The sequence below is a fragment of the Mesocricetus auratus genome, unplaced genomic scaffold (assembly GCF_017639785.1).
Source record: "Mesocricetus auratus isolate SY011 unplaced genomic scaffold, BCM_Maur_2.0 Super-Scaffold_100676, whole genome shotgun sequence".
NCBI classification, from domain to species: Eukaryota; Metazoa; Chordata; class Mammalia; order Rodentia; family Cricetidae; genus Mesocricetus; species Mesocricetus auratus.
The window spans coordinates 103,875,855-103,943,034 of record NW_024429266.1 but is presented as its reverse complement, the minus strand read 5'-3'; the positions used below and the strand labels follow the sequence as shown (position 1 = coordinate 103,943,034).

Here is a 67,180-nt window from a genome sequence, read left to right as displayed (position 1 = left end):
ACACAGGGCCGGGCTGGGGGAGGCGCTGGGCCCGGATGGTGACGCCAGTCCCGAACGGTCTGGGGGGCAGAGGCAGTGGGTACAGAACCTACATTCTGGGGCGCGGGGCAGTAGACTTGGGGCCGGGGCAGATCTGAGGCGGATGGAAGTGCAAGGCCTTGGACTTGGGGGCGGGCTGGGCCTGAGGGGTGCAGAGCCCGGAGGTGGGGGTGCAAGGTCTCAGGCTGGAGGACATGCGCGGCCTGGGTTCAGGGTGCTGCAGCCCTGGGCCTGAGCCCCAGGCCTGGGAGACCGGCCGGATGCGGCTGGAGTGGGGTGCGGGGCTCGGGGCTGAGGGACCCGCTGGTCCGGAACCCGGGAGGAAGCCTTGGAGTCGGGATGGGCAGGGAGCACGGGGTGGGCTCGAGGCCGGGATCAAAGTTCAGGGATCCGGGCTGAAGCAGGCAGAGCTGGGCCGGTGGGGTGCGCACGGCCTGGTGCTGGGGTGCAAAGACCCGGGGGACACAGCCTGTGGGAGCTGGGGGAGCGTAGGGAGCCCCTGGGACGGGCCCTGGGCGGGGAGGCGGGCGGGATCCGAGCTAGGGGGGTTCGGTGAAACGAGCCTGGGATGCAGGGCGGGCTCCGGGGTGCAGGGCGCGGGGTCCCCCTTACCGAGTGCCGGCTTTGCGGAAACATCATGTCAGTCGCGGGGGGCGCGGGCTGCGCCCCGGCTCGGGCGGCTCGGGGGGCGCCGGGCGGCCGCGCTTTGTCCCCGATCGGCAGCTCCGGGGCCCCGCGTCCCGCCTCCTGCGCCGCCCGCCGCCCGCCCGCCCGCGCCGCCCGCGCTATTGTGTAATGGCGACGCGGTGCCGCCCGGGCTCCCGCTCCACCTGCCGCGCCCGGCACTGCGCAGGCCCGGACGCCCCACCCGTGACCTTGGCCCCGCGCGCCCCGCCCCCGCCGCGGCCCCGAAGCCTGCCTGAATCCCCCACTGCACCCCCAGGCCACAGACCCTCGGCCTGAGTGCCCCGACTCCAAGGTGCATTGATGAATCGCCCGCAGTGTGCCTCTCCGGGGTGGGGAGGCTTGGCAAGGCTGGGGCCACCGTGACACCCGTCCCACGGAGGTAGGATGGGGGCCAGGCCTGTCATCCACTCAGGTGTAGAGCCTGGAGGATCAAGAGTTCCAGGCCAACCTGGGTCACGAGAGACCCCGTCTACAAACAGCAACAAAAAGACTTGAGTGCTGGTGCAAGGCGTTAATCCCAGTGCACGGTAGGTTGAGGCTGGTGGAAGCCAGCCTGATCTACACAGTGATTTCCGGTATAGCCTGGGCTACATGAACCCCCATCTCAAAATAACAAAAGTTGGAGGGCCTCTAGGAAGCGGTGGTCCCAGCACTCCGGAGGCCCAGGCCAGCCTGGCCAGGATTACATGAGCCCTTTCTCAAAAATCATAAAAATAAAAGCATAAGTAAATATATAAAAGGAAAATAGTTCCCTGGGCTAATTAATGCCCATTATCCCAACATTTCAGAGCAAGCTGAGGCAGGAGGATTCCTACAATTCGGGCCAGCCTGACCTGTGCGGCAATATCTGTCCCACACTTGAGACAGATCCGGACAAAAGTCAACTGTTCTGCTCAGGCTGCGCACGAAGCTGGAGACCAGAAACACGGAGCCCAACAGGCCTGGTCCTGCGATGTCCAGCCCCAGTGCGGGGCTGGGGGCAGGGCAGGCGAGGGGGGAGGGAGTGTGGAGACTCCCTGCCCCATAGGGCAAGGACCAGGCATCCCCCACCCCACATCCCCCGCCCCACACACACCCGGCCAGGACTCCAGCTTCGACCCAGACCCTGCTCATGCCAGGGCTTCTGGTCACAGTCCCACCGTCGAGAATGACATTGTCTTACTTTATTCTATGAAAATAGGGTCTCACGTAGCCCAGGCTGTCCTGGAACTCTGTAGCAGAGGATTACCCCGAATTCATGTCCCTCCTGCACCAGGCACGCCTTCCCTAAGGCCATCCCGTTGCCTCGCTTTGGGACACGCAGATCCCACTTCTTGGTGGCACCTTCTGATTACAAACAAGCCAGTGTCTTCAAGACTTAGAAAGTCAAGTGTCACAGCAGCAGCGGGCCCTGTGTGGCTGCCTCGGGCCCTGCTGCCAGGATGGCCCAGCCATTCTTGAACTAACTGCCTAGGATGTCTGGCGGAGCGCTGGCCCCACTGTGTGTGTGTGTGTGTGTGGCGCTGGCCCCACTGTGTGTGTGTGTGGGGGCACTGGGCCCACTGTGTGTGTGTGTGTGTGGCGCTGGCCCCACTGTGTGTGTGTGTGGGGGCACTGGGCCCACTGTGTGTGTGGGGGGGCGCTGGCCCCACTGTGTGTGTGTGTGGGGCGCTGGGCCCACTGTGTGTGTGGGGGCACTGGGCCCACTGTGTGTAGGGGGGCGCTGGGCCCACTGTGTGTGTGTGGGGCGCTGGCCCCACTGTGTGTGGGGGGGGCACTGGGCCCACTGTGTGTGTGTGGGGGGGCACTGGGCCCACTGTGTGTGTGGGGGGCACTGGGCCCACTGTGTGTGGGGGGGCACTGGCCCCACTGTGTGTGGGGGGTGGAGCAGACACAGGCCTGACATGGGTCACACCAGGCCAGGTGGATGTAGGCATCCCAACCCTGGCTCTCAGCACAGAATTCATTTTTATTCTTTCTTTTCTTTAAATTTCATTAGCCGGGCTGGGCGTTGGTGGCGCATGCCTTTAATCCCAGCACTCGGGAGGCAGAGTCCGGCGGATCTCTGTGAGTTCCAGGACAGCCAGGGCTACACAGAGAAACCCTGTCTGAAAGAAACAATAAATAAAGTAATTAACTAATAACTAGATAAACAAATTTCTGAAGCATGCTGGGAAGGACAGCGTTATGGTCAAGCTGTGTTTAATGCATGGGGTGGCATAGCCACTGACATTGATTGATTGACTGGGGATGTCCGAGGCTGCCCCCAGGCTGGACCAGTTCTGTGGCCACTGAGGGTCTCGGTCTGGACTCTGCCCTGGAAGTAGGCACCAGTCCATTTTTATTTTTATTTTCTGTTTTGAGGCTGGGTCTGTGACCCAGGCTGTCTGTCTTTGAACTTGGGCTTCTTCTTCAGCCTCCCAAAAGCTGGGATGGCAGCACTGGGTCAGGATACTTGTGTTTCTGGTTTTTATTCATTTTGTGTGTGTGTGTGTGTGTGTGTGTGTGTGTGTGTGTGCGCATCTGTTCACAGTGTGCAGTACTCGCAGAGGCCAGAAGGAGGTGTATGTATCCAGGACTGGAGTCACAGGTGGTTGTGAGCCCAGTGTGGGTGCTGGGAACCCAAGCAGGTCCTCTGCAGGGACTGCTGTGCGCTAACCACTGAGGCGACCGTTCAGGTCCTCTGCACCAGGCTTCAGCTTAAACACTTGAATGGGAAGGAACTGCCAGTGTCCCTTAGGGAGTGGAGAGAGCTGGAGCGCAGACATCACGCAGCAGGTGGCAGGGGTGGATACAGACTCAGGTCCCATGGTGTGTGGCCCTTTGGAGGGCTGGCATGGAGGCAGGTGACTCTGGACCAGTGCTACCCAGCAGGCACTGGGGCGCCATGTGAATTCTCCGGGTGTCCTGGGCCCTGTGGGTGCTGACCACGCTGAGTGACACCTGTCCCCAGACATCAAGTGCGAGGTGTCATTGCCACCCCAGCTAAGGCCTGGGTTCACAGTGAGTGTGCACCATGGGAAGCCGGCAGCGGAGGTAGGGGATAAGCAGTTTGTTTGAGACCAGCCTGGGCTACATGAGGCCCTCCCAAAAGAGCCTTGTGTGAAAATCCCAGAACAGGAGCTTGGGCCAGACTGGGGGTCTCGACTCCTGCTGCCCATGCCCCACCCCACACTTAGTCTGCAGCTCTGGGTCCTGGGACACTCAGGCCCTCTCCGCTGGACACAGAGGGGCCCAGGGCTGCCTGGTGGAGCATAGTCCAGTTAGTGAGGCCAGAGCAGGCAGGGCCTCCCTGACCCTGACCTGGGGGGGAAGGGGGAGGGGGAGGGGCACCTCTGTCCATTCGTTTCCTCTTGGGCATTCACTGAGCCCTGATTTAAACCTGGGAAAGTGCCCATAGGCCTGAGGCCTGAGTCTCCCCCCTCCTACCCAGTGTCCCTCCAACAACCCTGCCTCAGGGTCTGTGTCCAAGCTGTGGACAATCTCTGTGTCATCTAGGCAGAGTCAAGACTGGATGTGTGGACAGGCTGCAATTGTAGGACTTTGTATTCTAATTTCTTCCATTTTGAGTCAGAGAAAGTGATGACACACACCTGTCATCCCAGACTTGGAAGGCGAAGGTAGGAGGATCAGAGATTCATAAAGACCCGCGGCTACTTGGTGTGTGTCCTGGTCAGGAGAGGGGGCATGACTGGACAGGAGTCCCCTGTCCCCCAGTCTCCTCAGGGGCACTGTGCTGTGCTGGCAATTTCTCTCCGCTCAGGGCCACCTGACACACCTGTGGGACAGGCAGCTCAGATCAGGAGTCACCTGGGAGTGTGTTCCAGGCCTTGCCCAGACTCCCCCAGGGGAACATAGGTTTAGTCCTGAGACTGTGTGTGTCTGCAGGAACACTTGGGTTGTTGGGGAGCAGGGAGGCCTGGGCTACTCCCCTTGGCCTTCCCTGGTCCCTGAGGTGTCCCTCTCTGGGCTTCTGTTTGCAGGGTGACGCACCAGAGGGTGAGGCAAGGGTCTCCTCGGGTTCCAGTCCATCCTTAGCTACATAGTTGAGTTTGAAGTCAGCCTGGACTTAACGAGACCCTGTTTCTTGTTTTGTTTTTGTGGGTATTTGTTTGTTTGTTTGTTTTTTCAACACAGGGTTTCTCTGTGGCTTTGGAGGCTGTCCCGGAACTCCCTCTGTAGACCAGGATGGCTTCGAACACACAGAGATCTGCCTGCCTCTGCCTCCTGAGTGCTGGGATTAAAGGCGTGTGCCACCAATGCCCGGCTGACCCTGTTTCAAAAACCAGAAAATATCGCAGCTGGGAAGTGTCACGAGGGAGAGGGCTTACCACTCACCACGAGGACACGGTCAAGGAGGCACGTGGCTGGGAATGGTAGCTTGGGTACTGTTCCAGGGCGCAAGAGGGGGACACAGGAGGATCCCTGGCCAGCCCAGACTCCTTGCTGCACTCTGAGTGCAGAATAAACTAAAGTGGACAGCCTGAAGAGATGCCCAAGGGTTAGCGCACAGGCTGCCCCTGCAGAGGACCAGGGTTTGGGTCCCAGAACCCACACGGGGATCACAACCGCTGGGACTCCAGTTCTGGGGACCTGACACCCCCTTCCGGCCTCTGCGGGTACTGCACACTCGTGGCACAGTCCCGAGAGCCTGATGCATGCCCCCTTCAGGCCACCGTGGGTACTGCACACACTTGCACAGACATCTGCAAACAACACATACGTAAAATAAAAATAAATAAATCTTTTACCCAGGCAGTGTTGTTAGTGAACGCATTTAATCTCAGCACTTGGGAGACAGAGACAGGAGAATCTCCAAGTTCAAAGACAGCCTGGGCTACACATAGAGAAGCCCTGTCTCTAAAAACAAAAATGAGGAAAAAAATCTAAAATAAACTAACAACAACAACAACAAAACATCTTGGTAATGAGAAAGGCCAGAGCCCATCTTTGGTTCCCTGACTCTGCCAGGTGAGGACAGTGGGAGGGCAGCCCTGCCTGTCCCTTGGACTCCCAGTGTCCCCAGTAACCAGGGTCTGAGCATGTGAGTTCTGTAAGCTGGAGGTGAGGGGTCTCCCAGTAGGAAGCTGGGATGGTGCTCTGAAGGGCTCAGAGAGGTCAATACACCGCTCTAAGCACACACAGCGTCCTGGGAAGAGCGAGATTTGAACTGGAGCTGGCCTGGGAGAATTATGCCCAGTGCTGGCACTGAGCTGCCAAGAATGTGATGGCCACACTGTGTGCATGCTGGCGACGATGGCCACACTGTGCTTGCTGGCAAGGACCAGAAGTCCATGGCCTGTGCAGGGCCAGTCACCTCTTGCCGTGGTCCCAAGAGTGATCCTGGGGTGATCTTGAACACACGCTGTTCTGTCCTCCCTGGTCTGGCTCTGTCTGTGACGTGGGCGTTAGGTCCACCCACTTCTCAACCAGGAACCAGCGAGTTCCACAGGTGCTTTAACTCCTAACACTGGACTCACGGGCGGTCCTCCCAAGAGACCCCCTCTGCTCAGCACCAGGAGCCCCCGCAGACTGGGCGGGTATGTGGGGACTCCGCCCCGCGGACAGAGGTCATGCTGCAACACCCAGGGACCCCAGCCCGTGGTCAGGACCACACCCAATTATTTTTTCCGAGACAGGGTTTCTCTGTGGCTTTGGAGGCTGTCCTACTCACTCTGTAGACCAGGCTGGTCTCGAACTCACAGAGATCCGCCTGCCTCTTCCTCCCGAGGGCTGCACACCCAATTTTTAACATCAAAATTGGTGAAATGCTGGATAGTCGCCGAAGGATGCAGTTCTAGAATCGTCCACACGGGGGTGGTGGCTCCCTAGAATTGGCTGCTACCCACCCCGAGGCTGGGAGGGTGGTGACGTCATTTCCGGGTTTGGAGAGCTCAGGCTCCATGGGGTGTTTCAGACTGACCTAGCGTGGATCAGTGAGCCAGGTCAGGGGGTGCTGACCTGAGTCCCTGCCTCTACCCAGTTCATTCCTGGAGCACCCCGGTGTGACCTGGGGAGCCCCTTCCCTGACCACGCCCCTAGCCCCTCACTGGGGAATTCTAGTCGGGGCTCCGCTCTAACCATGCCCTGCGCTCCTCCCCCGGGGATTCTAGGCAAGGCCTCACTCCTGACCATGCCCACAACCCCTCGCCGCGGGGGTTTATGACAAAGACTTGTAACCTGTCACACAGGATTTTTTGTTGTCACCACTGCTCATTGTCAGGGCTCTCCTGCATCTCTGGCTGGCCCCCGACTCACCGACTCACCGTGTAACTGAAGATGGCCTTGAACTACTTGACCCGGGGACAAGTGTGAGCGGCGCCGGATTTATTTTGCTGGGGATGCAACCTGGGAACTCGAGTGTGCTGAGCAGGCCGGCCCTTCTCCTGCGATGGCCTAGTGACTGGGATTGTAGTCACCCCTCCTGCTGGGGCTGGGGCGGGGCCCACAGTGGCGGGCTCAGGTCCCTCACCACAACACGCAGCAGGCAGAGGCAGGAGAATCGTGTGTTCCAGGTCAGCCTGGACTACATAGATCCCTACGTTATTTTTTAAGTGGGCTCTGCAGTTAAGAGCACTGACTGTGCTTCCGGTTCAGTCCTCAGCAGCCAACAGTGGCTCACACATCTCTGTAACTCCAGTTCCAGGGGACTGGACGCCCTCACATAGACACACATGCAGGCAAAGCACCAAAGCACATAAACAAAAATTATTTAAAAAACAATTCAGTGCATTAAAAAATAAATGTCTCAAAAAATGAAGATAAAGGGGAAATGAAGATGTTTTATTTCAGGCAGGGAGGGACAGCCCTGTGTGTGGCACTGCGGGAGACCGTACTCAGGGCTGGGCATGCGGAGCGATACCCGGGTTGTGCAAAGGCCCTGGGTCCCCACCCAGGGCCTGTGAGCCCCATCAGGCTTGGGGGCAGGGAGCGACCTTGTCCCCAGCCCACGTGGGTCCCATAAACCCTCCATCCCGGGTCCAAGGGCAGGGCTGGGAGGAGGCAGCAGCCGCCCAGGTGTGGCAACCTGGACCTCGACTCTGGGGCCTCAGGTCGGGGTGTTGCCAGACCTTTGCCTCTGCTCGGGCCTCAGTTTCCCTCAGTGCTTTTGGTTTCAAGACCCAGGGTCACGAAGGTCACGGGGTGGCTCCCGGTCTCTCCTGCCAGCCCCGCCAGCCGCCTGCTGTAGCCTCCCGGCTGCTGGGATGACAGGCCTTCACCACCTCCCGGCCTTTTGGATTCTTTACTTTCATTTATTTATTTGGTTGGGCTTTTGAGACAGGTTTCTCTGTATGGCCCAGGCTGGCCTCTACTCACAGGGATCCTCCTGCCTCAGCCTTCTGAGTGTTGGGATTAAGGTCCGGAGCCACCACGAATAGTGCTCCTTGGATTCTTCACCAGCCTTGGGCGGGCACGCGCACACACACACACACACACACACACACACACACTTGGGGGGGCACAGGGACTCAGGGTGTCACCATCATAGGGCTAGCCTGGTTCGTGCTCCTAAAAGGTCCCAAGGCACTGAGGACAGGGATGGAGGCACATTTGCCTGCCCAGCCTGCTGGAGGCTGAGGCAGGAGTATTGCTGTGAGTTCTGGGTCAGTCTGGGTCACATATCCTCAGTCAGTCCCTGTGTGTCCATCCCTCCCCGCAATGGCCAGGCACATGGCTGCGGGAGTGCTCGCCCGTGTGCAGCTGCTGGCCCTGGTGCCCACCGAGTGGCCCTGGTGACCCGGTCAGCACCCTGTGCAGGTGTGGATTGGAACTCAGTTCCTCATGCTTGCATAGCGAGTGCCCTCACTGGCTGAGCCCCCTCAGCCCCTAGGGCCACGTCTTGATGACAAGTTACCAAGTGAGGATCCCTGACCCACGATCGCCAAACAGGGCAGAGCAGAGGAGAGGTGGGGAGAGCTCAGTGTCAGCACCCGAGGGAGCCAGAAATTGGCGTCAGATCCCCAGGAGCTGCAGTCACAGGGCTGTAACCGTGTGGGTGCTGGAATCGAACCCTGGTCCTCTGAGGAGCAGCTGGGGCTCTAACTGCTGAGCGTCTCCCCCACCCCCAGGACTATTCTTTCTATTTGCCCGGTTGCCCAGGCTGACTTCAAAGTACCAATCCTTCCGTGCCCGTATCTGGAGTGGCGTCCACCATATGCCCCCCGTGGGGCTCAGCGGTTAGCACTCCAGCTGCTCCTACAAAGGGCTGGGCTCTGTTCCCAGTGCTCACAAGGGGCTCTCAGCCACCTCTGACTCCAGCTCTGGGGTCCGACGCCCTCACACAGACATGAATCCAGGCAAAACACCACTGCACATAAAGTAAAAATAAAATAAGAAAAGAAGCCAGGCGGTGGTGGCACAGCCTTTGATCCCAGCACCCAGGAAGCAGAGGCACGTGGATCTCTGTGGGTTGGAGGCCAGCCTGGGCTACAGAGTGCAACCCTGCCTGGAAGTGGAGGGGAGAAAGGGAACTGCACACACACATGAAGACAAAAGAGATGTGCCGTGATGGTGGCGGTGCACGCCTGTCACGGGGCACTCGGGACGGGCTGCAAGTCGAACTTAGACCTCCAGGAGCCCCTCGTCAGGCTGCGCACACGCGGGCGGGGACAAGGCCAGACAGTTTCAGGGAGTGATCTCCCCACACCTCCAATCAGCTAGTAAACGGGGACTTTGACCCCTCCCTGCCCCTTATCTCAAGGCTGGGATCAGCATCCCTGGCCAGGGACAGACACCGGGGAGCAGGGCCCCCACTCCTGCAGGTGGCCTCGAACCCCAGAGAGCACCTGACTTCAAGTTCTTGGTCTCTTTTACTAACATTCCAAATGCACTGAGCACTGATAGTGTCCTCAATGTCTCTTCTGGAAGGAGGAGAACACTTCCCAGGTTTGTGAGTTAGTCCACCTCAGAGTAGGGACACCGTAAGTCTGTGCTTGGCATACAGTAGGCAGCCTGTTACTGCTTATTCCTCTCCTGGCACTTAGCAGGTATGATGTTAATGCCTGGTTAACAGCAGGTGCTCTGTAATGTCTGATGTATAGCAGACAATGCAAATACATCAGTGCCTAGTATACAGCAGGCACAGCACCCATGCTTGGTATGCGTTAAATATTGGAAAACACTGAGGTCATGAATCGCCTTGAAAGTGGCAGTTATATAGTATGCGTTCCCTTAATGCCTGGCACAGTAGGTGTGACATCAATGCCTGAACTACGGCAGGCGCATTTCTGAGCGGCACACAGTAGGCCTGCTGAAGAATGGACGAGCGAGACAGGCCAGGGCATTTCCTCACATCCGCAGGCGGAGATGGCCGCTGAAGGAGCTCAGGCCAGACACGAACTTGGGCTTCTGTTCCCGGCCTCGAGCTCCGGAGAGGAGCCGAACACAGCCGAATGCAGCCGAGCGGCGGCTCCCTGAGCCGAGAGGAGCCGAGTGAAGCCGAGCGGCATTTCCCTGAGCCGAGTGCAGCCGAGCGGAGCCGAGCGGAGCCGAGCGGAGCCTTTCTAGAGGAACCTCGTAAAGCGTCGCCTCCCGAGAGGAACCGAGCCCGGGCTGGAGAGTCTTCCCCATTCCCACAATCCTCGGCGTCCGCGCCCAGCTGCGGATCGCTCAGCCCCTTCCCACGTCGACGCAACCACTCCCGCGCCTGCGCCGCGCCCTCCAGACCCCGCCCCCGAGCGGCAAGGCCCCGCCCCCAGCCCGTCCTCAAGACCCGTCCCTGCGGCGCGCGCGCAGCCGTGCGGCCCCTCCCATTGGCCGCGCCGCCTGCCCGTCGCGGGGCCCGTGGCAGCGCTTCAGGTCGTCGGGCGCCGGCGCTCGGTGGCGGCGGCCTCGGGTGGCGGCGGCGGCGGCTGCGCTGCGCGGCGCGGCGCGGGCGGCGGACGCCCTCTGGGGCCGGGCCAGGCCTTGGGGCACCGGGACGAGGCAGGGCCGGGCCGGTGGCGGCCGGGGGACCGCGACGATGACTCTGGAGTCCATGATGGCGTGTTGCCTGAGCGACGAGGTGAAGGAGTCGAAGCGCATCAACGCGGAGATCGAGAAGCAACTGCGGCGGGACAAGCGAGACGCCCGGCGCGAGCTCAAGCTGCTGCTGCTCGGTGAGCCGGGTTCCGTGCCGGGAGACCTCCGTCTCGGGGGCCGGGTGGGCGACCGGGGCATCCGGGCCCTGCCAGGGGTCCCCGCGCGCGCAGGGCGCCCGCACCCGCCGGGCTCTCCGGTCTCGGTTGATCTCGCAGGGCCAGCAGCGCTAGGTGACAGCCCCGCGCGACCCCCCAGCCCGCTGCCCACGGCCGGCAGGGCCACCCCGGGTGTCCCCGGAGCAACTGGCCAGCGCTGCCCCGCAGTGGTCATCCCTTCCGGGATCGCTGCGCCCTGCACCGTGCAGGTGGCCGTGGCCTGGGCCTGCGCTGGCCAGCCTCCGCCGCGCCGTCCCCGGCGCTCAGCCTGTGCGACCCTTTCGTGGCCAGCCTGCCTGTTGCCCAGGCCTCAGATTCCTTCGGGGTCAGCCTCCTGCCTCTGATATCTGCATCTCCTGGCCACGTCGGCCCCCGGGACACTTGGGGACTTGCTTTCTGTCTCTCCTGAGAATTCTTGCACGGAGCTGACCCCTGGCCCTGCCGCTCCAGTCTGCTCTCCCCTCTACCCACATAGCCTCAGGGTGAGCCCTGAAGGCTGCTGAGGACAGTTGCCTCCTCTTTTCTGCCTCTGCGGATTATACCCCAAAAAGGTCCTGCTTTGCTCCAGGCTGGTTCCTTTCATGGCTACTCCCCTGCCTCCCTCCCTGTTCGGTGGATCTTTGAATTCCTCCCCATTGGAGCTAGGTTCGGGAGAGTGGGTGGCTTTTCTTCTTTGGGTTCTTCTGCAACCGAGCCGTGGGTTGTCACAAGTCAGCCTGCAGCCTCCCTGCCCCTGCCCTGTTGCTCTGGGTCCGGCCGGGTCCGCTCCTCTAACCCAGAGAAGCGCAGTGTGTCTCCCACTCACTGGGCTTCTGACTCCTCAAGGCCCACCTGTTGCTGGGAGCCAGGGAGCCCAAGTCCAGCTGTCCTGTTGTTGTCACCCCAAATAAGGGCCAAAATGAGGGCAGGGTGGCCTAGGCCCTGCAGAGGTTTACAAAACAGACCGAGGAACCCTACCTGCCCCTCCCAGCTCCTGGGTGAGCTGCAGTCCAGGAACGGAGGCCCAGGGCCAAAGGTGGCCTCGGAGGACCTGAGGATGGGACTGTCTGCAGCCTTTGAGAGGAGGAGGAGTGGGAGACAGTGGTGCTGGCGCTGCCCCATGAGAGGGGCAGATGGGGGCGACACTGTCTCCTGTTGCTGTGGTTCTCGGGGGAGACGAGCCTTGGTTACTTCCCTCCGACATGCTGGAATTCCCTCAAAGCTGCCTTCCAGGAAGGAAGGGGTGAGGACGGACCAGCACAGGGGGAGCAGCAGTGGCCCCTGGGTGGCCCCTGGGGAGGCCCAGCGTGGCCCTCGCTGACCTCTGCAGAGGGTCCACAGCTTTCTCCCGGGGACGATGGTGAGCTGCCTGATAAGAATGGCCTCAGCTGACTGAGCCCAGTGGTGTGTCATCCCAGCACTGGCCTTGAAGTCCCCTCAGATTCAGGGGTGCTCTCAGCCCTCTGCTGTGACCGGACTGAACCGGCTGGCAGCTGAGGGGCGTCACGTGGGTCACAGTAGCACTCTTCCATCCTGTGAGGTTTTGTTCTGGGTGCCCCTGTGCCCTCCAGGACACCTGGGTCTGCAGTCACCCCTTCCACAGAAGGGTCTGTGTCTCTGCCGGTGTTGGGGGTTTGTGCTCAGGAACAAAAGTGTAAGGCTGTGAGCACCGGAGGGCTTCCCAGAGGAGGTGACTGTGACCTTGACTCTGGGGCACTGGGGCGGTCCATGGCGCTCAGCAAAGTGACCATCCTAGTAGCCTTTGATCCCGACATTGGAGGGGTTTCTGTGCCCCGGGGGGGGGGCCGGGGGCCTGGCCGTGGGACCTGCTGGACTTCCCCGCACGGAGTCCTGCCGATACGTGGTCCCTCGTTTCAGAGCAGCCTTCTGGAGGGTGGAGACCATGTCCTGGGGTGGAAGCAGCCAGGGATTGCTGTCCTAGAACCCTGACCTCGGAGAAGGCGGGCGGGGTCTCTTTGGGAGGGGCCACTTCTGTGCAGAGCTCTGGCCTCTTCCACGACCATCCTGTGTCTGCACCTGTGGGGAGTGGTCTGGGGATGGGTGTGTCCACTGGTGTGTCCCGTTCCTTCCTGCTAGTCCCCATGTGGCCTGGGGAGACGGGTGACTGCCCGATGTGCCACCTTGTCCTCGGGGTGGGCGTCCTGGGCACTGCAGGGTAGTGAGATACATCACCCAGTGTCCCCAGGCTTGGATCCCCCTGCCCCGCCCCCTGGTCATGCATGGTGGTGTCTGGTGTAAAACAACAACTTGTAAAGCTCGTGGTGACCAGAGCAGGTTCTCAGAACTGAAGCAGCACTGGACTGACTCTGCGCACATTCCCGTTGCTGGGTGGCACACGCCTGGTTTGTCCAGTGCTGACCAGTGACGGGCATGGGAGTAGCTGGAGAGGCTCTTCTGGTGAGCAAGCATTCACTTCCCCTGTGCCCTGAGGTCCCTGTGGTGCTCAGACTCAGCACAGCCTTGTGGGGTCTCTGCCTCCCTGTGTGGCTGCAGGCTGGGGCCGAGCAGTGCTGCCACTGGGGAGCCAGCCACCCAGAGCTCTCGCTTGGAAGTCCCTGTCCCTGAGGCCAGGCAGGGTTGGGCCCAGCTTTCTAAATAAAGCCGGCGGTTGGCTCCCAGCTTCCTGTCCCAAGTCGAGCCGGGCTGGGCGGCCAAAGGCCGGGGATCCATCCGGCGGGGGTGGCGTAAGGGCTGGGCTGGCCTCCCGCCCTGGGAAGGAGGCCTCAGCTGGCTCCCACTTGCTGCTCCTGTCCCAAGACCCTGGTGGCTTCAGGCCACTCCCCAGGAGGCCAGGGATGTGCCGCCTCTCCCCCTGGGGTCCTTGAACTGACTCCCAGCAAGACATACTCCATCCCCTGCACCACACAAACCAGGTGTTGGGGTGCAGGCCATGAAGACGAAGATGGGATCAGGAGTTCAAGGTCATCTCAGGCTACAGAGGGAGATCAGGGCTAGCCTGGGCTACATGAGACCTTGTCTCCAAATGAGGGGGCAGATTGTATCTCTAAGGATTTGGGGTACCTGCTGATATCCCCACTTTGTGAGGACTCCTATCCTGGGTCAGAGGTGCCTGGGTCAGCCTGTGCCAGCACTTCCCCAAGACCGTCTGCAGTGGGCACCTGCTCTAGCTAGGACCTCAGCACTGATGGCCCTGCTGGGGACAGCTGGGAAGCCCTGGGAGGATGGCGAGCTCACAGAGAGGGCAGCTCAGCCCTTGAGGCGTTTGTGGACCCTGCCACCCACCTACTGGGAGCCTTCAGGGGACTCCTGTGTCCCCAGGAGCCAGCCAGCCAGCCAGGGCATCACTGGAAGGACAGGCTGGGGTGTGGGCTGCGGTGCGGGAGCTGGTGGGTTCAGGTGTAGCTGCCCCCAAACGATCGATCGGCAAGGCTCAGAGCACAGCTGAGGTGCCGGCTGCAGCCTCCCTGCCCAGGCAGTAGCCCGGCACGGAGAAGGCTGGTGTGTGCACTGGGCCTTCACTGTTTCACGTCCCTGCTTCCCTAGGTAGCTGTGTGCAGATCTGTGCCTCAGTTTCCCCAGGGCTAGGTGGGTCGAGAGCTGGGTGGGGAGTGCGCCTGCACCCAGCCACTGCTGACCACGGCCGTTCCGCATCATTTGGATTTTTTTTTTGCCACTTCCTTGGTACCTGCGTCACCACACATCGGCCTCCCCTGGAGATGCTCTTCCCCACACCCCGGTCCCTTCCAGGGACTGCACAGAATCCCAGCCTCCCCCTGCTGTGTCAGGAGCTCCCCAGGACGACACCACACGTGTCCCCAACACGCTTCTGCCCAGGCCACCACAGTCTCCATGCTCCGTGTCCCCTGCTTAGCGCCCACACCCACACCCACACCCATGGGCTGTGTTGCTCCTGTGGAGCGGACCCTTTGGCCAATGGAATCAGCCGCAAGGACACCCTGGACAGCCCCCACCCCCACAGGCCCTTCAGACTGCCCTGTGACAGCCAGAGGAAAGTGGGAGTGTGCTTTGGTTGAGACCACGAGTAGTTCTTTGGGTATCTAGACCTCAGTTTCTTCATCTGTCAAGTGGGAGCAATGTCCCTGTGTGGTAGGAAGGACCATGGGATTCAGTTTCCCCTGCACACTTATATGTCCTTGGTGACTGCCTGGGGACCAAGGTGCACCCCAAAATCTGAGGTGCTCCAGGTGCCGAGCTGCCAGGTGCAAGGGTTTTGTCTGCATTATGTAACCCAGTCTGGTGTGGGGCTGGTGTCCCAAGACCCCACCTCTGCAGGGCACTGAGCACACAGCTTGGGGTCATCACAAGGTCTGAAGTGGGTTTGTAAAAGGGTGTGGTCACTCTGCGGAGTACGGTGCTGTCGGTCGTGGCCATCCGCAGGGGACCCACATGGTAGGCAGTGGGCCCCAAGCCCAGTCTTGACAGAGTGCTCGTGGCTGGTGGGGACAACCCTTGTCAAGGGCGTCACTTAGCCCTGTAATGAGGAACAGCGCTACCTAGGAGCAGTGACGAGGGCCAGGGTCTGGGCTTCCCAATGTGCCCCTCCTCCCAAGTAACCTTGTCCCTTATGTGACAGCTGATGAACTTCATCCCTGCCCCAGAGTACTGCGGTTTGAGTTCACAGTGTGTCCTGAAGGGCCATGTGGCACTGTTTGAAGACCTGAACTGCTGGGTATCGTTAGGAGTCACAGGGAAGCCCTTGAGGGGCTGGGGACCCTGTCCTGTGAGGCCTCCTCCATGTCTGGCCCAAATGAATGGGGCTTGTTCTCTGTCTCGTAGCCCAGGCTGGCCTTACACTCACTACATAGCTGATGATGACACTGAATTTCTCATCCTCCTGCCTCCACGTAGGAGGAGCAAATGCTGGTGAGCCTAGTTTATGGGTGCTGGAGCCTCGGGGTCTCCTGTGTGCCCACCTCTCAGCTGCAGCCCCAGCTCTGATTTGTTTGCTTGTTTGTTTGGTTAGTTGGTTTTTGAGACAGGGTTTCCCCGTGTATCTTTGGAACCTATCCTGGAACTCGCTCTGTAGCCCAGGCTGACCTGGAACTCACAGAGATAGAGATCAGCCTGTCTCTGCTTCCCCAGTACTGGGATTAAAGGCATGCGCCACCCCTGCCCGGCCAGACTTTTCTTGAGACCTGGGCCTATCATGTAGACCAGGATGGTTTCAAACTTCCAACCCACAGTGCAGGTTTGCTGTTCCATGCTTAGGGCTGGGAGGCCAAACCTTCAGACTCCCTGGGTGTAGCACACACCTTTAGTCCCAGCATTGGATTGGCAGAGGCAGGCAGATCTGCGAACTCTGGGCCAGTCTGGGCTACATAGTGAGATCCTGTCTAAAAAAAGATAGCCAAGCAAAGAAACCCTTCCACCATGAGGTCAAGACAACGCCTGCCAGCAGGTGTCACCACAGATGAGAGTTGCCGGGCCTGGGGTCAGGACAGGGTCACACCAGGCTTCCTTTGCTCTACAGAGTTTCATAAACGCTTGTGGAGGCCCAGCCAGGGGTGGGCCAAAGAGTGACTTCCCCGCTGGTTGGGGGTGCTCAGTGAGGTACAGAAGATTCATCTGGGCTGCCATGCAGTAGATGACACGAACCTTCACTATCAGCCACAAGTGTGGCCTATGACCCTGAGGCCTTCAGTGCCCACACCTTGGGGCCCCTGGGAAACTTTGCTACTAGCCCAGAGATAAGATGGCATTGTGGAGTCCAGAGGCTGGTGCTCGTGGCCCTCGACTGTTGATGGCTGGCATTACCCTGATAGCTGTGATTTTCACTACCCAGGGCACTGTCATGAGCCTTAAAGCCACAACCCACAGGTGTGTTCAAGCCTGTCACGTGGTGACTTTATGACATCAAGCCACTTCACCGTTCATGATTCCGCTCCCTCGGGTAGGTCTCAGTGATAGATAGATAGATAGATACAGGCTTGAAACTGTGAGGCTGTGGGCGGGGCTTGAGGCTGTGGCTGCTGCTGTGGCTTGAAGTCCACAGCAGTTGCGGGTTCTTCTTCACCTGACTCCAGGTTGGGTTACTGAGGGTCCCTGTGAGGAGGTGACAAACTTGCTAGTGTACAACCATGTGGCTCCATGTGTTCCAGTGTCACCCAGGATGTTAGGGCCACTGCCACTCCATCCCATCTCACAGTCTCTGGCAACAAGACCTCTGTGATGTACCTTTGCCTCCTATGTCCCTGATGAGTGGGTATCACAGCCAGTGTCTGTGTGCCTTTGACCCCATGCTTCAACCCACCCACCCACCCACCCATCCATCCATCCACCCATCCATCCACCCATCCACCCATCCATCCATCCATCCATCCACCCATCCATCCATCTATCCATCCATCCACCCATCCACCCATCCACCCATCCATCCATACACCCATCCATCTACCCATCCATCCATCCATCCACCCATCCACCCTCCCACCCATCCACCCATCTATCCACCCATCCATGCGGGGGGACAGGGTTAGTGCGGAGTGTCCCCAGCCACCACAGCTACACGTCACTGAGCCAGCTTGAGCCCAAGCTAGTCAACCCAGGATCCCCCCCCCGTACCCTAAGCAGTGAGGTCAAAGGCAGACGCAACACCCACACGCTCGTGGTTCCGGCTTCTGACAGCTTCGCTGTACCGCCGCAGCCCCACCTCCTGGTACCTTTCCCTGTTCCGGCTCAGAGGACACAGTGGAGAAGCCGCGTGCGTGTCTGCCTTGATCTTTGCATGCATGTGTGCGTGTGTGTGTGCTCGCACAGCTGTGCACACTGCTGTGAATGTGTGTAAGTGTGCATGTACACCATACACACCAAGGAGTTGATTCGATACAGCCCTGACTGACCTGAGGAGAATAGTATCGAGGGCTGATATAACACCCGAAGTTTGGGGATGTGAGACCTTTTCAGATTTGGATGAAGCATCTGAGGGGGGTAACGTCTGCAGGCACACTGCACCCCGAGAGCTGTCACAGCTGAAGCATATGTGGCCTGTAGAGAAGCTACTTCAGAGCAGTGGGACAGGGGAGCCACATGCATAGCAGGTGGCTTCTAGCATGTCCCCAGGCCCTCTGCCTTAGGCCCAGCAGCTTTTCTGGGGCCAGCCCTGGGGATTTCCTCCAGGGCTAAGTGCCAAGCACACCTTCAGGCATAGGTGTGGGTAGCGCCCACGCTGAGACCAGGGTTGGGGCAACTAAGTGAGCACCCCTGTGCTGACCATATGTGGGAGATTAATAACCTTCTGTCACGGAAGTTGGTGGCAAGGCCCCAGGTGCTGCTGGGTGGTCAGGAAGGGCCTCAGAGACTCAGAGGGCCCAGGGACAAGCTCGTGGCATCTGTGTCTGGGGCCACTGGAGAGTGGGCACCCCATGTTCTTCATGGAGTGCCCTGACTCCTCAGATGGGAGTCAAGTAGGATCCCAAGGGACCCAGCATTTCAGAAAGGACACTGTGCAGTGCCCACAGTAAGTGGGCAGGGCTGTGGGACTTGTGACAGCCGCTGACAGGTTCTGTCCCCAGGCACTGGCGAGAGCGGGAAGAGCACCTTCATCAAGCAAATGCGCATCATCCACGGCGCGGGCTACTCGGAGGAGGACAAGCGTGGCTTCACCAAGCTGGTGTACCAGAACATCTTCACCGCCATGCAGGCCATGGTGCGCGCCATGGAGACACTCAAGATCCTCTACAAGTACGAGCAGAACAAGGTAGGAGCCAGGGCCAGCCTGGGGCTATAGCCCCACGTCACGTGACCACCCGGAGTGGGGGACCCCGCCCCCTGTACCTTTTTTTAAAATGTCTTTCAAGACAGTTTCACTGTGTGGCCCTGGCTGTCCTGGAATTCAGAGATCCACCTGCCTCTGCCTCCCGAGTGCTAGGTTTAAAGGTGTGCGCCACCGTGCCCAGCTTATTTTTTCTTGAAATCCGGTGGAGCTGAGTCTTGGGCCTGAAATCGCACTGAGCCAAGCCCCTAACCCTTGTGCTTTAGAAATGGTCTCACTCATAGCCCAAACTGGCCTGCAGCTTGCCATCCCTCCGCAGAGCCCCTGGTGTCATCAGGGCCTTGTGGTCCTGGATATGGCTGAAGGGGGCACCTTGGCTCTTAGCTGTCCTGGGCCTGGTGTCTGTGCAGACTCTCGACTGTAGTTGTCTGGAAGCTTAGGGTCCCCTTTGAGTCTCGGTCTCATTGGTGCAGGGAGGCAGCTAGGGAGCTGCAGCCCAGTACTGTGGATGAGCTCTGCCTTCTGGCCCTCCCACAAACAGGCCAATGAAGGCAGGTTCTGGAAGCTTCCTGCCTTACACAAGGGTCATGGTTGGGGTCCTTCCTAGCAGGACAGGCAGATGGGCAGATGCTTCCTTTCCAGGGTTCAGTGAGACCCATGCAGCCCAATCCGTGTCGGCTGCTGTGTGAGCAGTGTAAAGACCTTGTACATCTGGGGGCCATGTCTGCTCCTAGTGGCTCAAGACAGGTCACCGTGGGAAGAGAGCCTCCATGGTCAGGCCTCAGGGGCTGCTGATGTGTAATCATTGCCTCTTCTGGCCTGGGATGTTGAAGGCCACCACCTGGTAGCTCTGAGACATGGAGGCAGCACCAGCCTGGAGTCCCCTTTCTGGGGGCTTCAGAAGGAGCAAGTTCAGGATTGGCTGGATTCTTGTGAGGAGAGGCTTGCCTGGAGGGCATGAAGCCCTGGGTTACACACAGACACTCACACAGACAGACACACACTCACACAGACATACACACACTCACACAGACACACACACTCACACAGACATACACACACTCACACAGACACACACACTCACACAGACATACACACACTCACACAGACACACACACTCACACAGACATACACACACTCACACAGACACACACACTCACACAGACACACACACACTCACACAGACACACTCACACAGACAGACACACACACACACTCACACAGACACAGACACACTCACAGACACAGACACACGCACACCACACACACAAACTCAGGTGACATGTCTGCTATTGCAGGGCCTGCAGGATGAGTTCAAGGTCATCCTTGACTACACCCTGAAGTCAGCCTGGGCTACAGAGACCTTGTTTCAGAAAACAAAGGAGTACCAAGAGGGAACTACAGATTTTCCTCATCTCTCAGCCCTTGCGTCCACCCACACAGTGGATCACAACTTAGTTTGTGTAGTCAGGAAGGACGGGGTGTAGGGCACTGTCCCCTAGTTGCCCCTGGAGGTGAAGGGGCATGCAGCCTTGTTGCCCCCCAAAGGTCTGGGCTCCTTTAACTGTTCTGCCAGCTCTGCGGGCTCCCTGCTTGGCCATGGTTCCCCCAAGAGTTCACGGCCCGCCCGCTCACCTGCCCTCCCTCAGGCCAATGCACTCCTGATCCGGGAGGTGGACGTTGAAAAGGTCACGACCTTCGAGCGCCAGTATGTGAACGCCATCAAGACACTGTGGAGCGACCCTGGCGTCCAGGAGTGTTACGATCGCAGGCGGGAGTTCCAGCTGTCTGACTCGGCTAAGTAGTGAGTGGGGCTGGTGTGTGTGGCTAACGAGAGCCCACGAGGCTGGGTGGCTTGTGTGACCCGCCCACAGCCTCGTCACCCTCAGGAAGTTGTCACACAGGCACCCATGTCAGTAGCGTCACCTGCCACTGTCTGGAGCTCTTGGTCTGGCCTGCCTGTTGTAAGCCCACAGCCACCCTGACCCTGAGTTGAGCTTTATGAAGTGTCCCCTGTGCCATGGGCCTCCTTCTCCAGCTGTCCTGGGCAGGGGCGCTGAGTACCTTCCTGGGATCATCTGTGTGAGACACGTGTCCCTAGGTCTATGGAGGCAATGTGCTCTTACCAGGGCCAGTAGTGTCTGGGTGGTGTACCAGGCCACTGGCCTCCATGTGATGCAAATCCTTGTCTCTGTGGGTGTGGGTCTGCGCATGTCCCAGGTGCCACTGGCTCCTGAGCAGATATCCCTATGCCACAGCTACTTGACGGACGTGGACCGGATCGCCACAGTAGGCTACCTACCCACCCAACAGGACGTGCTGCGGGTGCGAGTGCCCACAACTGGCATCATCGAGTACCCGTTTGACTTGGAAAACATCATCTTCAGGTGATGGTTAGGGCACCATGGCCCAGCGGCTTGTCTGGGGGAAGCCCCGGGAGCTGTCGGCTGGGTGGGGAAGATCCTGAGGCCTGGAGTCATCTGGGCTTTGCAGTCTGTGGTTGGAGAACCTGTCAGGGTCCCTCCCAGGGGCCCCAGTGAAATGAAGGGCACAAGGTGTGTCACGGGGACCCTCAGAAGGACCAGGGTCAGAATGGGGATTCCAATGATGAGGTCAGGGTGGCTTGGGTGACAGTTGTCTCAGGCCCCTCCCAGCATGTGGTGGTGGGTTCCTGACCTGCAGAGACAGTGTACCATCTCCGCCCCTCCCTGCCCCATGTGTACAGCTGAGTAACTGAGGGGTTTTTGGTTTTGTTTTGTTTTGTTTTTTGGTTTTTTGAGACAGGGTTTCTCTGTAGCTTTGGAGTCTGTCCTGGAACTCACTCTGTAGACCAGGCTGGCCTTAAACTCACGGAGATCCATCTGCCTCTGCTCCCGAGTGCTGGGATTAAAGGCTGCGCCACCACCACCCGGTTGTGTGCAGCTGAGTTTTAACCGGCCTTTCTTTCTTCCTTCCTTTCTCTCTTCCTTCATTTCTCTCTCTCTCTCTCTCTCTCTCTCTCTCTCTCTCTCTCTCTCTCTCTCTCTCTCTCTCTCTCTCTCTTTCTTTCTTTCTACTTTTAAATTTAAATTAGAAACAAGGTTGCTTCACATGTCAATTCCAGGTCCCTCTCCATTTCCTTCCCCTCCTCCTGCACCCTCCCACCAATCCCCCCAATATCCCCTCATTTCCCCAGGGAGGGTGAGGCCCTCCAAGGGGGTGTCCATAGTCTGTCATTTCATCCAGGGCAGAGCTAGACCCTCCCCCAAGAGTTCAGGGTGAGAGTGCATCTCTCATTGTTGGATGGGAGTCCAAAACCAATTTGTATACCCGGGATAAATACTGACCCAAGGCTCAATAGATTACCTAGGCCTCCTCACTGACACCCACATTCAGGGGGTCTGGATCAGTCCCATGCTGGATTCCCAGGCATCAGCCTGGGATTCAAGAGCTAACCCTTGTAGGTCAGCTGTTTCTGGGGGTTAAACCAGCGCAGTCTTAATTCCTTTTTAACCAGCCTTTTTATCAGGCCCCTGGTGGCTGGCACCATGACACATCAGGGCAGAGACCCGTCTCCATTTAAAGCCCTTCCCAGGGTTTGAACACAGTCTGTCTATCACTGCCTTGTCCTTACCTCCCTGTGGTGGCCTTCATAGGCACGTGCTTCTCAGCACTGATGTAGCCATATCTCCAAGGCAGTGTGCCTATCCCAGGCTGCTACGGCCACCCTAGTGAGGGCAGAGGTCCATGGTGCACCCTCGTGCACCCAGGTGTGGCCAGGGGGCAGCCCTGTGGTTTCCACGCCACCAGCAAAGTCCACGGGCCAGACGCGACCAGCACAGATGGAGGGGAAATGATGTGGGCCCCCAACCTGTGCAGGAGCTATGAGCCGTGTAGACATCATTCAAGTGGGAAAGGCCACACCGGCTCTGGTAACCCTGCCCCTCTGTACATCTGCGGGAGCACCTGCCCGGCCTCCTGGCTGCGGCAGCCCCCGGATGCTGAGCTGTCATGCCACCTCCCTCTAGGATGGTGGACGTGGGCGGGCAGAGGTCAGAACGGAGGAAGTGGATCCACTGCTTCGAGAACGTGACGTCCATCATGTTCTTGGTAGCCCTAAGCGAGTATGACCAGGTCCTGGTGGAGTCAGACAACGAGGTGACGCAGGGGCTGCCCGTGGGTACCGGGAGGGGCCAGGCGTGGGTAGCCTAGCCTGCTCACCATGAGTGGCCCACAGAATCGCATGGAGGAGAGCAAGGCGCTGTTCCGCACCATCATCACCTACCCCTGGTTCCAGAACTCCTCTGTCATCCTGTTCCTCAACAAGAAGGACCTTTTAGAAGACAAGATCCTGCACTCACATCTGGTTGACTACTTCCCCGAGTTCGACGGTGAGCACTGCCCTGTGCCAGGGCATTACCCTGAGGCCTGACTGCCCTGTGCCAGGCACCTAGGAGGTCACTGACTGCCTCTCGCCACTTCCCTGCAGGGCCGCAGCGGGACGCCCAGGCTGCTCGTGAGTTCATCCTGAAGATGTTTGTGGACCTGAATCCCGACAGCGACAAGATCATCTACTCACACTTTACCTGTGCCACCGACACTGAGAACATCCGCTTTGTGTTTGCGGCTGTGAAGGACACCATCCTGCAGCTGAACCTGAAGGAGTACAACCTGGTGTGACCTGGGCGTGGCCGTCCCCAGGGCCAGCTCCCTCCGCATCAGGTCACCCAAACCACAGAGGGCCCCGGCACCTGAGGGCCTGGGCGCATGGGACTGGGGCGTGTCTCTTTTCCCTCTCACTTCCTGTCCCTGTCACCATTCCGCAAGGGCAAGGGTAGCCTCTTTCCGGCCTTGACTCCTTGTGGCTTGAGTTTGTTTTTTGTTTTTTGTTTTTTTTTCCCTAGGAAGCAAACAAAAAGAAAGGAGGGGGGAGACACATGAGGAGCAGCAGTGGGCCCTCCCAAAGGAGTCGTCCCCCCATGGCCACAGGGTGATCAAGGTCAGGGCCCTGCAGCCCAAGCCCATGGTCCCAAGTTGGAGTCCTCCCCCAGGAGGGCTGGAGGCTGGGGGTCATGGACTGTCCCTTTTCTAAGTTATTGATCTCCATGTGCCCTCATGACTCTCACCATCTGCTCCCCAGACTCCAAGAAGTGAGGGTGGGCGGCCTTCGTGCCCACCCTGGGAAGTGCCTAACTGTTTTTGTTTTGTTTTTGTTTTTGAAGAAAAGAGAAATACTCTCTTCCAGTCTGTCTCGGCAGGGCAGGTGACATGCTGCAGGTTCCCAGCTCTGAGTGACTGTCACCCTTGTCCCCCTGCCTTAGACAGGGCTAGGCCTGTGGCGGAACCTTTGGGAGCATTGAGCCCCTGAGATCCGCTTCCCAGTGGCCTGGCCAGGAAAGACCCTGGGGACCCAAGGAGCTGTGTGGAGCTGGGCAGCTGGAGGGACCATCCTCGTGGCTCAGGCCTTTTTCTTCCTTTTTTTGGGGGTGACTGAGGTGGGTGACAGGGGCCTCTCCGAGTTTTCTCAGGTCTCCAGACACGGGCAGTGGCCTCACCCATGTGCTCGACCCCGGCCCAGTTGCTGCTCCGCTGCCCAGTGCTTCCCGAGCCCGAGGGCCAGCATCCAGGAGGTGGTGACCATGGCCAGAGAGGACACAGTCCATCCCCTTCCCCCCAACCCCCCACCCCCGCTGCTCATATACACTACAATGTCTGTCTGTCTGTCAGTCAGACTTCTTTACTTTTGCACGTGCATTCTGGGCTTGGATATCCGGCCTTGCCTTTGTCCTGCCTGCCACGCTGGACTCCAGGCCCCAGAGTGTCCACTCAGACACACGCCAATCTGGGCAGTTGGCCACATTGCTGTCCCAGGCAGAAGGGAACAAGAGAGCAGTGGACATAGCAGAGCCCCAGGGTGTGAACGGTGGCTGTGACTAGCACCCACATTCCTGGCCCCCCCAGCCCATGGATTCCTGACTTTCCCACACCAGGCCCCTCTGGTGTCTCCAGATGAGGGTCTAATCTCGTGCCATCCTAACCACGATGGGGCTGCATGGATGACAGGGTCATCCTGGCCACCCAGAGCCAAACGGCCATTGTAGCCACCCACCCTTGGGAGGTCCAGGTCCTCAAAGAGTGGGCATCAGCCACTCAACAAAAAGAGCACCTGGACCTGTACAGGTGTCCAAGGGCTGGGCTACCCCAAGCCGGCAAGTGTTAGCCCCTTTCAGGCAGCGTCTAAGTATGCCAGGCCACAGTGGCCACAGCCAAAGCCCGGGGCAGCGCCCAGCTCGCCCAAGTGATGAGTGGCAGGTTCTGCCCAGGGGATCCATGCTAGGGCCCCTGGGACTGTGCCACACAGGTCACAATGGGGACCTGCCCTCCCTACGTCTGACCTGGCCCTCACCAAGGGATAGCCCGACTGCAGGGAACACGCAGGCTTCTTTGTGTCTGCCCCGGTGCGCAGGAGAGCCTGGCGGGGAGCCCGAGCCTGGCCCACAGTGGCATCCAGTGGCTGCTGTGCCCCTTGTATATTATTACACAGTCCTCTGATTTCAGCCAACTTAAGCCTATTTAAGAGAACACTCAAAACACTGTTTTTAACCCTCGTCCTTTTCGAAGCATGTTCCTTGTGTCGGTGGGGGGAGGCTTGGGTACCTGGCTCGTGCCAGGCTCCTGCAGGCCCTTGGCCGTGAGGGATGGGTGCCAGGGTGCAGGCAGCAAGTTGGGCTTGGCCCCTCACCCGAGGGCCTCCCGAAGCCGCCTTTTCATACCTTTCTCTTGAATTCTGTTTTAAATCTGAATAAACTTTGTTCCTAAACTCTGGCTCCTTGGGGACTGTTGTTGAGAGGGGTACCCTGTATGCAAGCCTGTCTGCTGTGTGAACCTGTGGGCGTCACCAAGCCTCACCTGGTCACCTGATGTCGCACCTTTACCACAGGTGTGTTTCCACACACACGACCTGCTTTCCTGGAGAGGACCGAGTGGTGACAGAGAAAGGGCCTGGCAGGCTCCCCGAGAAGGGCAGCGGTCCCCAGCCTCCGCTCCGGGGCTGGGCCACAGATTTTCTGTCCTTTGCTGACACCACTATTCATTCATTTATTTTTCAAGAGGGTTTTGCTGTGTAGTTCTAGGTCTTCTGGAACTCTCTGTAGACCAGGCTGCCCTCAAACTCACAGAGATCTGCCTGCCTCCACCTCCCGAGTGTGGGAATAAAGGCTGCGCCACCAACGCCCGGTCACTTGCTTATCTGGGGAGATAGCGGAGTGGGAGCTTGCCATGCAAACAGGATCTCAGTTCAGCCCTGTCCTGCCACCCTGGGCCCCGTGGGGTGCGTGTGTGGTCCCAGTGAGGCAGATGTGGGGAGAGGCAGATCCCTGGGACTGGCTGGCAGCCAGGCTGTGAGTGGATGCTGTTCAGGGTCTAAAACCAAGGTAGGACAATCAAGGAAGACAGTGGTGGCCTCCACAGCACTGGGAACACAAAATTCAAATAGCTGTATGTTTAGTGGCATGAAACTCATCTGTGCTGCCCACTTCCGGAACATTCCATCTCCTTTCTCTAAGTTCTGTCCCCATTCAGCACTCGTGTCCAGCCCCTGGCATCCACCCTCCCCACCTCCTGTCTCTGAGGGCTTCCTGGGTGTGGGCACCTGGGCCTGTGCTGTCACTGAGACCCATGTTCTCCAGGACCACCCACAATGGAGCAGGGTTCGGCAGAGCTTTTTCACGGCTGAGCAATATTCCTTCCATCCGCTGGGTGGAGTGTGTTGTGTGTCTCTGCATCTGTATAGTGTGTCCTGATGACTTCCAGTTTTGGCTTCTGTGAATCTGGCTAGCAGGCACCTGGATGTGGGAAGGTGTCCTTAGCCTTTGGCTGTTTCCCACGGTGGCACCTAGCAGGGTTCCAGGCTCTTGTCCCACACTCAGGCAACCCCAGGGTTCTCCAATGAGAGCGCAGCTTTCACGGAGGGAGGGAGGGAGGAGATGGATCCAGGGAAGGTGTGAGGTGGTAGCAATCTCCTTTGTCAGCTGAGCCCTCTTGCTGGCCCCAGGAAGGACTTTTCTGTGGAAGGTGACTGTGACGGTTTGCGTGAGAAATGCCCCGGTGGCCTCAGGTCAGTGCGGGTCAGGGAGAGGATGGCTTTAGAAGGTGTGGCCTGGGTGTGTGAGGAGGGAGGGGAGGCCCTGTTTTCCTAGTGTGTGATGAATGTGAGCGGCCAGCTTGCTCTAGTCACCTGCTACCCTGTCATCTCCACCACGACAGACTCTAACTCTCGAGAACTGTAAGTCAAACAAAATAAACTCTTGCCCATAAATTGCTTTTGGTCTCAGTATTTATCACAGCAACAGAAAAGTCAAGACGTTGGGTGGATCCTGGGAGGCAAAGAGCTGTGCTGTTACTAGAGAGTGGTCCCAGGGAGGGCAGGGCCCCCGCAAAGGCTCCAGGGTGGGGACGGTGCAAAGGCCTGGGGACCGTGTGGAGTCGGTCTGGCATGCTGGGGCACGGAGGAGGCAGGCCAGTGTGGCTGCAGCAGAGGGAGCGGGAGGCGGGAAGAGCGCCAGGCCTGTTGTCTGCAGGGAGGACTCACGAGTGGACCTGACGGCCAGAGCCAGGTGGAGACCCGATGAAGGTGGGTGAGACCGGAAGAGGTGAAAGGTGAAAGCCTGACGGCCGTCCAGGTCCTCAGCGCAGGTGCCTGTCGTTCCGCTGGTGTCCAGCAGGTGTCGCCAGACGACGTCCGCAGCTGCGACCAGGCCGCAGCGGCTGGGGGGGGCGGGAGGGTCCTGAGTTCGAGTGCAGCCACGTGGCCAGATGCTGTCCAGGGACAACATGAGGAGGGCAGGACGCCTGTTCAGCACCCCATACCCTGCTCAGGTCAGGCGGAGGGAGCGATCGTGAGCAATGGCTGTGCTCCCAGGGGACAGGGATTCAATCCTAACACTCACACCTGTGACTCCGGTTCCCGGGAACCCAACGCCCTTTTCTGGTCTCTCAGGTCACCGACGCACATGCCAGAGAAGTGTCCATGCACACTAAGGAGATAGATCAATTTTTGTTTGTTTTGTTTTTCGAGACAAGGTATCTCAGTGTGGCCCTGGCTGTCCTGGAACTCGCTCTGTAGACCAGGCTGGCCTCCAACTCAGAGATCCCCCTGCCCCTGCCTCCCGAGTGCTGGGACTAAAGGCACTGGAGAGATGGCTCAGGGCTTTCAAGCACTGGCATGCACCACACTACCTAACTCCACTCTCCCAGCGCCCCCAAAATGTCAGAAGGGCAAGGGTTCAGCCAAGCCCGATCACCTGAGTCTGGTCCTTGGAACCCAGGTGCTGGAAGTGACTCTCACGAGGTGTCCTGAGACCTCCACACCTGTGTCCTGGCAAATGCAACCATACACAGTAAATAAACAAATGTAATTTTTTTAAATTTTAAGACAAAAGCCTATTACACCAGAAATGAACAAAGATAAGGTTCCTGTTTGTGGTTGACAACACGTTTCCACAGAGGTACAGGGACCTAGCTAGAGTTGTCAGGGCGCTGACAACACAAGACCACAAAGTTTGAGAGGTCTCACTGTAGCACAGGCTGGCCCCGAAGTCACAGGCTCCACCTGCCGGAACCCCAGCAGAGGGTGACGGAAGGTGTCAGAGTGAGGCTTCAGGCTGGTTCTGATGTCCCCTGTGTCCCCCACATCTACTCCAGCACAAGACTCAGGGTTGTGCCCCCATCAGTGGGCGGGACAGCTCCCACTGGCCTCTGTGACCCTGCCTGGCCCCTACCACGCTTCCCATCTGCTGCAGTTTAAATCAACTGAAGTCAGCCAGCGTGGGGCAGGCGTGGGCCTGTCAACGGCCTGTGGCAGACCTGGGGGGCTGTGTGTTCTCGGGGTGCCGCACACCCTCTCTGAACTGCACCAGTGCTTCATCAGTGGCTAGGGAAGGAGCTCCTGGCTGCTCTGATCTGGGGGAGGGGACAGACATATCAGAAGGGCCTGAGAGGGCCAGCCCAGACAGTCAGCTCCCACAGTCCGTTAGTGTCACCTTCACTGGGACTGTCTCCTGACCCCCTATTTAAAGCCACCTTCAATGTCTCTGCTTTACTTTTGTCTTAAAATTTGTCCCCATCTGTGGCACCCTGAGAGTTTTATTATTTTGTTTGCTTTTGGTTTTCAGTGCAACCTGCTTCTCCCCTCCCATGGCGTGAGCCCCGGGGTGCCACAGCTCAGGCTGGGAGCACAAGTCCCCCCACCCCCTGAAGGTGACACCTCACTGTCACCTCCAACTTTACAAAAATGTTCTGTTTTGTCCCACGTGGGGCAAAATTAAAGCCTTCTTGGTGTACAGCAGGCGCTACGTAGATGCCAGCATAAGTCCCTCTCCTACTCATAAGGGGCCAGGCATGAACTACCCCATCTCCCGCTCTGTCCTGGGGCAAGCCCTGCCTTTACTCCGTGCCTCAGTTTCCTCGCCATCATCAAATCGGGGTGTGTGCGCGCGGAGGGAAGGGCCCTGCAGCCCAAGCAGAGCGGAAGCAGACTTCCCGCGGCCTCTGCGGTTCCGAAATCAGCCCTGAGCAATAGCTGTGCCCACTGGTCGCTTCCTACTTGGCCCAGGGGAGGGGGCCAGCTGGGGCCGGCAGCGTCAGTGGCCGGAGGGGGCGAGGCCACCCTCCCTGGGAAGGAGGAAGGAGGCCTGGGCTCTGCGGGCGGCGGCCACCCCTCCCTCCCCGGGGGAGCCTCAGCCACCGACCTGTCGGGCGGGCAGGGCCAGGTCTGGGCAAGTTGGAGGGGGCGGGAGTCAGCACCCCGTCCCCGCCCTGCTCCTGGCACCCGGGCCTGGCCTGGGCTCCCTCAGGCCCTCGGCAGGAACCTCAGGGGCTCTGGAGTGACCCCCGCGTCCATTCTGCCCGCTGCGGCTGTGCGGGGCCCCGAGGGGCGATGTCACCTTGTGGCCTGTGAGGCGCCGGTCATGGCCCGGTCCCTGACCCGGGGCTGCTGTCCCTGGTGTCTGACGGACGAGGAGAAGACCGCGGCCAGAATCGACCAGGAGATCAACAAGATTTTGTTGGAACAGAAAAAACAGGAGCGCGGGGAACTGAAACTTCTGCTGCTGGGTGAGTGGGAGCGGCACAGGGGACCCGGAGGGGACAGTGACTCGGCCACGGCAGGCAGGCCTTTCCCTGGTGGAAAGAGCAAGGCTGAGCTTACATCGGGCTGCGGGGAGGTGGCCGCGGTGGGTGCTGCCACCCGCGTGTGTCACAGGAAGGGAATGAAGGAGAGCAGCTGCCAGCCTGGCCCAGGGAAGGGCTGAGCCCTTTCCTCCAGCTGCCTAGGACTCGAAGCCGCCTGTCACCAGGTCACAGCCACCGAGCTTGGTCCTGGGTCCTACGCATCAGTGGAGTGCTGGGTCTCCCTCAGCTCTGAACTCTTGACCGCAAACTGCTTCGTGCCTGAGGCAGGAGGACTGCGGCTCAGGGGCCAGCCTGGGCCAAGTGAGCCATCGCAGAAATGAACAAAAGCCTGAGGGGCAGAGCAGGGCTCAGCGGGCAGAACAATCCCAGATCAAGCACTGGAGACCCCGCCTGCCATCCCAGGGCCACGCGGGCCAGATGTGGGACATCTGCCACGGGAGGTGGACAGAAAGACCAGGAGTTCCGGGTCATCCTGAGCTACAGAGGGAGTTTTAGGCTAGCCTGGCCTACATGACACCCTGTTTTGAAAAATAAAAAGCCAGGCACAACTATGACCCTAGCCCTTGTTTGACTGAAACATCCAGATAATGAGTTCAAAGCTACCCTTAGCTACATAACGAAAGCCAGTCTAAATAATAATAATGTCATCGTGAAAGGACGTCCTCATTGAGGGACAAGACCCAAAAGCCAGTGAGACACTTACTGCTCACTAAGTGCCCCTTAACTCCTGTTTCTGAGAGGGAATTTTCCTTCCCACTTAAATAATTCTGGGACAGCGTGAGGCCACACCCCATCCTGCTTCACCCCTCAGACAGGAGCTCCTGCGCTCTCCTTCAGAACCCTGGCTCCACATCCAGGACTGCCTTTTGTTCTTGGCTCAGACCACTCGGTTATCCGTTCACCCTACCTCATCGTTAAATGTTTGGTCACTTTCATAAGAGTCCATCTGAGCCCAGAAGGCTTTGAGTGACGGATTCAGTTTCTCCTGGGAGGTGAGATGGCTCACGGGGGAGAGGCGCTTGCTGCAGAGAATTGAAACCGAGTTCAAAGCCTGGACTGACAAAGATAGAAGACAAGAGGCTCCCCAGACAGACCCCCGACTTCCACATTCTATGACACAACCCCCCATTGTGCAATCGAAACATCATAGACTGTACTCTGTATCCCGAGAGTACTGTTCGTGGGGAGCCCCACCTAGAGTTCCGCAGTGAGGGGCTGGGGTGGGTCTCTTTCTCTTACATAGTGCCTGTAAGGGCACGGATTCTGGCCTCCAGTACTGGGCAGAGCATTTAAGAATACCACATTGCCTGATGCCCTCTTCTGAGTTAGGGCTTGCGCGGTTGTGGACTAAATTGGCGTCACACTGGTCATTTGTCTTTCCCGTTCTCCCTGGGCCATCAAGCCTGTGGCCTGTCCCTTCAGGAGCATCACTGGTTCCACCACAGGGCCTTTACACGAGCGTCACCTCAGCTCCCAGCCTCTGCACCCCTCCAGGAGAGTCTGAGCCCAAGGCTCGGCTCCTGAGGCTTCTTAGACAGCCCTGCCATTCTCTGTCCTCCTTATCATTCAGATCTGTATTCAAAGTCCTTGCTTAACCGATTGTATCTCTAATTACACAGTAGAGACAGCAAAAGGGTGGGGACTGAATCTGCCTTCTTCACTCCTGTATTCCCAGGGCACAGCACCGTGACACTACACACAGGTGGAGCTCAGTAAATGCAGAGTGAAGGATGGATAGGTGGATGTATGGATGGATGGGTGGATGGATGGATGGGTGGATGGATGGATGGGTGGATGGGTGGATGGATGGATGGGTGGATGGGTGGATGGGTGATGGGTGGATGGATGGATGGATGGGTGGATGGGTGGATGGGTGGGTGGATGGATGGATGGGTGGGTGGATGGGTGGGTGGATGGATGGATGGATGGATGGATGGGTGGATGGGTGGGTGGATGGATGGATGGGTGGATGGGTGGGTGGATGGATGGATGGGTGGGTGGATGGGTGGGTAGATGGATGGATGGATGGGTGGATGGGTGGATGGGTGGGTGGATGGATGGATGGGTGAATGGATGGATGGGTGGATGGATGGGTAGATGGGTGGGTAGATGGATGGGTGGGTGGGTGGATGGATGGGTGGGTAGATGGATGGGTGGATGGCTGGATGGGTGGATGGATGGATGCATGCATGGATGGATGGATGGGTGGGTAGATGGATGGGTGGGTGGGTGGATGGATGGATGGGTGGGTGGATGGGTGGATGGATTTATGCGTCCATTTTCAGGATAGAATCCCCCTAGTCCTCCCCAGCTGGTCCCTTACTGTCTGTTAAGGACACATCATAAACACTGTTCAGCCCTGTCACCTTCCTGCAGTGGCTTGTGAACCTAGTGATGTGTTTCCCTCATAAACACTGATGTAGTTTTAGGGGTTTGAGCTGCAGACCTTGTCTGTCCTATCTGCTTATGGTTGCTTCTCAGTCCTCTTTTGAAAACAGGAATTGAATCCAAAAATATATTATTTCTTTCCTGGAGTGGGCAGGAGTTTTGAGGAAGCTGGCTGGGGATAGAGAGAGGAATGTCTGTGCCAAGAATGAGGCATCTAGCATGTGACTGAGAGCAAAAAGTCAGAATTAAGGCAAGAAATTTGTCTTTGCTGAGCCAGTCCTGAGAGGTGAGGCCCTTGCTGAAGCCACGCAGCAATGCTTTCGGTCTTCCTCGTTTGCTGCCGCCAAGGTCTGACGAACCCTGGTTACAGATGGCAGCAAAGGAAACTGAGGCATGGATTTATCTGGGGTCTGCAGCTAATCTGAGCCATATCCAGGTGTGATGGGTGTGCTCCCCGTGAGCCCCGTTTCCTAAGGTGTGAGTGAGGCGCTGGGTCCTCCTGCTGTCCCCGTTTGGCACAGCCACCCCACACCGCTCCTGCAGCACAGCTCTGCCATCTCCACAAGGAAGCAGATACTTCCTGTCCACGTTGGGTAGCCTTGCCAGGTGGAGAGAGCTGGTACCTCAGCCACAAGCTACCGTGGAGGTCTCTGGAAAGAGACGAGTGACTGCAATTGTGCCCAGAGCTGTAACCGTGTGGGCAGAGGGGCTGAACCCAGGTCCTCTGCGGGAGCGGCCGGTGCTGTAACCTCTGAGCCTCTCTCCTCCGCCTCCTCTACTTTTTTGTTTGTCTTCGAGACAGGGTTTTTCTGTGAAACAGTCCTGGCTGTCCTGGAGCTCGCCCTGTAGGCCAGGCTGGTCTCGAACTCACAGAGACCCGCTTGCCTCTGTCTCCCGAGTGCTGGGATTAAAGGCTGCACCACCAACACCCGGGTTTTGTTTTGTTTTTAATTTGCTTGGTTGCCCAGGCTGACTTCAAAGTACCAATCCTTCCATACCCGTATCTGGAGTGGGTCCATCATATGCCCCTGTGGGAGAGGGTTCAGTGGTTAGCGCTCCGGCTGCTCTTGCAAAGGGCTGGGCTCTTTTCCCAGCGCTCACACGGGGCTCTCAACCGCCTTTGACTCCAGCTCTGGGGACCCGACGCCCCCGCTGGCCTCTGTAGGTACTGCACCCACGTGGCACACAGAAAGATCAGCAAATACTGCCCCCCCCTATTAAATAAAATGAAAGTCGAATTAACAGCAAGATTTAAAAACTCAGGCCATTGAACTACATTACAGTGTATGGGTGGGGCCCATAACTGTTCTCTGTCCTTCAGGCAGAAGGGGATTGAGAATTTAGGGGTGACTGGGAGGTCATCCTGCCCTTTAGTCCCGCCCTGTAGCATCCTTGGAAATCCACGACACCGCTGGTGGATGCCGATGTCACCTGGCCGGTTCTGCTAATGGGACCCATGGGGGCCCTGGTTCACGGCCTGGTCCGTCCCCTGGTTCTGTGGTCGCTCTGATTCTTTGTATCTCCTTGGAAATGCTCCAAATACTGGTCATCTGTGACGACTGCACAAAGACCTGCAGCCTCGCAGCTGGGATCTCAGGAGACAGTGACTGACGGCCTGGTACAGGACTCAAGTCCACCCGTGTCACCTGCTTGTGACATGGGACTTCTTGGAATGCTGAGTGAGTTTATTGAGTTTCAGGCCAGTGTGGGGACTTAGTGAAACCCTCTGAAAAGTAAACTGAGGGCGTGGTCAGGGTGGGGCCCCTCCTAAAATCCTCCAGTGTAGGGATGGGGGCGTGGTCAGGGTGGGGCCCGCCTAGAATCCCCCAGTGAGGGGCTAGGGGCGTGGTCAGGGTGGGGCCCGCCTACCGTGTAGGAGGCAGTAGACTCAAACTCTCAGTGAGGGGAGTCCCCTTCAGTACCCAGGCAGACATAGCTTCGTCTGTCCCTCACAGCACCGCCCCTGTCTTCCTGCAAGTGTCATTAATAACAGACTTTTTTTTTCTTATTTTGTTTTTCGAGACAGGGTTTCTCTGTATTGTTTTGGAGCCTGTCCTGGAACTCGCTCTGTAGACCAGGCTGGCCTTGAACTCACAGAGATCCGCCTGCCTCTGCCTCCCGAGTGCTGGGATTAAAGGCGTGTGCCACCAACGCCCGGCAATAACAGACTTTCTTGACTCATCGGTCTAATAGACTGAACACCGGGGGAAACTGAGTCTCAGAGAGGAGCCTCTGCCTGACGGGTCCACCATCAGATTCGCAGACAGTGGCGCTGGCCGCTCCCCCTGCTTAGCCGGTCCACACAACCCCAGTCACAATCCCCCACACTTTCCTTTCTTGGCCAGGATCTCACGTAGTCCAGGCTGACCTTTAACTCACTCACTGTGTAGCTGAGGACAGCCCTGAACTTGATCCCCTGCCCCCATCTCTGAGCGCTGCAATGCCGGGCATGCGCTCACGCGCATGCCAGGTGAGCCGGGGCCTGAGGGCAGCCCTGGTTCCCCTTTCTGTTCTTGAGACTTTCCCACTTCCTCCTGCCTGAGCCCTGACCCTCATCCTGGGACTGTCATGCAGTCGTCCCCACTTCCCTTCCTTGGAAAAGCTGCGTGCCATGTCCCCAGGGGACGCACAGGTGACAAGCTGGGGCCACCCTCTTGGTTCCTATTCCCCCAGCAGATCCGTCACTTTGGTTCATTTTTAGATGAGAAAGCAGGCTCAGCCTCAGGGCAGGGGATGCTTAGTTACTGGGTGAGGCAGCCAGGCCTGTGCCTCAGGCCCTGGGCCCCAAGGGAAGATTGTAATATAATCGTTAAGGACCACAGGGCCACAGCTTCATCTGTGACTGCCCTGGCCTGATTTCTCAGCCGTGCATTTCCATTCTATGCACGGTAAAGTTTACCTTCCTTCTGGGTGTGGTGCACACCTGTCACCCCAACATCTGGGAGGCTGAGGCAGGAGAATTTCGGTCACCAGGACTGACTAAAGTGTGCACAAGTGGGCTCACATGCACACACGCTCGCGTGAGAGCACACTCATATACATACATGCACACACGAACACACATGTGCGGGCACACACACTGTAAGTGCCAGAAAAACGGCTCAGCAGTTACTAGCACCGACTGCTCTTGTAAAAGACCCAGGTTCAAGTCCCAGCACTCACTTGGTGGCTCACAACCATCTGCAACTCCAATTGCAGGGGATCTGATGCCCTCTTGGAACAGCATGGGCACTGCACTTGGCAGGTGCACAGACACACTTGCAGGCAACACCCCACACACATAAAATAAATAACTAGATCTGAAAGAACTGTTCTAAGCCAGGCAGTGGTGGCGCAGCCTTTAATCTGCACTCAGGAGGCAGAGGCAGGAGGATCTCTGAGTTCAAGGCCAGTCTGGTCTACAGATGGAGTTCCGGAACAGCCAGGGCTACACAGAGAAATCCTGCCTCCAAAAACTAAAACCAACCAAAAATAAAATAATTGTTTTAAAATGTCGCTCTTAGCCGGGCGTTGGTGGCACACGCCTTTAATCCCAGCACTCGGGAGGCAGAGGCAGGTGGATCTCTGTGAGTTCGAGGCCAGCCTGGTCTACAGAGCGAGTTCCAGGACAGCCTCCAAAGCTACAGAGAAACCCTGTCTCGAAAAACCAAAAAAAAAAAAAATGTCGCTCTTCCTGAAACGGGTGTAGCAAAAGCAGAATATCATAAAACTAGTTGAGTGGTTCCAATGCCCGGGACCTGGCTGTGGGTGGGTGGGGTGGTACCCCCCCCCAGTGGCAGGATGGTTTATGAAGTCCAGTTCTTCCTCCTGCCTTTCAGCATAAAAACAAAATCATGGGCCAGGTTCTGATAAAACTTTATTAGTCTCCAGGAGTGTGGCTCAGTTGCAGCTCCTGTCACAGCGTTCCATCCAGTGTGAAACTCAGCCCAAACAGTGCTATGGACAGGGAGGTGCAACCTGAATTTCACGTGGCCCCCAGCTGTCATTTTGATATCCTACCATATTTGTATGTGGGTTTCTGTGTGTCTGTGTGACAGAGCTATGTGTGTATGTGGGGGTCAGACCCTGATGGCAGGTGCCTTTCCTTTCTTCCTTCCTTTTTCCTTTCTTTCTTTCTCTTTTTTCTTTTTTGAGACAAGCTCTCTCTATCTAGACCACGCTGGTCTCAAACTCACAGGGATTCACCTGCCTCTGCCTCCCTAGCAATGGGATTAAATGCCTGCTCCATTCTTGGCTCAATTTTTCTTTAGAAATAAAACCAAAACCCAAGCATCCGAACTAAGGAGTCACATGCCAGACACACACTCGCTGCTTCTGCACCCAGCCTCAGTCTCTCCACTGACACCCACAGTGTCACACACTGGGTCTCTGTAACCTTCGCCACCCGTGGCTACACTGTTGTTCTCGTCTCTGCATTCGGGAAATAGGCTCAGATCAGTGATGCCTCTGGCCAGGGTCACAGAGCATAGGCTGGGGTGTGGTGATGTCATGTGGTATGGTACCTGGGTAGTTTCACGTTGACTTAACACGCACTAGAGGCATCAGAGAGGAAGGAGCCTCCGCCTAGGAAACGCCTCCATGAGATCCAGCTGTTAGCCGCTTTCCCAGTGATAGGTGGGGGAGGGCCAGCCCATTGCAGGTGGTGCTGTCCCAGAGTTGCTGGTCCTGGGTTCTGTAAGAGCCATGACCAGCAAGCAGTCAGCAGCCCCTCCCTGGCCTCTGCAGCAGCTCCTGCCTCCAGGGTCCTGCCCTGACTTCCTTCAAGGATGCACTGTGATCTGGGAGTGTGAGCTGAATAAACCCTTTCCTCCCCAACTTTTTTTGGGGGGCGCTTGGTTTTTTTTTTTTTTGAGACAGGCTTTCTGTGCGGCCTAAAACTCACCCTATAGACCAGGCTGGGCTTGAACTCACAGAGATCAGCCTGCCTCTCCCTCCAGAGTGCTGCGATTAAAGGCTGCGCCACCAATGCCAGACCCCACTTGCTTTTTGGTGATAGTGTCTCTCATAGTGATAGGAACCCTTGCTGGGACAGGGACCCAGGCCGCTTCATACTCATGCTCAGTTCGCCCGACAGGGACCTACACTGCTTTTCACCGATGGTTGTCTTGACTGATCTTGGCTCATCTGGGAGACAAGCCCCACCCACCACTGTAAGGACTAATCTAGATTAGGTCAGCCTCGGGCTAGCCTGCGTGGGTTGTGTAGACAGGGTTTCCGAGGGTGGAGACCCACGGACATGGCAGGATGGGATGTGAGCCGTGGCCTCTGCTTCTGCTACCATGGAGGCTTTGCCCCGGGACTAAGGGCCACATGAGCCCTTCCTGTCACAGCAATGCGAGGAGTAACTAAAACGCTGGCCCACACTGCAGAGCTCGGGCGCCATGAGCTCCGTGTGGGCACCACCGGTTCCGTGTGTGTGCCGCGTGCTCTGTGTGGGCTCCGTGTGGGCCCCATGGGTGCGACGGATGCCGTGTGGGTGCCGTGCGTGCTGTGGGCACCCTGGGCCCCTACCTCTGAGCGTGCTGTCTGTCTCCAGGCCCTGGCGAGAGCGGGAAGAGCACCTTCATCAAGCAAATGCGCATCATCCACGGCGCGGGCTACTCGGAGGAGGACCGCAAGGCTTTCCGGCCGCTCGTCTACCAGAACATCTTCGTCTCCATGCAGGCCATGATTGACGCCATGGATCGGCTACAGATCCCCTACAGCAGGCCTGACAGCAAGGTGAGCACAAAGACCCGTGCTATGCGATGTTTCCGGACGCGGAGGAGAAAGAAGCATTTCCCAGCCTGGCATCCCAGGAACATCAAAAGAACAGCTCGGTCAAGTCCACCTTGACACCAGAAATGAGTTTACTAGGGCAGTTGACTTCTTTGGATTTTTTTTTTTTTTTTTTAGTATTTTATAGTATTTGTAATTATGCATGTGAGTGCAGTTCCTGAGGAGGCCAAAAGAGGGCGCTGGCTTCCTGGTCTGGAGTTACAGTTGTGAGCTGATCAATGTGGTGCTAGGAACCACGGAGCCACAGCTCCAGCCCTGAAGTCGATCTATGCATTGGCTGGTATAGAATGGCTGGGCACATTCCTGCCTCTGTCAGCCACAGCCCCATTTTTATAAAAAAAAAATTGTGCACCTGTGTGTGGGGACATTTGTGTAAGCTGGAGGGTGACCTCAGTGAATTCTTTAGTCAGTTTCCACTTCCTGGATTTTTCTTGGGGTGGGATGTTGAGACATGGTCTCTCTGTGTAGCCCTGGCTGCCCTGGCACTCGCTCTGTAGACCAGGCTGGCCTCAAATTCAGAGATCTGCCTGCCTCTGCCTCCCGAGTGCTGGGATGAAAGGCGTGAGCCACCGTGCTCAGATCTGTTGTTTTTAATGAGTGTGTGTTCAGGCACCGTTGGATGCTGGAGGCTTTGGGGTCACTGGCTCATGCCACCATGCCTGACTTTTTCCATAGATTCTGGAGTTGATTTCAGGTCATGTTTGTGCCGCAAACACTTTACCTCTGAACCAACTCTCCAGACCCTGAGGCCTGCCTGTCCCTCCCAAGGGACCCATGCTTTTCTCGGTTTCTACATAAAGCCACCCTGATGAAGTCGCTTTCAGGACTCCACCTCCATGGCCCGGGGTCTCAGCTTCACCATGTGAATTCTGGGGTGTAGGGTCCAATTCACAGCCAGCTACAACCTTTCTGACAGGCCCTTGGGGAAGGGACCACCTCTCCCCATTTCTGCCCCTCACCCAGGGTCAACCACATGCTCCCCAGCCCAGCGACGTTGAGTGTTAAAATCTCCTAACCCAGCCAGGTGGCATCATGAACAATTCCCCGCACTTCCTAAGATGCCAAGGACAAAAAGAGGCTCTATCTGCCAGAGTTCACTTGGGAGCCAAGTTTCTTGGGTCACCTTACAGAACATACTAGGGCTTAGAGGAGTGTGGATACCCTCCCCTCAACAGACCCCAGAAAGCCTTACCCACCAGGGATGGGGCCCCCGCCTTTAGCCTTCCTCAAGCCTTAGACTCCAGTCCCTCCTATGCGTCAGAGAGCTGCTGGGGACTCAGGTGAGGGTCTTGTAGCCCTCCCTTCCCTCCATGGTGGATGGAAGCAGTCAACAAGCCAAGCTAGGATGATCTGCCCACACCCCACCGCCCGGGAGGTGGGGACTCGGGCCCTGCAGGGGAGCACATGGACTTTTCTTCAAGGGTCACTTGGCCTCCTGGGCCCCCACAGTCTGGAGGGAAAGTCTCCAGCCTCGTTCACACATAACCAAACCTAACAGTGCGCCCACACGTGGGCGATGCACGTGCATGTTCATGAACACATGAGTGTGAGCACAGGGCAAGTATGCAGAGCGCATTGTGGGAGTGTGAGCAAGACCAGCGTCTGGGATGTGGAAAGAGCAGGCGGGACAGCAGGGTGGGGCCTGCCTGTCCCTCCCAGGGGGCCCAGGCTTTTCTCAGAGTCCATAAAACGGGGCAGATGCAGCCCCTCACTTCACAGGGGCCCCCTTCCCCCTCCCTGCTCTCAGACTCCCCCAGCCCATCGGGTCAGACTAGTCCCTGAGCACTCTGGGAGGGGTCGTACTGGAGGAGGGCGTTGGTGTAGGGACCCTGAAAGATGGAAAGGAGCTCACTTCTACCTCCTCTCCTTGTGTGGGTCAGTGTAGGCTGGCAGGAGGATGGAAAAGCAGGAGAGAGGGATGGGTTTTAGGGATGGGTTTGGTGCCCGCAGCTGCCGCAGGCTGCCCGAAGCTCTCACCTCTCCGTCCACAGCAGCACGCCGGCCTGGTGATGACCCAGGACCCCTATAAAGTGACGGCTCTTGGAAAGCCGTTCGCGGTGGCCATGCAGTACCTGTGGCGCGATGCTGGCATTCGCACCTGCTACGAGCGCAGGCGCGAATTCCACCTGCTGGACTCTGCTGTGTAGTGAGTCTGGGGTTTGTGGGAGGAGGGATCTTGGGGTGAGTGCACTGGGAGGGGCTATGAAGGGTGTGGCCACGGGGGTGTGGTCCTGAAAGGTAGAAGCGCAGGAGGGAGGGACCCAAGGAGGGAAAGGGTATGCAAGGGGAGTGGCAGAATCTTAAAATGAGCAGCCAGAAGTGGGAGGGTCCAGGGTGGGTGGGGCCACAGAGGAGAGGGACTGGAAAGAGGCTGAGTGGCAGCTGCCTGGCTCCACCCAGAACTCTGAACTCCCTAGGGGTGAGCGCCACAGATGTGTGACCCCAAGTCAGGTCAGTGTCCTTCCAGGGCTTTTAGCAACACACGACATCCAAGATAACAGAGATAACACCGGCCCCGGGGCTCTCAGGGGTCTCCTGCCCCAAGCAAGGTCCTTGCTAGGCCCAGCCTCATGGGTCCTCCTCCACAGCTACCTGTCACAGCTGGAGCGCATTGCTGAGGACAACTACATCCCCACAGCTCAGGACGTGCTGCGCAGTCGCATGCCCACCACAGGCATCAACGAGTACTGCTTCTCCGTGCAGAAAACCAAGCTTCGGTGAGTACCCAGCAGAGGCCTGGTGGGCGGGGTAGCCCTTGTAGGAGGAACAAAGGAGCTGGTCCTTGAGGAATGGATGGACAGATGGATGGATGGGTGGGTGGGTGGGTGGATGGGTGGATGGATGGGTGGATGGATGGATGTGTGGATGGATGGGTGGATGGGTGGATGGATAGATGGGTGGGTGGGTGGGTGGGTGGATGGATGGATGGATGGATGGGTGGATGGGTGGATGGATAGGTGGATGGGTGGATGGATGGATGGATGGGTGGATGGGTGGATGGGTGGATGGATGGGTGGATGGGTGGATGGGTGGATGGATGGGTGGATGGATAGATAGGTGGGTGGATAGATGGATGGGTGGATGGATGGATGGATGGATGGGTGGATGGGTGGATGGATGGATGGATGGGTGGATGGATGGATGGATGGATGGATGGGTGGATGGGTGTGTGGATGGATGGGTGGATGGATGGATGGATGGGTGGATGGATGGATGTGTGGATGGATGGGTGGATAGATGGGTGGATAGATGGATGGATGGGTGGGTGGATGGATGGGTGGATGGGTGGATAGATGGATGGATGGATGGATGGGTGGGTGGGTGGATAGATGGGTGGATGGGTGGCTAGGTGATCTGTGATTGCTGAGGAATGGTGCCCAGCTTGTAAGCACATGGGAAACCGAGTTAACTTGTGGTCTTTCTTTGAGGGATGATAGAGCACCCTCTGGTCTGGCATAGAAATTCACAAATGATCTGGTGGCTCTCAGTGACCTGGGGTACAGATTGAGGAAGTGATAGCAGAAGTTTGTCACTTTCTCTCTGCGTGTCTCTAGGTGCGTGTGCGTGTGTGCGTGTGTGTGTGCGTGCGTGTGCGTGTGTGCGTGCGTGTGCGTGCGTGTGCGTGCGTGCGCGTGTGTGTGCGTGCGTGTGTGTGTGCGTGTGTGTGTGTGTGTGTGCGTGTGTGTGTGTTGAGGCAGGTCCTTCTCTGTATTCTCAGGCTACCCTCAAGCTCAGAGAGCTCTTCTGCTCCTGTGTCCTCAGTGCTGGGGCATGCCACTGTGAGTGACACTGCTTGTTCTGGAAAGGTGATTGTGGGTCTTTGAGTCATGTGACTGAGCCTACCTCAGTTTCCCCTTCTGTTTCCTTGTTTGTCTGAGGGTTCCATTAGTGTCATAGTATGTCTGTCACCTACACTCTGAGTAACATCTACTGCTCAGGAAGGTGACAGTCAGATCCATATCAGTGACCCAGTTTCTGAGAAACCACCGGAAGGGGTGGTGGTCCTTGCTTTTGTTGGGGTCGTGGAAGGCAGGGTGTGTCCTCATTGAGCTACAGAGGGTCAGATCCATTCTGGAAATCCTCAGAGGATACAGTGGCCCATTCTACTGGTGGGAAAACCAAGTCTGAGGAGGTGTGATCAGAACCGCAGCCTTCTGTGGTCCCAAAACTCAATATCCTTGTTGTCTTACACATTCCTGATATTGATTAATTAAAATTTTAATTATGTGAGCACGTGGAGGTTCATATGTGATTGTGCACATGAGTGCAGTACCCACAGAGGTCAGAAGGGGGCGTCAGATCCCCTGGAACTCGCGTCACAGGTGGTTGTGAGCCACTGCCTTGTGGGTGCTGGGAACAGAACCCAGGTTCTCCGCAGGGGCAGCTGCTGCGCTAACCACTGAGCCATCATCCCTCCTGTGCCCATGTACCTGGTGGTGAAAGAGCCTTCTGCAGTTTCTCTGTGTGGATGGGAGTGTGCGTGTGTGTGCACGTACACGCGTGTAGAGGTCAGAGGTCAGGGCTGGGTTTCCCCATCACTCTCACTGAGCCTAGCGCTCACCTGCCCACCCAGGCCCAGCATCCCCTTCTCCCAGCCTCCCACTGATGATTACAGGTGCATGCTGGGAATTTCTTCTGCAAAGTTTTAGCCACAGGGCCGACTCCCGGTCCTGCAGTTTCTAAGCTGATTATCACATATATTGTGGGGAGGCTTGAACCTCATTCTGGCCCAACTCTGTAGGCCACCCTCACGCTTATGGAAATCCTCCTGCCCCAGCTAGGTGAGTGTATTGTAACAGGCGTGAAGCGGGTCACGCAGCCACATAGTCTGCTCTTTGACCCGATGGCGACAGGTCTTGCGGCTTGTCCGAAGCGCTCCCGAGCAGGGACCAGGTCATGTGGCAGCGTCTCTTGGTTTCTCTTCAGAATTGTGGATGTTGGTGGCCAGAAGTCAGAACGTAAGAAATGGATTCACTGTTTTGAGAACGTCATAGCCGTCATCTATCTGGCCTCGCTGAGCGAGTATGACCAGTGCTTGGAGGAGAATGACCAGGAGGTGAGGGCGCCGCCATCACAGGCACTGCGCCTTTGGGGGCCGGGGACCCTCCGTCTGAGCAGGAAACCCACGGGAAGCCTGAACCGGAGTGCCTTGACCCTCCCTCCCTCCCTCCCTCCCTCCCTCCCTCCATCCCTCTCTCTCTCTCTCTCTCTCTCTCTCTCTCTCTCTCTCTCGGTCTCTCTCTCTCTCGGTCTCTCTCTCTCTCTCTCATGCAGGCACGCACACACACACACGCACACACACACACACACACACGCGCGCGCGCGCACACGCACGCACACGCACACACGCTTTTCTCACACACTCCCCCAGCTTGGCTTCCCTTATGCTGGATTAATGGGTCTCAGCTGCCACAGCAGCCACTCCCACAGGATATGCCGAGGTCCTGTGACCACTGTGACCAACCACAGCAGCTCAGGTGACTTACAGTGCAGACACTCCATTCCTGCTTAGTTCTGGGAGCCTGAGGTCAGGGTGTGGGAGGGGCTGGTGGCCTCTGAGGCCCAGATTCCCCTCACATTCAGCTTCCAGTGCTGTTGGCTGGTAGGAGTGCAGCCTCCTGTGTGCTCCCTGGGTGAGGACACTTGTCATTGGGTTAGATGGCTCTCTCAGGACACTTGTCATTGGGTTAGATGGCTCTCTGGTGACTTGCGGCTTCACCTTGGTCAGTCACACTCCAGTGGTCCAATTGGATGCTGATTTTGGAAGGGTGTCACTCAACTCAGGACGTTGGGTGCAGAGTGCTTAGGTGCGGCCCTTTACATACAAAACCCCATGGGTGGGGCGCCCTGCTGAGGCCGCCGCTGGTCTCTGTCCCCACAGAACCGCATGAAGGAGAGCCTGGCCCTGTTCAGCACAATCCTAGAGCTGCCCTGGTTCAAGAGCACTTCAGTTATCCTCTTCCTCAACAAGACAGACGTCCTGGAGGAGAAGATTCACACCTCGCACCTGGCCACCTACTTCCCCAGCTTCCAGGGTGAGTCGTTCTAGAACATTCTACACCTTTCACCTCCCCAAAGCAGCTCCCCAGGAGAAGTGAACCTTGTCCAAGGCTCACCCCTTATCCGGAGTCACCAGAACAGAAGTTTCAGAGGGAACATGGAGTTGTTCCCAGCCTGTCTCTCTCTGAGGAATGGAGACTAAGGTGACTTTCTTAGCAGATGAATGAAATTTCTATAAAAATCCATTTCTAAGCCAGGCGTGGTGGCACACACTTAATCCCAGCACTGGGGAGGCATAGGCAGGCGGATCTCTGAGTTAGAGACCAACGTGGTCTACAGAGCAAGTTCCAGGACAGCCAGGGTTACATGGAGAAACCCTGTCTCAGAAAACAAGAACAAAAAAAATCTACTTCTGTTTTCATAGAGGTGGAGATAGCAGTGCTTTGAACATGGTAGTCAGTGGCTCCAGGCCTCACTGGGGGGTTCTAGGTAGGGCTCCACCCTGACCACGCCCCAGCGCCTCACTGGGGGGTTCTAGGCGGGGCTGTACTGCAGATCCCCACCTCTGTTCTGGGCTGTAGTTTTCATAGTTCCATCAACCCTCTTCTGGTAACATCCATATGTTAGCTCATTTGTGTGATCTTTCCTTTTCTTTCTTTTTTTGTTTTGTTTCTTGAGGTGGGGTTTCTCTGTGTAGCTCTGGCTGTCCTGGAACTCGCTGTGTAGACCAGGCTGGCCTCAAACTCAGCGATCCACCTGCCTCTGCCTCCCCAGTGCTGGGATTAAAGGCTGCGCAGCTACCATCTTCATTACACTGAATATTAATGCAGACATATATGACACACGTAAACAAAATATCGGAAGCTCACCTTCCACAAAGCAAGGCAAGCCCACAGCAGCTAGGTGGAGACCTCGGTTTACTTCCCTCAGACTCTTCCTGGAAGGGTGGCGGGCGTTTAGAGAAATAGATTTTTTTGTTCTTGTTTTCTGAGACAGGGTTTCTCTATGTAACCCTGGCTGTCCTGGAACTCCCTCTGTAGAACAGGCTGGTCTTTAACTCACAGAGATCCGCCTGCCTCTGCCTCCCCAGTGCTGAGATTAAGTGTGTGCCACCATGCCTGGCTTAGAAATGGATTTTTATAGAACTTTCATTCATCTGCTAAGAAAGTCACCTTAGTCTCCATTCCTCAGAGAGAGGCAGAAGCTCTGTTGGGAGAAACCACCCCACGCATTCCAGCTTGAAGGGGCCATTTTGCCTGGCTCAAGATCTCATGGTCAGGCATTTGGTTTTCTCCCTCTCTGCCTCTTTTGAGACTGGGTCTCATTGTGTAGCTCTGACTGGCCTTCAACAACTCTGTAGCGCAGGCTGGTCTGTAACCGTGAGACCTGTCTGTGCCTCTGGAGTGCAGGAATCAAGGGTGATCAGAGAGCTGCGCTGGGCAATTCCGCCTCCATTGCCAGGTGGCTGAGACCAGAGGCTCCATGCATGCCTTCTCCCGAGAGTGGTGCCGTGTGCACTGGGGAGTCAGCTCCCCACGCCCCTCTTGCCATCACCCTCACAGTGTGGCTGACCCTGGGTGCCTAGGTGCTCGTGCAGGGGGAGAGCGTCTGTCAAGCCTCAGGGACATCCGTGGCACCATCACAGTTGATGGGCCAGCCCAGCTTCAACCTGGGGATGGGGAGGCAGTGCCAGCTGTCTTGGAGCCAGGCTCCCTAGTTCGCTGTGGTTGCTGTGACAGAGGACTGCACTCAGTCGGGGCACTAAACCAACAGAAGGGAATCACCTGACAGCTTAGGACACACTGAAATCAGCCAGCATGGGGCACACTGCGGATCGGGCCGTGATCTGCAACGCGGGACACACAGGCTCTGGGGACACTTTTACCTCAACCTTCGCCCAGCCACGCTTCAGGCTGCGTCCATGCTTGACACCAGGTCAAAGGTCACTCAATTCAACCTCGATGAACTCTGGTGTCAGTATTTGACCACTGGCTCTGTCACAGCTGAGAGCCCCAAGACACCGCCATTCTGTCAGTCACACCCCTCAAGGCTGAGTGACTGACAGCCATGAGGTTCTGGTCACTCTCCAGTGCCCTAGCCCCGTCTTAGCTGAGATGGCCTGGAGAGTCTGGGAAGGGAAAACCGGTGATTTTGAAAGACGATTTTCAACATAGGGCTGGGTCAGTGTCTTGGTCACTGTTCTTGCACTGTGAAGAGACACCACAAACACAGCAACTTCTTTTTTTTTTTTTTTTTGGTTTTTGGTTTTTGGAGACAGGGTTTCTCTGTTGCTTTGGAGGCTGTCCTGGAACTCGCTCTGTAGACCAGGCTGGCCTCGAACTCACAGAGCTCCGCCTGCCTCTGCCTCCTGAGTGCTGGGATTAAAGGCGTGCACCACCAACGCCCAGCCCACAGCAACTCCTTACATCAGCGGCCTGTTGACCGTTTCAGAGAGTGGTCAGTCTGCAGCGCCATGAAGGGAAACAGAAATGACGCTGGGGAAACTGAGAGCTTCACACCCTGATCTGCAGGCAGAGAGAATGAGAGGCCTTGCAGGAGGACCTGGGGGCTGCTTTTCACTCTCAAAACAGTGACAAGCCTCCTTCAACACAGTCATGCCCCTCCACCAAGGACACACCCTCCACCAAGGACACACCCCTCCACCAGACACACCCCTCCACCAGACACACCCTCCACCAAGGACACACCCTCCACCAAGGACACACCCTCCACCAAGGACACACCCCTCCACCAGACACACCCTCCACCAAGGACACACCCTCCACCAAGGACACACCCTCCACCAAGGACACACCCCTCCACCAGACACACCCTCCACCAGACACACCCTCCACCAAGGACACACCCCTCCATCAGACACACCCCTCCACCAGACACACCCTCCACCAAGGACACACCCCTCCAACAGACACACCCCCTCCACCAGACACACCCCCTCCACCAGACACACCCTCCACCAAGGACACACCCTCCACCAAGGACACACCCCTCCAACAGACACACCCTCCAACAGACACACCCCTCCAACAGACACACCCCTCCATCAAACACACCCCTCCACCAGACACACCCTCCACCAAGGACACACCCCTCCATCAGACACACCCCCTCCACCAAGGACACACCCCTCCACCAGACACACCCTCCACCAAGGACACACCCCTCCATCAGACACACCCCCTCCACCAAGGACACACCCCTCCACCAGACACACCCTCCACCAAGGACACACCCCTCCACCAAGGACACACTCCTCCAACAGACACACCCCTCCAAAGACACCCCTCCACCAAGGACGCACCCCTCCAACAGACACACCCCCTCCACCAAGGACACAGTCTCTCTCCTCCTGCCCAAACAGTTCCCCTGCTGGGGCCTTTCTCAGGGAAACACCACAGACACCCAGTCCTCCTCCCCCCAGCAACCTTCTCTGCTTCGACACTCCCAAGGTTTGCTTTCTGTGACAGTTTTCTCAGGTGTTTGTTTAAAGGCTGAAATAGCTTGTTCAGCACTGAGAGGCCCTGGCCTCTTCCTTTTAAAATTATTTTATTTTATGTGCATTGGTGTCAGGGTGTCAGATCCCCTGGAATTGGAGTTACAGGCAGCTGTGGGCGGCTATGTGGTTGCTGGGAATTGAACTCCGGGTCACTGGAAGAGCAACCAGTGCTCTTAACCGCTGAGTCATCTCTCCAGCCCTGGACCCTGGTTTCAATCCCCAGTATTGCCAGAAAAAAAAAAAAAGCCAGGGGATGGTGGTGGCAAGTCTTTTATTCCAGCACTGAGAGGCAGAGGCAGGCGGTTCTCTGTGAGTTTGGGGCCAGCCTGGTCTACAGAGCGAGTTCCAGGACAGCCAGGGCTACACACAGGGAAACCCTGTCAGTCAGGGGAAACATTGAAGCCTTGAGGCTGGAGAGACACTTACCTGGCGTGGCAAGCGTCAGAGTCCCCATCAGCGTAAGTAACTGGGCATCGCGCTGTGCACAGACGGCCGAGGTCGATCAGTGAGCACCGTGTGCAATGAGACCCAAGCTACAGCAGAGACAGCCCTCTGCGCCTGCGCCTGCGCCTGCGCCTGCATGCACTCTTGATGGACCAACAACTCTCACTTAAAAACCAGAACAACCGTGTAGAGCAGGACTTCCATTGTAGAGATGGGGAAACTGAGGCACAGAGAGGCACAGCCACTGGCTAGCCAAGCCAGCGAGGCGCTGACACAGGCTGGAGCTACAGCAGGAGGCTGCCTGGTCCTGCTGTCTGTCTTTGCCTCCTTCCCTCCAGGCAGACATTCTCACCGGCGCCTCTGCACCCCTGCGCATGTGCAACCACGCTCAGCACCCTATCTTGCCCTTGTGCTGGGATTTGAACTCAAGACCTAGAGCCCAGGTCTCTGGACACGTTCCCAGCGTGAGCGCAGGAGGCCGAGCACCGCCCTGCGCCTCCGTTCCTCAGGCTGAGCCTCCTGTCACGCGGCCCCTGCCCTCACTCCCTTTGGCTGGGATGGCAGAGGGTGCTCTGGGCCCCTCGGGGCTGTCCCCAGGTGCCGCTCCCGGCTCTGCTCGAACCCAGCCATTAGCGCGTCATCCCCGGGAGGTGGAGGGGAGAGGGTCAGGAGCTCAAGGCCAGCCAGGGCTGCGGCATGGTGACCCGGAGGCCAGCCTGGGCTACAAAGAGGCTTCAAGGCCAACCTAGGGCGCGCAGGGAACTCCAGGCCGGCCTGGGCCGCGCACGGGAGCTGAGCTGACCCCACCCCTCTCCGCAGGTCCCCGGCGGGACGCGGAGGCCGCCAAGTGTTTCATCATGGACATGTACGCGCGCGTGTACGCGGGCTGCGCCGAGCCCCACGACGGCGGCAGGAAGGGGTCCCGCGCGCGCCGCCTCTTCGCACACTTCACCTGCGCCACGGACACTCACAGCGTCCGCAGCGTGTTCAAGGACGTGCGGGACTCGGTGCTGGCCCGCTACCTGGACGAGATCAACCTGCTGTGAGGCAGCCCGCCCGGCCTCCGCGTACCCGCGGGCCGGGGGCGAGGACAGGGCGCGCCCTGGTGGCCGCGCGGGGAACTGCAGCTCGAGGGCTCCCGCACCACCCCGTGTGGGTCCGGGCGCGAGGTCTGCAATTCCTTCCCTCGCCCTAGCTCTTGGAGTCAGGCCTGTAACCCCGGCACTCGGGAAGCAGAGCCAGGAGGATGTCTTCGAGTTCCAGGACCGCCAGGGCTGCCTAGTAAAACCCTGTGTCCAAAACAAAACAAAACAAAACAAACAAAAAAACAAAAAACCCTACACGGAGAAACCCTGTCTCAAAAAACACAAACCCAACAAGACGGATGGAGCGCTCTGAAGACCTCTGACTTCCCGGGGTCCTGCCCCGTTCCCCTGTGGTCTTCGCCCCAGGGTACGGGCGTCGGTGTGAGGGGGGAAGCTGCGTGCTCGGCCCCTCCGCCACCCCTTGCTAAGGGAGGCTGGGCAGCGAGACTGTGCCTGACACGGGGCTCGGTCCCCAAGCCCACTAAGTGGACACAGGGACTGACGGCCAGACTTGTCCTCCACCCCACTGGCGGGCATGGTGGTGGCTCAGCCACCCACACACAAACAAACGCCATCAAACAGCAAAAGAGCAGAGAAACACCGCCCCAGCAGCAGGGAGCTACGGCAGGAGGATGGCAGCTCCCCGGGGCCGGCTGTGAGCCAGGCAAATCTGGGCCACAGGCTGGGGGCGTGGCTCAGGGGTAAAGTGAAGTACGAAGACCCAAGTTCGAGTCCCCAGGGTCCACCCGGAAGCCAGCACAGTGTCTGTGCACCAGTACCTATACCTGTCGTGTCCTGGGCAGCTGGGGGCAGCGGGAGTTGGCAGGACGGCCCAGCCGGTCAGTGAGGCCCAGGTTCTCTGAGAGGCCCCTGCCTCATACAGGGTGGGGAGCGACCGAGGAAGACACCCAGCCCCGTGACATCACCCCCGTGACATCACCACAATAGACGGGGCAGGGGACATAGAACTGAGCCCCAGCACTGGGGTTACAGCTCGGTTGTCGTCAGGAGTTTGGGGTGCTGATGTGGGTCCCACGTGGCACATTTCCGCCTGGGCTCTCTTTGCAGCTGCCTGGCACACGTCCCTTTACATGGCTGCATAGTACTCTGCTCAGGGACACAGCATGACTTCATCCAGATGCTGGGGTGGGAGCCAGAGTCTCCGGAATGCGAAGCCCCACTCTGCCGCCGGTGTGTGTGTGTGTGTGTGTGTGTGTGTGTGTGTGTGTGTGGACGGCACCTGGGAGAATTGCCTTGCACACAGGGCCTAGGGCGCCGTCTTCAGTGCTTATCCGGAGCAGGAAGAGGCCCCCCACACAGCGTGGCCACATTGTCGCTGGCACTGAGAGCTCCGGGCTGTGAAGACTGACTCCATGCCGCTGTGTGGCGGCCGCCCCATGACATGGGGGATTCTCTGTCCTCACCAGCACCTCAGTGCTGACTGAACTCAGTGCATCAGGCGGGGAGGGGGTGGTGGTGGGGCAGGGCGTGGCTGTCCCCGAGAACCAGGTCTCAACCAGGGCGTGCCTCGCACGGGGCTCAGGGAGTCAGGGCGAGCGGACGCAGGGCCCCGGACGGACTCTGGGCCCCACGTGGGTCAGAGGAAGGGGCACTCAGGGGTCGGTGGGGTGGGGCTCAGCGCAGGGAAGGCACCGAGGCCGGGGTCAGGGCTCCGGTTCGCGGTCTGGCTCAGATTTTGGCTCAGCCCGGGTCATAGACACCTGTGATTGACACCCAGGCTGGGTCACGCCCCTCTCCCGGCCCCTCCCTCGTGGCCCCCTGGTGGTGGTGACCCTGGTCGCAGGGTGCCGGAAGTGGGGTCCCTGCCCACTCCCGCCCTACCCTTCCTGGAACCCCACCCCCAGAGGTACACCCGACGCCCTCAGGCCTGCTGGAGGGGGCTGGTGACACCCACAGGCCGGGGTCGCGGGTCACAGCCACCCCAGCTCCTGAGGGAGACCCCGTTTCCCCACCCTTCCTCAGCTCCTGACTCTGTCGCCCCCTGCCCAGTTCCCTGATGTACACAACCTTCCTGCCTCAGTTTCCCCTGCTAGCAAAGCCGAATGCAAAACCCTCTTTAGGCTGGGCGCAGCCTTTAATCCCAGCACTCGGGAGGCAGAGGCAGGCGGATTTCTGTGAGTTCGAGGCCAGCCTGGTCTACAGAGCGAGTTCCAGGACAGCCTCCAAAACAATACAGAGAAACCCTGTCTCGGAAAAAACAAAACAAAAAATAAATAAATAAACAAAAGCCGTCTTTAGTCGGCGCTGTCCAGGGGTTGCAGGTGCTCTCGCACATTGATTAGGCGCCTGTTGTGTTTGGGTGACATTAATTAAGCACCTACTTTGTGTGGATGGCACAGGGTTATTGTGGTTGTTGTTGTTTGAAGACAAGGTCTCTCTGATATGTAGACCAGGCTGGCCTGGAACTCATGGAGATCTGCCTGCCCTTCCTCCCAAGTGCTGGGACAAAGGCTGCACTGCTACACTCACCGTGGCACACACTTATTAAACATTGCAAACACTGATTAAGCACCAGTGAGTGGCTCAGTGGGCAAAGATGCTTGGGGGCCAAGTCCTGAGGACAGAGGTCCGTTCTGAGACCCACGCGGCCCCATAGGTCCATCCCTGACCCGGCATGCGCTGTCCCTACACACCAAAAACAAACAAGGGTAACGAACAGTTTAAAAAGTCCACGAAGCACCCGCTGTGCGTTTGGGTGACAGTTCCTTGCTGCGCACCAGTGACAAACGTTTATGATGGAACTTCTGTGCGTGGTGACAAGCATATAAATTAGCAAGCTGGGAGACACTTGGGGCTGGGCTGGCATTAGGCGGTGCCCACTGTCCCGTAGTGATAGCCCCCTCCCCATGCACTGGCTCCCATCCTCAGGACCCTGGGGGGCACTGAGCAGGGGCGGGGGGTGCCGGAAGGCTCCTCCTGTCCCCCTCAACCGTTGTTCAGGATGCCCCTCCCTGCCCTAGACTCACCCCCACCCACCCAGAGGCACCTTGAGCATACATAACAGGAAATTTCAAACAACAGGAAACCCAGGCCAGGCTGCGACTCCACCCTGCCAGGGGCCTCTGTCAGTATGTCCCCGGGGGAGGCCATGAACATCAGCACCTGGTCCTGTCACCGGCTGGCGGCCAGCGGTCACAGCCTCCTCATTGTCCTGCACTACAACCACAGTGGGCGGCTGGCCGGCCGCGGGGGCCCCGAGGACGGTGGCGGGCTGGGGTCGCTGCGGGGACCGTCGGTGGCTGCCGGCTGCCTGGTGGTGCTGGAGAACGCCGTGGTGCTGGCCGCCATCGCCACCCGCATGCGCTCGCGCCGCTGGGTCTACTACTGTCTGCTGAACATCACCCTGAGCGACCTGCTCACCGGCCTGGCCTACGTGGTCAACGTACTGCTGTCGGGGACGCGCACCTTCCAGCTGTCCCCTGCGCACTGGTTCCTGCGGGAGGGCCTGCTCTTCATGGCCCTGGCCGCATCCACCTTCAGCCTGCTCTTCACGGCGGGGGAGCGCTTCGCCACCATGGTGCGGGTGGCCGAGAGCGGGGCCACCAAGACCAGCCGTGTGTACGGCTGCATCGGGCTGTGCTGGCTGCTGGCGGCCACGCTGGGCCTGCTGCCCCTCCTGGGCTGGAACTGCGTGTGCGCCTTCCCACGCTGCTCCAGCTTGCTGCCCCTCTACTCCAAGGGCTACGTGCTCTTCTGCGTGGTGGTCTTCGCCCTCATCCTGGTGGCCATCCTGGGCCTCTACGGGGCCATCTTTAGGGTGGTCCGGGCCAACGGGCAGAAGTGCCCGCGCGCTCCTGCCCGCCGCAAGGCCCGGCGGCTGCTCAACACGGTGCTGATGATCTTGGTGGCCTTTGTAGTGTGCTGGGGTCCCCTGTTCGGCCTGCTACTGGCTGACATCTTCGGTTCCAACGTCTGGGCCCAGGAGTACCTGCGTGGCATGGACTGGATCCTGGCTCTGGCCGTGCTCAACTCGGCCATCAACCCCCTCATCTACTCCTTCCGCAGCCGCGAGGTGCAGCGGGCAGTGCTGGCCTTCCTCTGCTGCAGCTGTCTCTGGTTAGGCCTGCGGGGTCCTGGTGACTGCCTGATCCGGATCACCGAGGTCCACTCTGGTGCGTCCACCACTGACAGCTCGCTGAGGACCAGGGACAGCTTTCGGGCTTCCAGGTCACTCAGCTTCAAGATGCGAGAACCGCTGTCCAGCATTTCCAGTGTCCGGAGCACTTAGAGCTTGAACCCGCCAGTTGCCAGAGCAAGTGCTGCCCGGGCCTTCCTGGGAGAGGTGAGAAGGGACCGGACACAAGATCCCGGCCTGCTGGTGACAGGGAACATGCCGGCAGGTGCCAGGATCTGTCCACGAAGCCCTACCCCCCTTGTGCTGAACGTCTGGCGAGCAGAGAGTGGCTGGATCCAGATCTGTTGGGTCTGGGCCTCACTTTCACCAGGAGGCAAGGGGGCATTCCATGTCTGAGTTCACCTACAGGACGGGCACTGCTCTGAGTCACATGTGGGCATGTCGGGTGGGGGCTGCTGTAGCGCCTGACCTTGTCACACCCAGTGGTGCACAGTGCTGGGGGTGTGCTGAGTTGGGGGGCAGCTGCTCCATCCGTCTGAGGGCAGGCACCTTACTGATATGTCGTAAGAGCTGGTGGGGCGGGGGACACACCAGTCAGTCCTCCCTCTCGGCAGCGACTTCCCCGTTAGGACAGGCAGCCCACCCCCGGCCTCCAGGACAGCTTCTCATCTGTGTGGGGAGAACGGACCCACCCACGCCAGGTCTGGGGCAACATCTTGACCTGGTCCTGTAACCCGATGGCCTCACCCTTCCGTTTCTGAGTCACGGTGATGTGCCGTGACAGGGGACAGTTACGAGCCATGCATGACCGTGTAAGACTCATTAAAATGAGGGAAACCTGCCCATTCTGGTGCTCAGTGTTTTGTGACCAAGCTCGACTGACGGTGATGGAAAGGGTGGCGGGGGGGGTTGCCACTAAGTTCCTGGAGGGAGAGATCCAAGGTCCCAGCTCACATCTGTTGACTTTCTGCACTTCCGGCTCTGATGGGCTTCGGCCTTGGTTGCAGACAAATGCCACTCTTGGGGACAAGGCCAGCAGTCTGAGTCTCAGACTCTGTTTTCTCACCTGAGGCCATCAGAGAACGCATCGTCTCCAGGTTCTCCACAAGCTTGGAGCACGCTTCTAAAAAACTCTACACCGTACTGGGAATCGGTTCATGCCACTTCTCATGCTGAATTCTTACCTGCGTCTGCTGGTGGGTAGGTGGCAGTGTTTGGTCATTTATTTACTTATTGTATTCCTAGAGGTGTGAGTGACATATAATTTTAATTCACACCTTACATTACCCCAACTGGAGTCACTGGGACTGGTCAAATCCATAGCAATATTGCATACTCAGAAATTAAATTTGAATGTACACTAGGCAAAGCAAAACTTTGAGGTTAAGAATGCCCCAGACTTGCCAGGCGGTGGTGGCGCACGCCTTTAATCCCAGCACCCGGGAGGCAGAGGCAGGCGGATCTCTGTGAGTTCGAGGCCAGGCTGGACCGACAACCTTCAAAACAATACAGAGAAACCCTGTCTCGTAAAACCAAAAAAAAAAAAAAAAAAAAAAGAATGCCCCAGACTTGAGCAGGGATAGTGAAGACCTCCCCATCACCACACCAGCTCCACTACCGTGATTACCAGTCTCCCCTCGGCACAAAGCCCGCGCCGACTCCGCCTTCCCTAACCTTACACCTGTCCCGAATTTCATTTATTTTAGCCATCTTTTCACTCATTCACTTCAGAACCCCGCAGACACCCTCCGGATGTCACATCTGGTGACTGGGGCTCTGGGCACCGTCAAGACCAAGAACCGAGCCCTCGTTAACTTTCACATCTGCTTTTTTTGCGCCTTTTAACCCCCTCCCCTTTCAGAGACTCCAGCTCCCATAATCCTTTGTGCTTGTCCCACAGGACTACAATTCCCAGGGGAAACCAAGGCACCAGCCCGGCACTTTCTCACGTTCCCTTACTTCCTTCCGGGTCGCAAGGGCACGTTCTGCACTTCCAGGCTTTGGTGTTTCTTCTCACTAACGAAGCTTTACTGAGAATCCTCTTTAATAGTTTTTTGAACTATAGGTGTCTTACAACTTGGAGTTTATGAGTTCAGTAGAAGTAGGCTGTCCGCCATAGCTTCGTTCTGGGGGCGCCACAGTGGGACTACAACTCCCAGGGAGCTTCGCGCTCAGTGACTCCCACAGCTTCCGAGAAGCCTTAGCGCGAGTCTCGGTGTGCCTACAACTTCCAGGATTCCCCCCCCCGCGCGCTGGGGCCATTTATAGCGGCGTTCACTCACGCGAAAGACTACATTTCCCGGCAGGCCGCGCGGCGCCCAGAGCCGTCCGCAGCGCTGCCCGAAGGACCCTTGGGCAGGCGCGGGCTGTTCTTGGCTCTGCCCGAAGGACCCCAGCGGCCGCCCATGCCGAGCTGAGTCCGCGGAGCCCCGACCGCTTCCCGTCGCCGTCCGCCGCCGCCTCTGCGGCCTGCAGCCCGCCGTGATGCTGGAGGAAGCGGGCGAGGTGCTGGAGAACGTGTTGAAGGCGTCGTGCCTGCCGCTCGGCTTCATCGTCTTCCTGCCCGCCGTGCTGCTACTCGTGGCGCCGCCGCTGCCCGCCGCCGACGCCGCGCACGAGTTCACCGTGTACCGCATGCAGCAGTATGACCTGCAGGGCCAGCCGTACGGTGCGCGACCCCTGACCCCGTGCCCTGCCGCCGCCGCCCCCACTGTCATGCCGAGGACCCCCGACTCCCCACCCCACGGATCTCCTGCCTGGCGACCCCGCCCCGCCCTGTCCCCTCAGCCCCCTGCTGTCCCAGTGACTGCTGCCACCCCGATTCCCGCCTCTCCTGGGCTCTCCCGTCATCCCGAACCCCTCTCTGTCACTGGTTATCCCAGACCTCTCCCAGGCGTGCCGTCCCAATCCCGGGACCTTGGTTCCCGCAGCCCCGCACCGCCGCCCCTTTCCCTCCCTGCCCCTCGCTAGGGTTCCCTGGGGCCGCTGTCCTCACGCCTGGGTCTTGGGCCTCGCGAAGCCTCCTTTTTCCTGCCTGTGCTATCTGGCCTTCCAGAACCTCCGGTCTTTAGTTTGCCTTCCAGCCTCGATGCCCATTGTGACCCTGAGCATCAAGGCCAGGGCACCCCTTGTGGGGCAGATGTCCCCGCCTGCGTCCGTGCACTCCAGCCCTCCTGCAGACCCCAGGGGCCCCTGTGTCCACAATTGTGTTATTTCTCTTTAAAGGAACGTTGCCATGTTGGGGGCCATGTGGCTGCTCCGATTTGGGGAGCCTGGAGTAGGGTAGAGTCAGTGGTTGCCCATGCCTTGCAGGGCTGAGAACAGGCTCTGAAACAGTACCCTGGCATCCGGGGCATGGTAGGGTGAGGCTCTCATCCTAGGTGGCCAGGTGGCCCAGTGTTCCAGTCCCTTGTGGCCTGGTATCTTCTGAATCGTCACCAGTATAAACCGTCCACAGTGGGGTACCACTGAGTGGCTGGGGATACACCTGAGATGCCACGTGGAGCCAGTTGCTACCAAGCTGGGTAGCATAGCTTTTCAGCTCTTGGAGTCATTCCAGAGCGTTCTGTGGTCCAGAGGGTGGTTCCGAGACCACCATGCTGTGCCCACAACTTTCACCAAACCCCTGGGTGGGCTGGGGTGTGAATAGCTCGTGTTCTGAGCAGACCATATCGCCGGGCAGGGCCTCCTCTCCTATCCTCGGCTGGATATGAACTATGGGGCTCCTGCACCCCTGGGGGCCCGTGATGAGGCAGCCAGCCAGAGCAGGTCATGAGAAACCCTGGGCACAAGTCCCTTGAGGTCCCCTCAGCCCCAAGTTTCTTCCCAGCCTCACTGCAGGTCCCCTTACCCAGCTTCCCCTGGGTCTTGTAGAGAAACAGATGACATGGGCAGAAAGAGGCTTGTGGTAGGGTGTGACGGAGGCCACCATCCCTCCTGCTGTGGACTCTGGCCTCCTTAGGACTTGCCTTTCTGTCGCCGTGGGGCATGGGACAGGACTTCGGCATCTTATCGGCTTGGCCTCCCTGTGCTTGTGGATGAAGCTTTATTGACACTCAGGCAGGGCACCGAGCTGAGCAACCAGCCACACGGAGAAGCCTGCTGAGTGTGCACCTGCATTCATGGCATCCCTGCACCGACCACCGATGTTTGCGAGGGCTGTACTGTGGACGGGATAACCCTGGTTGGCCACAGCCCAGCCGCCCTCCTAGGGGGAGCATGGTGGTTTTGTGGGGTCCTGGGGACTGGTACCCAGCCAGCACTACCCACTGGGGAAGTCCCAGTGAGGAACAGAGCCTGGTGCGCAGTGCTGCCCTGCCTCAGCTCCTGGCCTTTGGGGCACTGTAGGGCCCTGAGGAGAGCTCAAGTCTGAGCCACTCTCAGAGGCCAGGAAGAGGTTGGAGAGAGGGGGGTGTTGCTTCTCCCTTTTGGGTCCCCACAGGTATAGGGTTAGACCCTGGAGGGAGCAGGGTGTCCGTGGGGTCCTGGCCCACGCTGGATTCCAGGACAGCTGTCCCTGGCCGGCCCCAACCCCACCTCCCAGGTTCTGCAGTTCTGGAAAATGAGGGCCAGGCCTCAGCTGACCCTGGGCCTGAGGCTCCCTATGGGCTCAAGTAATGGACGTTTCTAAACTCACTGTGGGTCTCAGCGTGTGCACATCCGGCTCCATTCCAGCTGCCGCCTGGGGTGTAGTTCACCCCGTGTAGCTGGGGGGTGATGACACGTGAACTATCCTAGACCCAGCCACTCCGTGCCTTTGACACCCGGGCCTCTGGTGTAGGAAGGTTTCATCGTAGTTTGGGTGTCAGCGTCCCGGTGACCGCCCTGGACGCCCCACCGTGATCAAGTCCCCTCTGCACTGAGCTGTGACTTTGAGTCTGGGTAGTCGTTCCCTGGCCCTCTTGGCCGTGTGACCTGGGGTGTTGCTCGCTGTCACCCTGTGGCAGTTGGTATGTGCTGGTATGTGCTGTGCCACCCAGTCTGGCGCAGATGGGCCCTAGGACCCAGGGGACTCGTTCCTGGAGGGAGCTGCCCACTCTGGCCTGAGTCCATGGTGTTCACGTCTGGCCCAAGCAGTGCAGATCCCTAAAGGCCCGGCTGGCCCTCCCATGGCTGTGTGGCAGGGGTTGCATGCCTGCCTTCCAAGAGCCACACCCCCACAGCCTGTGGGTTGGCATGGAGGCCCCAGATGGTGTCCACACGCTGGAAGGCTGGACCTGGGTTGTGATGCTGTGACCGTGTCCCCCACAGGCACACGGAATGCAGTGCTCAATACAGAGGCGCGCACGGTGGACGCGGATGTGCTGAGCCGCCGCTGCGTGCTTATGCGGCTTCTGGACTTTTCCTATGAGCACTACCAGAAGGCCTTGCGACAGTCAGCAGGTGCTGTGGTCATCATCCTGCCCCGAGCCATGGCTGCCGTGCCCCAGGACGTTGTCCGGGTGAGCCCATGCCACCAGCCCCATCCCTGCCTCTCTGGTTGCATCTGCTGTGTGTCCTCAGGTCCCTCGCTTTACCTTCCTGAGCCCTGAAGAAGGCGACATGTCCCTGAGGGCACTGAGATGGGGGACCCACTCTGGGGGGCTGCGGTCCCCTGAATGCATGTGCTCCCCACAGCAATTCATGGAGATCGAGCCTGAGATGCTGGCTATGGAGACCGTGGTCCCCGTGTACTTTGCCGTGGAGGATGAGGCTCTGCTGTCCGTCTATGAGCAGACTCAGGCTGCCTCTGCCTCCCAGGGCTCTGCCTCTGCTGCTGAAGGTGAACCAGGCTCCCGGAGGGTGTGGTGTGTCCGTGTCCATGGCTGGGGCTGTTCTGACCTCTGTGTGTGCGGTCTCCATCCCAGCTGTGGCCCTGGCCATAGGATCAAGTGACTCATTTCCTTCTGTCCCCAGTGCTGCTGCACACGGCCACGGCCAATGGTTTCCAGATGGTGACCAGCGGAGCCCAGAGCCAGGCGGTGAGCGACTGGCTGATCACCAGCGTGGAGGTGAGCGCCTGCCATGCTGCTCCTCAGCCTGCCCCAGGGCCTTTGCACAACCTGGCCCTGATCCCAAGGTCCAGTCACACCTCTGCTGCATGCAGGAGGCGGTGTGGCTCAGCGGGCAGCCCTCGCCCAGCACCATATAAACCTGGCCTGCTAGCACGCATCTAGAAGGCTGAGGCAGGAGGATTAGGAGTGCAGGGCCAGCCTTGGCTATGTAGTAAGTTTAAGGCTGGCCTGGGACACAGGAGACCTTGTTCTTTTAATAAAAGAGAAAGAAAGCCCCACACTTGGGGCTCTGGGGTCAGGGATACTCAGAACTGTGGGACAAGTGGGCCGGCCTGTCGTGCAGGCTACAGGAAACATCTGGGGATGTGGCTCCTGCAGGCATTGGGTAGGGGCGGCCTGACTGTGCACCCCCATCCTGGGCCAAGCAGTTTGTGGCCTTGTTGTCTGTTAGGGGTCTACCAGCCAGCACCACGGCCCTGTGCCTGCCCTGGGGGAGGGGTCTGGGGCGCCATCAAGCACACTGGAGTGACCCTTGGGAAACAAAGTCAGTCTGTGTTGGACATCTGGGATCCATTACTCTCTCCACAGGGACGGCTGACAGGGTTGGGAGGTGAGGATCTCCCCACCATTGTCATTGTCGCTCACTACGATGCCTTTGGGGTGGCCCCGGTAAGTACCTGGTATGCAGGCCAGGGAGGGATGTGGACACCTCCCAGGCACCACAGCGTCAGGTGAGGCAGGGGCCCCAGAGTGCCCTCAGCAGTTCTTAAAAAAGATTGCTCGTAGTTTCAGAGTCAGTTGTCCGGCATGGAGAAGTAGCTGATCGCTACATCCTGATGTGCAGACCTAGACAGACAGACAGACAGACAGGGCTTGGCCTGGGCTTTTGACACCTCACAGTGCACCCTCAGTGACAGCTTCCTCCCCCAAGGCATCCCCTCCCAACCCTCTCAAGTAGTGCCACTCCTAGGGACTGAGCACTCAGACCCTCTGGGCCGCTCTTGTGCCAACGGCCACACTCGACACCAGTGCCAGCCGGTTCCCAGGCCCCAGCCCTGTCTGTCTGTCTGTCTGTCTGTCTGTCTGTCTGTCTCAGAGTCTGAGGGCAGTCTGCCCCAACCACCCATGGCTTTCCTTTGTTTGAGATTGTGTCTCTGAAAGCCCTGCCTGTCCTGAACTTGGAGAGATCCCCCTGCCTCAGCCTCCCGAGCTGGGGCTAAAAGCATGGGTTTCCACGTTTACCTCCTCCCGATTGTCCCCGGGCCTGACGCCGGGTGGGTGAGCTGGGCTGCGGGCGGCGTCACTGACGGTCTCTGCCCACAGTGGCTGTCGCTGGGCGCCGACTCGAACGGCAGTGGCATCTCGGTGCTGCTGGAGCTGGCTCGTCTCTTCTCGCGCCTCTACACGTACAAGCGCACACACGCAGCGTGAGTGCCACCATGGGGCGGCCCTCAGTCCATCCCACACCTGGAGCTGCTGGTCCCTGGGAGGGGCGGGCTCATCTGGAGTGGCGCTCTGCCCTGGGTCCTGACCTCCACCCTCTCCATGCCCACACTTGTGAGCCGGGGCTCACCGGGTGGCCCTGGGCCATGAGTCTGCAGCCCTGAGGGGGCAGAGCTTCCCGTGTTTAAAGTCAGCAGGCAGCGCTGTGTGACAGTGGCCAGTCAGCAGTGCACAGGCCAGGGCCAGCCCGGGCTCAGCGGCTGCCCTGGCACAGTGTGTCATCACTGGGCGGCTTGCCTGTGGTCCCCAGGCAGGTGCAGAGCGCCTGTGAGATTCAGGGTCCTTTTGGCCAAGGTGCATCAGCTGGTCCTTGGCACCCAGGGGCGTGGGAGTCTGGGAACAGAGCGCTAGTCTGGGCTCCTCCATGTGAGTGTCCTTGGCGGCCTCCCCCGGGGACCTCTGTGACTTCTGGAAACACATGGCTGTCATATTTGGGGATGGCTGGCCTGGTGTAGGAGGTGCTTTCTGGCGGTAGGTCTGGAGAGATCTTGGGTTTCCATGTGTCCAGTCAGGGACCTGCGACCTGGCCGTAATACCCACATCTGCAGGTACAACCTCCTGTTCTTTGCGTCGGGAGGGGGCAAGTTCAACTACCAGGGCACCAAGCGCTGGCTGGAGGACAGCCTGGACCACACAGGTGGCTGGGGCGTGGCTGGGTGGGCTGGTGGGAGGGGCCTGGGTGGGCAAGGCCTCACGCCCTGACCCAAGCCTGCCCGCAGACTCAAGCCTGCTGCAGGATAATGTGGCCTTTGTGCTGTGCCTGGACACCGTGGGCCGGGGCAGCCACCTGCGCCTCCATGTGTCAAAGCCTCCTCGGGAGGGGACGCTGCAGCACGCCTTCCTGCGTGAGCTGGAGACCGTGGCTGCACACCAGTTCCCGGACGTCAGCTTCTCCATGGTGCACAAGAAGATCAACCTGGCAGATGACGTGCTGGCCTGGGAGCACGAGCGCTTCGCCATCCGCAGGCTGCCCGCCTTCACGCTGTCTCACCTGGAGAGCCACCGCGCGGGGCCGCGCAGCAGCATCATGGACGTGCGGTGAGCTGGGGTGCCCTTGAATGCCGCTTCTGGGGCTCGGTTCCCTTCAGAGCCAGGGGCTGGGGGTAGGGAGTGCGCAGCTACCACAGGAGCTTCTGTAAGGGAGACAGCCACCGTTTGTGAGGGGCACTTAGAATCTTCCATGGGAGAGGAGACGGGGTGGGCCTGTTGTGGGGTCGGGCTCTGGGGCTTCGTGGTAGAACCTTCTCTTGGGACAAAACTGGGCTGGGACACAGGCCACTGCTAGTGGCATTCCTTGAAGGGGAGTTGAGCCATCTTCTGGAACGTTCCATGGGCTGGCCACGGCTGTATGGCCACATGGAGCAGGGAGTGGGCACTTGTCCAGGGTGGGGGTGGGACTAGGAGCCAGGAACAAGTTGTGAGAGGCCAACAGCTGGTCACACACCTGGACCTGGGCCCGCACAGGCTGGCTGCTGGCTGAAGAAAGGTCGCGTGCCCACCCCTTCCCTGCAGGGCATCTTAGGCCCTCAAGGGTGTCCTGGGCCCCGTCCCCACAACACGCCTGCTGCTCCCCTGCCGCACTGGGCCTTGGCTGTCCTGCCTGGTGTCCATGACCAAACACTCTTAGGCCTGGCCCTGCCTGTCTAAGAGCCCAGGCACAGGGCACAGCCCTCCTGTCTGAGGGGCCTATCCCTGTGTTCTCAAGGTCCCGGGTGGACTCCAAGACCCTGACACGGAACACACGGATCATTGCTGAGGCCCTAACTCGGGTCATCTATAACCTGACGGAGAAGGTGAGCGAGCCATCTGGTCCTGGCCCTACTGTGTGGTGCACACAGCCCTGCTGGGCCGCCTCACACCCTATTCCCTCCCTCTGCAGGGGACGCCCCCGGACATGCCGGTGTTCACGGAGCAGATGGTACAGTGTGGGGTGGGGTGGGGCCAGGCCAGGGGGCCTCTGTTGTGACCCCGTGTGACCCTAGTGTGTGCCTGCCCCTTCAGGTCCAGCAGGAACAGCTAGACTCAGTCATGGACTGGCTCACCAACCAGCCTCGGGCTGCCCAACTGCTGGACAAGGATGGGACGTTCCTGAGTACGCTGGAGCACTTTCTGAGCCGCTACCTGAAGGACGTGCGGCAGCACCATGTGAAGGCTGACAAGCGGTGAGCATCTGGCCACCGTCCCTGGGTCCCCAGCGCCTTGTCCCCAGCCAGGAGACATAGGTCGGGTCAGAAGACAAGCACAAGAGCCAGTTTCTAGTCCCCTTCTTGACTGCCACAGAAATATTTTCAAGCTGGGCAATGGTGGCAAACACCTTTAACCCCCCCCAGTCCTCACAAGGCAGAAGTTCCAGGCCAGCCTGGCCTATAGGGAGAGTCCCAGGACAGCCAGGGATACACAGAGAAACCCTGTCTTGAAAAACAAAAACACACACTCAAAATAGTTTTAGCTTTCTCAATTGAGCTTCTGACCTGTAGTCTGGGTTAGCCTCAAACCCGTCATGCTCCTGCATCAGCCTCCCAATGGCTGCCATTCCAGGTAGCTCTGTGATGGAGCCTCCATCGGGGAGACCCTGAGCAGGGCTGTCTCTTGGCAGGGACCCTGAGTTTGTCTTCTATGACCAGCTAAAGCAGGTGATGAATGCATACAGGTGAGTGCTGGGCTGCAGCCAAGGGGCCTGATCCTCAAGGCGACCATTCTGCACCCTTGACCCGGTGACTGTCCCTCAGGGTCAAGCCAGCCATCTTCGACCTGCTGCTAGCCGTGTGCATCGGGGCATACCTCGGCTTGGCGTACACGGCCGTCCAGGTGAGCTGCTGTGCGTGGGGGGGGGCCTGGGGGCGGGGTGGCTCTCTGGGGTCCCCTCCCTAACGTGCTGTGTCCCCGCCAGCATTTCCACGTGCTGTACAGGGCTGTGCAGAGGCTGCTGCTGAAGGCCAAGGCGCAGTGACAGCGGCGTGCACAGGTGGCCCAGGAGGGACCGGCCCGCGCCCGCGCCCGCAGCCCGAAGCAGAAGGTTTTCATCAGTCACTGGGACACGGGGGCGCTGCCCCTTCCTGTGCATTTCCTCGAACTTCCTGGAGGAGATCCCGCCCACCTGCAGATGAGCCCAATGGATAGAATGGTCACCCCGCCACATGCACTGAAGGCCGCATGCCGTGGTGGCCTCCCCAGTGGCCGGGTCCCTGCAGCCTGCGCCTCCACAGCTCCCCAGGCTGCCTCCTGGCTCTGGCCAGCACCCGGCTGTGGCTCCCGTTTCCCCGGCCTCTCCCCCTCTTGTCTCCTTGGCCACCATTGGACCCAGCCGGTCCCCAGCTGAACCTGAGCCACCCGGTGTTCCGGCCTCACCATCTTTCCCCTCCGGCAAATGTCCCCTCCACCCAGGTCCAGGTGTTGGTGACAGGGCAGGGGGTGGCCTGAGTGGCGGCCTGCTGCCCTGAGGTTTTCCCTCCTTCCTTCTCCCCTTCCCCGTAGTCTCCCTTCCTCTGATGCATTCTGGGAAGGTGGCTCCTCTGTCACAGTCCCGGGACAGCCCTCTGGTACCAGCCAAGGGAGGGAAAGGGAGAGATGTCCGTCCTGGCAGTCCACCTCAGGGGCCCTACGGTGAATCTACTGGATTCAATAGCAATATGACCCAGGGGGGTTGCTGGGGCCAGCCTCTGGTGTCCCTCCAGCACCTGCTGAGGGAGGCCTGGCCCGCTGTGCTGCCTCTGCCTCGCAGCAGTGGTGGCTGTCACCCTTGGTGGCACTTGTGTCGTGGTGAGAGGGACCGGCCTGCTGCCCTGGCCCTGGGCACTCTCACTCCACGGACTGCTGGGGTGCAGCCCCTACTCTAGTCCTCACAGCTGGCTACAGGCCTGAGGCCGCTGCCACCCGTCACTGTGGGCCGCCTCTATCCAGACAGGTCTGGGGACGGTGGCAGGGGTCTACGGTTGGCAGGTTAGAAAAATAAAAGCCATATTGAAGGACCACGCCTGCAGGTGTCCTGGGGAACATCTGCTGTTCCTGCCTTCAGGGACCGTGAGCCCCCTCTGGGCCCACAGCTGCTGTCCTGGACTTGGGGGGAATCAGCCCTGCCGGCCACCACAGCCCCTTCCTTCCCGTCCTGACAAAACTGCCTCGTGCGCCGTACAGGTTCTCAGTGGACAAGAGGTTGGGCACATGGCACAGGGCCTCGCTAAAAACACCACCCCTGTCAAGCTCCCAGCAGGGCCCAGCTCCTCCCAGAGGACCTGCCCACCACTCAAGTCCCTGTCCTTAGTTCCGCTAGTGCTGTAAGGCTGGGCTCTGTCGGCTCAGGACAGGGTGGACAGGGTTGCTCATGTCTGACCGTCAAAGGGAGCAAACAACCCAGACTGATCTCTTCCGCCTGGCAGAGAGCATCCTAACACTGATCCTGAGCCCAGCGGGTGGTGACATCCTGACCACTGAGTCTGGGAATCTGCAATAGGATCCACCTCTGCTGGGTCATGGACTCCAGGGGCTGTGACTTAGAAATGTCCCCAGATGCCCGTGCGTGTTTGCGCAGTGGACTCGGGGTGACCGGCAGGTTGTCTTCTCCTTCAATCAATGAAGGTTCTGAGGATCGCACTGGAGCTGTCAGTCCTCGCAGCAAGCACCCTTTCCCACTGAGCCCTCTTGGCGGCCTCCACCTCTCCTGTGGACTCAGGACCTCTGAGCTGGGCTCCCGCCTCAGCCTCCGCAGCTCTAGGGATCCATGTGGCTGCCACACCAGCTTCTCAAATTGGTGCTCAAGTCCCCAGACAGTGACAGGCAGCAGCCAGAAGATGACCTCTGCCTCTGAGGTAGGGCGTCATTGAGAGCTTTCTAAGAGCTCGAGTGACAGGCCTGCACCACACTGTCTACAGTTTTTAGGCTGGCCATGGTGTATGCAGTAGGAGTGTACAGTGAGTTTGGGGCTAGCCTGGGCTACTTGACACCTTGCTTCAAAAACTAGCAAAGAGGTTGAGGTTGTAGTCACTTCCCTCCATAGTGCCTGGACTGGGCAGGTGGGCAGGTTGCAGCTCGTGACAAGTGCTGGCGGGGTCTGGGCCTGGTCCCCTGCCTCCCCCGAGCCCTGGGAGGAAAGTTGGCAGCTGGGAGAGTGGCCCCTTTCCTGAGTGCTTAGAGTTGGGGTCCTTGTTGGGGGAGACTGCCCTGGGGGGGCTTGTGCCTGTCACAGCGGAATTCAGAACAGTTCACTCAGCCGAGCGTCTGCAAAGGCCTCCCTCCCACGTTTCCGACCGCCTGTCTCTTGTGACCAGCAGACCTTTCTGCAACACGGTGATGTCTCGTGGATTGGAGGTGTCAGGGAAGGAGTCCCCAAACAGTTGCTGTTTTAGGGACAACATGGTGCTGGGCTCAAGGGGAGCTGTGGCAGCATGCCTAGCCTCCTGTCAGGGCCTGCCCACGTGTTTGTTTTGAGGATTGAGATGGCTCAAGTCCGCTACCCCAGGGATTGATGCTGAGGCAGGTGGATGACAACTGCAGGACAGATGGCAACCCCCCCCCCCGTTTGACCCGAATCCCTGGCTCCCAGGAGCCCTGGTCCCCCCACCCCCATTTCGATGCATTTTAGCGATTCTCACAGCTCAGAGACCCGCCCAGCTCCCAGCATCCTGCTCTGGTCTCCATGGAAACAGCTTGTCTGAGGACCAGCCTTGGCACCTCCCACCCTCCCTGCCACTCAGAGATGACCCCTGGCCCCCGGGGGCTTTCCCTGCCCCTCCCCTGAGCCCTGCAGAGTGTGGCCGTGGCAACGCCATCGGCTGTGAAGTCAAGAGCACAGGAAACCGATTCCTTCTCTTTCTAGTTCCTTCTCTCTCTAGTGTCCATGTCAAATGAAGAAGCTGAGCCAAGGCTGCCTGGAGTGTAGGAACCATAGAAAGGATCATGGGAGGCATCTGGGCTTCCAGAGCTGGCATTAGACTCCAGTACTCCTGTGTGTGACCTTGCACAAAGGATCCACTGCTCTGGGTCTCCGTTCCTGTTCTTTAAAACAAATTATAGGGGACTTGCCAGGTGATGGTGGTGCATACCTTTAATACCAGCACTTGGGAGACAGGCAGGTGGATCTCTGACTTCGAGGCCAGCCTGGTCTACATAGTGAGTTCCAGGACAGCCAGGGCTACACAGAGAACCCTGTCTCAAACCTCCCCCCCCCCAAGCTTTATAGAATACTGGACCTTAGGTCAATGGGTATCATTCCAGCTGCCTCTGCAGAAAACCAGGGCTCGGTTCCCAGCATCCACACAGAGCTCACAACCACTCCCCCCCCCAAGCTTTATAGAATACTGGACCTTAGGTCAATGGGTATCATTCCAGCTGCCTCTGCAGAAAACCAGGGCTCGGTTCCCAGCATCCACACAGAGCTCACAACCACACACGTGTGCACAGCCATGCAGGCAACACTCCTGCTCATGGGTAAATTGTTTTACAAAAACAAATTCTAGCCAGGCAGTGGTGGTGTACGCCTTTGATGCCAGCACTGGGAGGCAGAGGCAGGAGGATCTCTGTGAGTTCAGGTCAGCCTGGTCTACAGAGCAAGTCCCAAGACAACCATGGCCATACAGAGAAACTCTCAAATTTAAATATATATATATATATATATGTATATATATTTATATGAACAAAC

General features: G+C 58.5%; 5 protein-coding genes and 1 long non-coding RNA gene across 10 annotated transcripts in view; 4 read left to right on the top strand and 2 right to left on the bottom strand.

The window, feature by feature from the left end:
• The window catches only part of Tle5 (TLE family member 5, transcriptional modulator), a 6,481-nt gene extending 5,671 nt beyond the window's left edge, over nucleotides 1-810 (bottom strand). The window contains exon 1 of one of the 2 annotated variants that reach the window (XM_005083243.3): nucleotides 652-810. In XM_005083243.3, the coding sequence (XP_005083300.1) occupies nucleotides 652-678 (27 nt within the window). In that variant the 5' untranslated portion in view covers nucleotides 679-810. The remainder of the gene's footprint in view (nucleotides 1-651) is intronic. The other variant, XM_005083242.4, reaches the window with a different exon arrangement.
• Nucleotides 811-10,574: 9,764 nt separating this feature from the next.
• Gna11 (G protein subunit alpha 11) lies at nucleotides 10,575-25,372 on the top strand. The gene is made up of 7 exons (XM_013123049.3): nucleotides 10,575-10,802; nucleotides 18,374-18,558; nucleotides 20,223-20,377; nucleotides 20,832-20,960; nucleotides 22,581-22,710; nucleotides 22,790-22,943; nucleotides 23,042-25,372. Exons 1-7 carry the CDS (start codon nucleotides 10,667-10,669, stop codon nucleotides 23,230-23,232), a joined length of 1,080 nt encoding a protein of 359 aa, XP_012978503.1. The 5' UTR covers nucleotides 10,575-10,666; the 3' UTR covers nucleotides 23,233-25,372.
• A 1,497-nt stretch (nucleotides 25,373-26,869) lies between these two features.
• On the bottom strand, nucleotides 26,870-30,784 carry LOC110343418. 2 transcript variants are annotated; one of them, XR_002385681.2, is made up of 4 exons: nucleotides 29,496-29,625; nucleotides 27,855-27,928; nucleotides 27,501-27,587; nucleotides 26,870-27,318 (listed from the first exon to the last, which is right to left on the bottom strand). It is a non-coding gene; the product is annotated as an uncharacterized LOC110343418 (long non-coding RNA). The 2 variants fall into 2 exon arrangements; XR_005873844.1 differs by lacking the exon at nucleotides 26,870-27,318 and adding an exon at nucleotides 30,650-30,784 and having other exon boundaries at nucleotides 27,335-27,587; nucleotides 29,496-29,730.
• Gna15 (G protein subunit alpha 15) lies at nucleotides 29,520-49,209 on the top strand. 2 transcript variants are annotated; one of them, XM_021234836.2, is made up of 7 exons: nucleotides 29,520-29,664; nucleotides 37,667-37,851; nucleotides 39,903-40,054; nucleotides 40,497-40,625; nucleotides 42,835-42,964; nucleotides 43,790-43,943; nucleotides 48,689-49,209. In XM_021234836.2, exons 1-7 carry the CDS (start codon nucleotides 29,520-29,522, stop codon nucleotides 48,913-48,915), a joined length of 1,122 nt encoding a protein of 373 aa, XP_021090495.1. In that variant the 3' UTR covers nucleotides 48,916-49,209. The 2 variants fall into 2 exon arrangements, with proteins under 2 accessions (XP_021090495.1, XP_005083301.1); XM_005083244.4 differs by having other exon boundaries at nucleotides 39,900-40,054.
• Nucleotides 49,210-49,351: 142 nt separating this feature from the next.
• On the top strand, nucleotides 49,352-53,891 carry S1pr4 (sphingosine-1-phosphate receptor 4). The gene has a single exon (XM_005083246.4). It carries the CDS (start codon nucleotides 52,046-52,048, stop codon nucleotides 53,201-53,203), a length of 1,158 nt encoding a protein of 385 aa, XP_005083303.1. The 5' UTR covers nucleotides 49,352-52,045; the 3' UTR covers nucleotides 53,204-53,891.
• A 1,526-nt stretch (nucleotides 53,892-55,417) lies between these two features.
• Nucleotides 55,418-64,514, top strand: Ncln (nicalin). 2 transcript variants are annotated; one of them, XM_005083247.4, is made up of 14 exons: nucleotides 55,419-55,718; nucleotides 58,301-58,491; nucleotides 58,667-58,811; nucleotides 58,946-59,040; nucleotides 59,632-59,712; nucleotides 60,367-60,470; nucleotides 61,095-61,183; nucleotides 61,266-61,584; nucleotides 62,252-62,339; nucleotides 62,426-62,464; nucleotides 62,548-62,708; nucleotides 63,143-63,196; nucleotides 63,276-63,354; nucleotides 63,437-64,514. In XM_005083247.4, the coding sequence occupies exons 1-14, from the start codon at nucleotides 55,535-55,537 to the stop codon at nucleotides 63,494-63,496; spliced, it is 1,689 nt and encodes a 562-aa protein (XP_005083304.1). In that variant the 5' UTR covers nucleotides 55,419-55,534; the 3' UTR covers nucleotides 63,497-64,514. The 2 variants fall into 2 exon arrangements, with proteins under 2 accessions (XP_021090469.1, XP_005083304.1); XM_021234810.2 differs by lacking the exons at nucleotides 63,143-63,196; nucleotides 63,437-64,514 and having other exon boundaries at nucleotides 55,418-55,718; nucleotides 63,197-63,323.
• Nucleotides 64,515-67,180: the final 2,666 nt, after the last annotated feature.

Excerpts from the sequence above, each read along its gene's own strand:
- Gna11 (XM_013123049.3), top strand. The coding sequence starts at position 10,667 with ATGACTCTGGAGTCCATGATGGCGTGTTGCCTGAGCGACGAGGTGAAG. Across the intron at positions 18,559-20,222 it reads ACAAGTACGAGCAGAACAAG|GCCAATGCACTCCTGATCCG; the intron begins GTAGGAGCCAGG and ends GCCCTCCCTCAG. Across the intron at positions 22,711-22,789 it reads TGGTGGAGTCAGACAACGAG|AATCGCATGGAGGAGAGCAA; the intron begins GTGACGCAGGGG and ends AGTGGCCCACAG.
- Gna15 (XM_005083244.4), top strand. The coding sequence starts at position 29,520 with ATGGCCCGGTCCCTGACCCGGGGCTGCTGTCCCTGGTGTCTGACGGAC. Across the intron at positions 29,665-37,666 it reads ACTGAAACTTCTGCTGCTGG|GCCCTGGCGAGAGCGGGAAG; the intron begins GTGAGTGGGAGC and ends GTCTGTCTCCAG. Across the intron at positions 40,055-40,496 it reads CTGCTGGACTCTGCTGTGTA|CTACCTGTCACAGCTGGAGC; the intron begins GTGAGTCTGGGG and ends CCTCCTCCACAG.
- S1pr4 (XM_005083246.4), top strand. The coding sequence starts at position 52,046 with ATGTCCCCGGGGGAGGCCATGAACATCAGCACCTGGTCCTGTCACCGG.
- Ncln (XM_005083247.4), top strand. The coding sequence starts at position 55,535 with ATGCTGGAGGAAGCGGGCGAGGTGCTGGAGAACGTGTTGAAGGCGTCG. Across the intron at positions 59,041-59,631 it reads GGCTGATCACCAGCGTGGAG|GGACGGCTGACAGGGTTGGG; the intron begins GTGAGCGCCTGC and ends CTCTCTCCACAG. Across the intron at positions 61,184-61,265 it reads GGACAGCCTGGACCACACAG|ACTCAAGCCTGCTGCAGGAT; the intron begins GTGGCTGGGGCG and ends GCCTGCCCGCAG.